General features: G+C 50.1%; 3 non-coding genes across 3 annotated transcripts; 1 reads left to right on the forward strand and 2 right to left on the reverse strand.

The window, feature by feature from the left end:
* Positions 1-22,728: 22,728 nt before the first annotated feature.
* Positions 22,729-22,841, reverse strand: LOC119978421. Its single transcript, XR_005463446.1, has one exon. It is a non-coding gene; the product is annotated as a U5 spliceosomal RNA (small nuclear RNA).
* Positions 22,842-36,053: 13,212 nt separating this feature from the next.
* On the reverse strand, positions 36,054-36,168 carry LOC119978550. The gene has a single exon (XR_005463484.1). It is a non-coding gene; the product is annotated as a U5 spliceosomal RNA (small nuclear RNA).
* Positions 36,169-46,344: 10,176 nt separating this feature from the next.
* On the forward strand, positions 46,345-46,457 carry LOC119978393. Its single transcript, XR_005463435.1, has one exon. It is a non-coding gene; the product is annotated as a U5 spliceosomal RNA (small nuclear RNA).
* Positions 46,458-71,936: the final 25,479 nt, after the last annotated feature.

Here is a 71,936-nt window from a genome sequence, read left to right on the forward strand (position 1 = left end):
GGTTGTTTTTACTGGCGGGTGAATGCAGAACTAGGGGGCATAGCCTCAAAATAAGGGGAAGTAGATTTAGGACTGAGTTAAGGAGGAACTTCTTCACCAAAGGGTTGTGAATCTATGGAATTCCTTGCCCAGTGAAGCAGTTAAGGCTCCTTCATTAAATGTTTTTAAGATAAAGATAGATAATGTTTTGAAGAATAAAGGGATTAAGGGATATGGTGTTCGGGCCGGAAAGTGGAGCTGAGTCCACAAAAGATCAGCCATGATCTAATTGAATGACCAAGCAGGCTTGAGGGGCCAGATGGCCTACTCCTGCTCCTAGTTCTTATGTTCTTATAAATCTCACGGAATCCAGGGTGAGGTAGCCAATTGGATACAAAATTGGCTTGGTGACCGAAGCCAAAGGGTGGTTGTGGAAGACTGTTTTTCAAACTGGAGGCCTGTGACCAGCGGTCTGCCTCAGGGATCGGTGCTGGGACCTCTGTTATTTGTGATATATATAAATGATTTGAGGGCAGCACGGTGGCGCAGTGGGAGCACTGCAGTCTCACGGCGCCAAGGTCCCAGGTTCAATCACGGCTCTGGGTCACTGCCTGTGTGGAGTTTGCACATTCTTCCCGTGTTTGCGTGGGTGTTGTCCCCACAACCCAAAGATGTGTATGTTAGGTGGATTGAACACGCTTAATTGCCCTTTAATCGGAAAAAATGAATTGGGTACTCTAAATTTATTTTTAAAATAAAAAATAAAAAATAAATGATTTGGATGAGAATGTAGGAGGCATGGTTAGTACGTTTGCAGGTGACACCAAGATTGGTGGCATAGTAGATAGTGAAGAAGGTTATATAAGATGCAACAGGATCTTGACTAATTGGGCCAATGAATGGCAGGTAGAGTTTAATTTGGATAAATGTGAGGTGATGCATTTTGGTAGATCAAATCGGGGCAGGACCTATTCAGTTAATGTTAGGGAGTTGGGGATAGTTACAGAACAAAGAGATCTCGGAATACCGGTTCATAGCTCCTTGAAGGTGGAGTCGCAGGTGGACTGGGTGGTGAAGAAGGCATTCAGCATACTAGGTTTTATTGGTCAGAATATTGAATACAGGAGTTGGGTCACCTTGTTGAAGTTGTACAAGACATTGGTAAGACCACACATGGAATACTGTGTTCAGTTCTGGTCACCCTATTATAGGAAGGATATTGTTAAACTAGAAAGAGTGCAGAAGAGATTTACGAGGATGTTACCAGGACTTGATGGTCTGAGTTATAAAGAGAGGCTGGATAGGCTGAGACTTTTTTCCCTGGAGCGTAGGAGGCTTAGGGGTGATCTTATAGAGGTCTATAAAATAATGAGGAGCATCAATAAGGTAGCTAGTCGACATCTTTTCCCAAAGGTAGAGGAGTCTAGAACTAGAGGGCATAGGTTTAAGATGAGAGGAGAGAGATACAAAAGAGACTAGAGGGGAAATTTCTGCATACAGAGGGTGATGAGCATTTGGAACGGGCTGCCAGTGGGAGTGGTAGAGGAGGGTACAACAGTTCAACAGTTACATGGGCAGGGTGGGTATAGAGGGATATGGGCCAAATGCTGGCAAGTGGGACTAGCTTAGTGATAGAAACTGGGCGGCATGGACCAGGTAGCACGGTAGCATAGTGGTTAGCACAATTGCTTCACAGCTCCAGGGTCCCAGGTTCGATTCCTGGCTTGGGTCACTGTCTGTGCCGAGTCTGCAGGTTCTCCCCGTGTGTGCATGGGTTTCCTCCGGGTGCTCCGGTTTCCTCCCACAGTCCATAGATGGGCAGGTCAGGTGGATTGGCCAGGCTAAATTGCCCTTAGTGTCCAAAATTGCCCTCAGTGTTGGGTGGGGTTACTGGGTTATGAGGATAGGGTGGGGGTGTGGGCTTGGGTAGGGTGCTCTTTCCAAGAGCCGGTGCAGACTCGATGGGCCGAATGGCCTCCTTCTGCACTGTAAATTCTATGATTCTATGACCAGCTGGGTCGATGGGCCTGTTTCCATGCTGTAAACATCTATGACTCTATACAAAAACCTTGTATGATTTATGAAAGAATGAAGAAGCAGGATCTTTCCTTTGTTTTTTTTTGATTTGTTCATAGGATGTGGGCATTGCTGGCTGGACCAACATTTATTGTACAGAATTATATGTCCCTAAAGGACATTAATGAACCTGATGGGTTTTTATACAATCAACAATTATTTTGTGGTCATCATCAGACTTTTAATTCCAGATTTTTATTGAATTCAAATTGACAGGCATCACTGAGGCCTCACCATGCCAGAGCCAGCAATAATTCAAATCAGCAAAAGTTTCGACCAGCTAAACATTTGTCTCCTGTATGGCAAATGCAAATAACAGTATTTTGCATATTCTGCAATGGCTCCACCTCAGATCCCTTCCCTGTTAAAACAGTGTTGCAAATACCTCGTTCATGGTTAATGTTAATATTTTAAAGGTAATGTTTAGTTTTGGGAAGATTATTGTTGCGAAGGTAAGGAAATTAAAATGCTGAACATTAGTGACTGCTAGAACACCTAAAGAAATGGTAGTTCAGAAGGTTACCTGTGTTTGTATAATAGAATCAGAATAGAAGAGATGGAGTCACAAAACAGCAGATGGATGTACTCAGCTGGAGAAACTATAAATGAGGGATAATTGGCTTGGAGGTCATACTAAGGATAGCCCAGAAAAGGCCATGTCATCAGAGAGATAGGTGGAGCTTAGGAAGGTTTCAGTTTGTTTAAGTGTTTGCTGGGAGAGGTTTTTAGTTGCAGCTTGGATCTTTAGTGGAAATAAATGATATAACTACACCAGAAGCACAGTAAAACACTAACGTCATCATTGAACATGAGGAAGGCAGATGAGGCTTAACCTCAGTTTGACTCTTGTGAGGGACAGAAGCAGGAAGATTGCCCAAATTGAAGCTAGTGGGAGAATCTACTGTGGGCTTCATACTATCTTATTGCCAAAAAAAGAAACCATTAGATTAGCTTGAAGGCATTTCAAAAGTAACCAGAACAAGGTTCTGGGGCCTCCACAGTCAAGAGAGGATAAATTAAAGTTTTACCTCCGAGAATAGCTGGAGCCAAGGAGAATTCTCCAGGGGACTGTGACAAACTTATGGGTAGAAGTAAGATTGTGTCCCATAAGAGAATTCTTGGAGGAATTAGGAAGTAAACCTGAGTGCATAACATATATAGTTTATGAACCATGTTGTTTAGTTAATAGTGCTTGTTTTGTTCAAATTTCTAAATATATAAGAAAGCTTTTTTTGTTTAAAAGAAGTGAAACCTCGTGGTGTAATTCTATTGGTTAAACTAAGGTATCAGGGCAGCACGGTGGTGCAGTGTAGCATTGCTGCCTCACGGCGCCAAGGTCCCAGGTTCAATCCTGGCTCTGGGTCTCTGTCCGTGTGGAGTTTGCACATTCTCCCCGTGGTTGCATGCGTTTCGCCCCCACAGCCCAAAGATGTGCCGGCTAGGTGGACTGGCCACGCTAAATTACCCCTTAATTGGAAAAAATGAATTGGGTACTCTAAATTTATTTTTAAAAATATGGTATCAGAATTTCTTTTTAAACGTCTAACTGGATTGGAACAACAATCATTCACCAGGGGTATGGGCGGCATGGTAGCACAGTGGTTAGCACTATTGCCTTACAGCGCCAGACACCCGGGTCCGATTCCTGGCTTGGCTCACAGTCTGTGCGCATTCTGCACAATCTCCCTGTGTCTGCGCGGGTTTCCTCCGGGTGCTCCGGTTTCCTCCCACAAATCCCGAAAGACGTGCTGTTAGGTGAATTGGACATTCTGAATTCTCCCTCTGTGTACCTGAACAGGTGCCGGAATGTGGCCGCCAGGAACTTTTCACAGCATCTTCATTGCAGTGTTAATATAAGCCTATTTGTGACGTTAATAAAGATTATTATTATTATGTCACTGCATCAACACTATCAAAATCTTTTTTGCAGCAACACTTCAGCTTCTTGCTGACAGGCTCCCCCCAGAGGTGGAAATAACTCAGCACATTGGTGGTAAATTCTTTCACCTTAACCGGCTGAAGGACAAAACCAAGGTGACACCTACTTCTGTAGCAAAGCTACAAAGTGCTGGGGATACAGGTTCAGATCAGAGCCCCTCGACAGCCAACCTACCTCCACTGGGGTCTCAGTGGAAAGACACATATCATGCTGCAAATTCTGCAGACGAATGGTGGACTAATCACTTTAAGCTCAGCAAATGAGGAGGCTACCACTTGACTTTAGGGATTTGCATTCGCTAAGTGATAAAATAATAATAATGACTATTTGAGCCATTCTCTGCTCTCACCCTGAACTAAAAAATTTCACCAAATTCACTTCCAATTTGTACCCTTGTTTTGCCTTCATATGGTCCATGTTTGATTCTTCCCTTCCCTTCTTTGACTTCTCAGTCTGTATTTCTGGGCAGAGGTTAATATTCAGTATAATCCAGAACTAGTGGAACCCTCCGTGATTCTCGATGGGACGGCAGAAGTTCAAGAAATGTTATGGCCCAGTCAACCAGGTGGAGATGATCCTTCGTTGAATAGAAAGAAAGACATATCAGAAAGGCTGATATGGACAGTAACATCATCGCAACAGATATGATGGAAACAGAAACTGGGAGAATAGAATACAGTCCATAGAGTCACGACAGAACAGATGGAGGCCATTCGGCCCATCGAGTCTGCACTGACCCTCTGAAAGAGCACTCTACCTAGGCACACCCCGCCCTCTCCCTGTAACCTTACCTGCACATCCCTGAATTGTGGGCGGAAACAGGAGCACCTGGAAGAAACCCACACAGACACTGGGAAAATGTGCAAACCCCAGTCACCTGAGGCCGGAATTGAACCCGGGACCCTGGTGCTGTGAGGCAGCAGTGCGAACCACTGTGCTACCGTGCCGCCCTTTCAAGAAAGAAAGACTTGCATTCATACAATGCTATTCATGACTGCTGCATATGTCACGGTGTTTATAGCCAATGAAGTGTAATGACTCACCGTGGTCATGCAGGAAACATGGCAACTATCTTGACTACACTTTCTGGCAACCCACAGCACAAAAATTAACACTGACACCCCAATGCAGTACTGAGGAAGCGCTGCACTGTTGAAGGTGCCAACTTTTGTATGAGACATTAAATTGAGGCCCTTTCTGTCTGCTTGGGTGATGTAAAAGATCCATGACACTATTTGAAGAAGAGTAGGTGAGTTACTCCAATATTTATCCCTCATTCAACATCACAAAAACAGATTTCCTAGTTATTCTCTCATTGCTTGTTGTGGGTGTTTGCTGTGTTCTATGAGCTAATGTCCCTGTACTGCAGAGGGAGAGGACAGTTTTGTAGATGGCATGAAATGAAATTAAATGAAAATCGCTTACCGTCACAAGTAGGCTTCAAATGAAGTTACTGTGAAAAGCCCCTAGTCGCCACATTCCAGCGCCTGTTTGGGGAGGCTGGTATGGGAATTGAACCGTGCTGCTGGCCTGCCTTAGTCTGCTCTTTAAAAGCCAGCTATTTAGCCCTGTGCTAAACCAGCCCACTTATAGACTTGCATTATGGAGTGACTGAAATTCTGCATCAGCTGCAATTTCTTAAGCCACAAAAAATGCATGTTGATGATGGCCGATGACTGGAATGTTGGAACAAACAATTTCCCAATGATCCAGAAAAGGCTTCCAAAGTGGGAGGACCTTGTTACTCACAACCTCAATGCTTCAACTGCATTCTTTACGTTTTTGGGCCAGTGACATTGGGAAAGCATTGCACAGGACGAATTAACAGACAAGGATAGGTCCATGTACACAGTCTTTCCATACAGATATATCTTGGGAGTATGAGAATAATATTGGACAACTAATTTTGGACCAGGGGCGGAATTCTCCGCCAACCGGGAATCGGCGGGCCCCCTGAGGCGATTCTCCGGCCCGCGATGGGCCGAAGTCCCGCCACTGACAGGCCGATCCCGCCGGCGAGAATCAGAGCACCTCTGATGCCGGCGGGAGCAGGCTGCGCGAGTGGGCCCCGGGGGGGGGGGCACGGGGCGATCTGACCCCGGGGGGTGCCCCCACTGTGGCCTGGCCCGCGATCAGCGGGCGGGCCTGTGCTATGGGGGCACTCTTTTTCTTCCGCCGCCGCCACGGCCTCCAGAATGGTGGAGGCGTAAGAGACCCACTCCACTGCGAATGCGCCGGGGTGACGCTCCGGCGCATGCGCGGACTCACGCCGGCTGGCGAAGGCCTTTTGGCCAGCCATTTGCACTGGCTGGCGGGGCGCGAAAGGCCATTTGCACCGGTCGGCGGGGCGCCAACCACTCCGGCGCGGGCCTAGCCCCTAAAGGTGCAGAGAATTCCGCATCTTTGGGGAGGCCCAACGCCAGAGTGGTTCTCGCCACTCCGGTACGTCGGGGCCCCCCGCCCCGCCGGGTAGGGGAAAATCCCGACCCAGGTCTCTATTCTCTTCTCCCCTGCCTTCATGGTTGGTACGGAACTTGCTATAATCTCATTAAAAGGTGGAACACTTACACCTCAGAAGGAGGCCCTTTGACCCATCATGTCTAAGCCAAGAATAAAAGAGATTCCAAACCACTTTCTAATTCTTTTTAAAAAATAAATCTTGAGCACCCAATTCATTTTTTCCAATGAAGGGACAATTTAGCGTGGCCAATCCACCTAACCTGCACATCTTTGGGTTGTGGGGGCGAAACCCATGCAAACATGGGGAGAATGTGCAAACTCCACACGGACAGTGACCCAGAGCCGGGATTGAACCTGGGACCTCGGTAGCAGTGCTAACCACTGTGCCACTATGCTGCCCCCACTTTCCAACTCTTGGTGTGCAAGCTTTGAAGATTACACTTTGGCAATATCAGCAAACGTTTTCCTAAATGTGATTAAGATTTCTGTCACAAAAACAGAAAATTCAGGAAAACTCTGCATGTCTGGCATCATCCATGATGAGAGAAATAGAGTTTTGAGTCTCTATGACTCCTCTTCAGAGTTAAAGAGAGGGTGAAATGTGCTGGATAATATACTGTAAAAGAGGGGGTGAAACAGCCGAAGCAGAGGAGAAGGTAGGTGATAGATGGGAGCTCGGAGAGATTGCAACAAAGATGTATGGGAGAAATGGGTTTAAAATCATTGGACATCGGCGCCAGTCCTGGGGAAGGAGGAAAGACAGGACAGTCTTCAAGCTGGGACCAGAGTCCTGGTGAATCGCATAACTAAGGCTGTAGATAGGGCTTTAAACTAAATAGTGGAGGGTAGGGTTCAGTTGTACAGAAAATTAGAAAATCAAAATTAAAGGAGAAGGTAGAAGTGCAGGTTAATGATGAGAACTTAAATCAAGTTCTAGGGACCAAGGGGTCAGGAGAGGTAAGTAAAGTTTCCAAATTACGTAATAGAACAGAGAGTATAGAAGATGGCAGGAATCTAACTTCAGGCACAGCAGGTAAGGGGACAACTATGAGAACGGGAGCGGTCAACACAGGACTGAGGGTGCATACCTAAATGTGCGCAGTATCCAAAACAAAATAAATGAGTTGGTTGTGCACATTGAAATTGGCCGGTACAAAGTTGTGGACATCACAGAGACGTGGCTGCAAGGGAATCAAGGCTGGGATCGAGGATATGTGTCCTATCGAAAGGGGTGAGGTTGCATTGTTAGTAAGGAATTAACTTAAAGCTGGCGAAGGGGAGTGAGTTCAGGTATCTGCAGGTTAAGAACTTTGTGCGAAAGGTCTGAAGTGGGTTCCCTAGGTTTCTGGGATACACCCTGCTGGAGCGACTGCTGCTTCCAGATGTGGAAAGGGAGGGAAGAATTGAGAATATATACAAGTGGCTTGGGGAGCAGTGAGGCGGGGAGGTGGTGAAGATCAAGGAGAAATAGGAAGGGGAGTTAGAACGGGAGATCAAATGGGGAGTATGGAGTGAGGCACTGCATAGGCTAAACGGGACCTCCTCTTGTGCAAGGATGAGTCTGATACAGTTTAAGGTGATGCACGGGGTGCATATGACTAGGGCGAGAATGAGTGGGTTCTTTCAGGGGGTAGCAGATGAGTGTGAGAGGTGTGAGCGGGAGCCAGCGAATCACGTGCACACGTTTTGGGGTTGTGAAAAATTGGGAAGATTCTGGGCGGGAGGGTTTGCGGTGTTAGCCAAAATAGTGGAGGAGGAGGTAGATCCGGACCAGTTGGTGGCGATAGTTGGGGTTTCAGAGAAGCCAGAGCTCATGGAGAGGAGGAAGGCCGATGTCGTGGCCTTTGCCTCTCTGATTGCACGGCCGCAAATTTTACTAGAGTGGCAGTCGGCATCGCCATCAGGGGTAGCGGCTTGGTTGGGTGACCTGTACGACTTCCTGTGGTTGGAGAAGATAAAGTATGAGTTAAGGGGCTCCGCAGAGGGGTTTGAGAAAAGGTGGGAGATGTTTGTGACCGTGTTTGAGGAGCTATTCGTCACGGGGAGGGGTGTTGAAAAATGGGGAAAATTCTGTACAGACTGTACAGTTGATTGCTGCGAAGTTTGTATCCCAGGTGTTTATGGATTTTAACCTGTTTTGATACATGTCTGTAATAAAATACATTTAACAAAAGACAGCGTAGAATCTGTGTGGGTAGAGTTTTTTTGTAATAAATTTAGATTACCCAATTATTTTTTCCAATTAAGGGGCAATTTAGTCTGGCCAATCCACCTACTCTGCACATTGTTGGGTTGTGGGGGCGAAACCCACGCAGACACGGGGAGAATGTGCAAACTCCACCCGGACAGTGACCCAGAGCCGGGATCGAACCTGGGACCTCAGCGCCGTGAGACGGTTGTGCTAACCACTAGGCCACCGTGCTGCCCAATGTGTGGGTAGAGTTGAGGAATCGCAAAGGTAAAAAGACTTTGATGGGAGTTACGTACAGGCTCCTAGCAGTAGTCATGATGTGGGCTGAAAATAAATCAGGAGATAGAGAAGGCATTTAAGAAAGTCAATATTACAATAAATTCATGGGTAGCATGGTAGCTCAGTGGGTAGCACTATTGCTTCACAGCTCCAGGGTCCCAGGCTCAATTCCCGGCTTGGGTCACTATTGTGCGGAGTCTGCACATTCTCCCTGTGTCTGTGTGGGTTTCCTCCGGTTTCCTCCCACAAGTCCCGAAAGACGTGCTGTTAGGTAATTTGGACATTCTGAATTCTCCCTCTGTGTACCCGAACAGGTGCCAGAATGTGGCGACTAGGGGCTTTATACAGTAACTTCATTGAAAGTGAAAGTGAAAATCATGCAAGCCTACTTGTGACAATAAAGATTATTAAAATTTAAAAAATAATCATGGGGGTCTTCAATTTGCAGGTGGTCTGGGAAAATCAGGTTGGTTGCGGATCCCAAGAAAAGGAATTTATGGAATGTCTACGAGATAGATTTTTGGAGCAGCTTGTGGTAGAGCCCACTAGGAAACAGGCAATTCTGGATTTGGTGATGTGTAACGAGGCAAACTTGATTCGGGAATGTAAGGTGAAGGTACCCTTCAGAGGCAGTGGCCACAATATGATAGAATTTACCCTGCAGTTTAAGAAAGAGAAATTGGAATCAGATGTAATGGTTTTATAATTGAGTAAAGGTAAGTACAAAGACATGCGGGAGGAGCTGGCCAGAGTTGATTGGAAGTGGAGCCAGGCAGGGAAGACGGTGGAACAGCAATAGCAGGAGCTTTGGGGGGTTATTCGGGAGGCACAACAGAAATTTATTCCAAGGAGGAGGAAACATGCCAAGGGAAGGACAAGGCATTCATGGTTGACAAGCATACAATCTGCCGAGGATTAGTGGGAAACCAGAGGATTGGGAACTCTTTAAAAGCCAGCAGAGGAAACAAAAAAGCAATAAGAGGGGAGAATATGAAGTGTGAGTGTAAGCTAGCTGGTAATATTAAAAAGATTGCAAGAGTTTTTTTTTCGCTATATAAAAGATAAGAGAGAGTCAAGAATAGACATTGGTGCACTGGAAATGAGGCTGGAGAAGTAGTAACAGGGAACAAAGAAATGGCAGAGGAACTGAATAGGTACTTTGCATCAGTCTTCACGGTGGAAGACACCAATGGTATATCAGAACTTCAAGCGAGTCAGGGGGCAGAGGTGAGTGCAGTGACCATCACTAAGGAGAAGGTGTTGGGGAAACTGAAAGGTCTGACGGTGAATAAATCACCTGGACCGGATGGACTACACCCCAGGGTTCTGAAGGAGATAGCTGAGGAGATTGTGGAGGCATTGGTGGGATCTTTCAGGAATCACTGGAGGCAGGGATGGTCCCAGAGGATTGAAAAATGGCTAATGTAACACCTCTGTTTAAGAAGAATTAGAATTAGAATTAGAATTAGAACAGTACAGCATAGAACAGGCCCTTCGGCCCTCGATGTTGTGCCGAGTAATGATCACCCTACTCAAGCCCACCCTATACCAGTAACTCAACAACCCCCATTAACCTTATTTTTTAGGACACTAAGGGCAATTTAGCCTGGCCAATCCACCTAACCCACACATCTTTGGAGAGGGAGGAGGGTGGCATGTGACGCAGTGGTTAGCACTGGGACTGTGGCGCTGAGGACCCGGGTTCGAATCCCGGCCCTGGGTCACTATCCGTGTGGAGTTTCCACATTCTCCCCATGTCTGCGTGGGTTTCATCCTCACAACCCAAAGATGTGCAGGTTGGTCATGCTAAATTGCCCCTTAATTGGAAAATAAAATAATTGGGTACTCTAAATTTATTTTAAAAAAGAAGAGAGGGAGGCAGAAGACAGGAAATTAAAGGCCGGTTAGCCTGACTTTGGTTGTTGGTAAGATTTTAGAGTATTCTTAAGGATGTGATTGTGGTGTACTTAGAAGTGCATGATAAAATAGGACTGAGTCAGTATGGATTCGTCAAGGGGAGGTCATGCCTAACAAATCTGGTAGAATTCTTTGAGGAGGCAACAAGGAAGTTAGATGAAGGAGAACCAGTTGACGTGATCTATTTGGATTTCCAGAAGGCCTTTGACAAGGTGCCGTACAGGGGACTGCTAAATAAGATAAGAGCCCATGGTGTTAGGGGCAAGATATTGGCATGGCTAGGGGATTTGCTGACTGGCAGCAGGCAGAGAGTGTGGATAAAGGGATCCTCAGCATGGAGGCCAGTGACTGGAGGCCTGCGTTCCTCAGGGGTCAGTGCTGGGACCACAGTTATTCACGATGTATATTAATGATCTGGAAGAAAGAACTGAGGGCATTGTTTTTTTTTTAATTCGTTCATGGGATGTGGACGTCACTGGCTGAGCCAGCATTTATTGCCCATCCTGAGGGCATTTAAGAGTCAACAACATTACTCTGGGTCTGGAGTCACATGTAGAACGGGTAAGGACAGGTTAGGAGAGTAGGCAAAGAAATGGCAAATGGATTACAATGTGGAAAAGTGTGAGGTTGAACATCAGACACTTGCTGAATGTAGTAATGACCCCATCTGGGGGGAGGACACCAGAGGAGATCGTCTCCCTGGAGGCTGAGAAAAATTTTGATCGAGTAGAGTGGGGGTACTTCATGGAGGTGTTTGAATGGTTTGGATTCAGAGCGGGATTCACCATGTGGGTGAAGCTCCTATAAAGAGCTCCTATGGCTAACTTGCGGATGAACAGCACCAGCTCTGAATACTTTTGTTTGCACAGGGGAAAAAAGCCACTGGCCATTGCCGTTAGATTGGTGGATTGGTGGATGGGCATTTGGAGAGGGAGCAGAGAGCATAGAGTCTCACTTTATGCGGATGACCTGCTCCTCTACGTGTCAAACCCCCTAGCCAGCATGGGGAAGGAAACTGAACTCCTCAGGGAGTTTGGTCCCTTCTCATGTTACAAACCCAACCTGGGAAAGATATAAATCTTCCTGGTGCAGCCCAAGAGGGAGGAAGGGAACGTGCGAAGGCTGCTAAATGTGATAATGATGCCGGCAGCAGAAGGAGAGACGGAGATTATGGTGGCATTGGATGCGGAGAAGGCCTTTGACAGGGTTGAGTGGGGGTACTTGTGGGAGGTGTTGGAAAGGTTCGGGTTTGGGGTGGGGTTTATTAAATGGGTGAGGTTGCTGTACGAGGCCCCGATGGCGAGTGTAGCGACAAATGGGAGGAGGTCCGAGTACTTCAGGCTCCACCGTGGGACGAGGCACGAGAATTGAACCTGGGCAAGAGTGAGCTGTTTGTCGTGCACCCGGGAGATCAGGAGGAGGGGATTGGTAGGCTCCCGCTAAAGAGGGCAGTGAGGAGTTTTAGGTACCTGGGAGTTCAGGTGGATAGGAGCTGGGGGACTCTGCACAAGCTCAATTTTACTAGGTTGGTGGAGCAGATGGAGCAGATGGAGGAGGAATTTAAAAGGTGGGACATGCTGCCGCTGTCGTTGGCGGGTAGAGTACAGTCTATTAAAATGACGGTGCTCCCGAGGTTTTTGTTTTTGTTTCAGTGCCTCCCCATTTTCGTTCCAAGGGCCTTTTTTAGGCGGGTGAACAGCAGCATTCTGGGATTTGTTTGAGCATATGGGACTCCGAGGGTAAGGAGGGTCTTTTTGGAGCGGGGCAGGGATAGAGGGGGGCTGGCGCTGCCCAACCTCTCTGGGTACTATTGGGCGGCTAATGTCTCGATGGTATGCAAGTGGGTAATGGAGGGGGAGGGGGCAGCATGGAAAAGGATGGAGATGGCGTCCTGCGGAGGCACGAGCCTGAAGGCACTGGTAACGGTTCCGTTGCCGCTCCCTCCAACGAGGTACACCACGAGCCCGGTGGTAGCGGCCACCCTTAAAATTTGGGGGCAGTGGAGGCGACACAGAGGGGAAGTGGAGGGCTCGGTGGAGGCCCCGCTGCGGGGGAACCACCAGTTTGTCCCAGGGAACATGGATGGCGGGTTCCTGGGGTGGCACAGGACGGGCATTACGAAGTTGATAGACCTGTTTATTGACGGGAGGTTCGCGAGCCTTGGTGAACTGGAGAAGTTTGAGCTCCCCCTGGGGAATATGTTCAGGTACCTTCAGGTCAAGGCATTTGCTAGGCGACAGGTGGAGGGGTTCCCTTCGCTGCCCCCGCGGGGGTAAGGGATAGGGTGCTTTCGGGGGTGTGGGTTGGGGATGGGAAGGTGTCTGACATCTATCAGGTAATGCAGGAGGTGGGGGAGGCGTTGGTAGAGGAGCTGATGGCTAAGTGGGAGGTGGAGCTGGGGGAGCAGATTGAGGAGGGGACATGGGCGGACGCCCTGGAGAGGGTGAACTCCTCCTCTTCATGTGCGAGGCTTAGTCTCATTCAGTTAAAGGTGCTGCACCAGGCCCACATGTCCGGATCCAGGATGAGTAGGTTCTTTAGGGGCGAAGACAGCTGCGTCAGGTGTTCGGGGAGTCCAGCGAACCATGCCCATATGTTCTGGGCATGCCCGGCACTGGAGGGGTTCTGGAAGGGGGTGGCGGGGACGGTGTCGAGGGTGGTGGGATCCAGGGTCAAGCCAGGTTGGGGACTCACGATTTTTGGGGTTGGGGTGGAGCCGGGAGTGCAGGAGGCGAAAGAGGCCGATGTTTTGGCCTTTGCGTCCCTAGTAGCCCGGCGGAGGATCTTGCTGCAGTGGAAAGATGCGAGACCTCCGAGTGTGGAGACCTGGATTAATGACATGGCGGGTTTCATTAAGTTGGAAAGGGTCAAGTTCGCCCTGAGAGGGTCGGTACAAGGGTTCTTTAGGAGGTGGCAGCCTTTCCTCAACTTTCTGGCTCAACTACTGGTCAGCAGTAGCAGCAACCCGGGGGGAGGGGGGGAAAGGGGGGGCGGTTTAGGGGGATAGTGTTTAAGTTAATTTGCTTATTGTTAATTTATCCTGTTGTTTATTGGGGTTGGGGGGTTGGGGGGTTTGCTATATGCGTTGTTACGGGTGCCGGGGGGTGTTTATTATTATTATTGTTATTGTTATTATTGTATTGTTTTGTTGATATATATTTTTCAAAAAATTTCAATAAAAATTATTTTTTTTAAAAGAGGGAGGAAGGGAGCTGGAAGAACTACCCTTTAAAGTGACCCAAACTAAGTTCCAGGTGCTTGGGGATTCAAGTGGCCCACACCTGGAAGGATCTCTACAAATGGAACCTCTCCAGCCTGGTAGAGGAGGTGAAGAGGGACCTGCAAAGACAGGACTCACTCCAGCTTTCACTGGCCGGAACGGTACTGACAATCAAAATGAACATGCAGCCTTGGTTCCTCTTCGTATTCAGATCAGTCCCGATCTTCATCCCCAAATCCTAACACCATCAGCTCTGACAAATTATTCACAGTCTTCGTCTGGGGGGGAAGAGTTCCTAGAATACGGAACTGTATTTTACAGCAATGGTGACACGTGGGAGATCGGGCACTGCTGAATCTTCTGTTCTACTACGGCCGACATGGAGAGAGTGAGATGGTGGCTGAGGGGGCTGGAGGCCCCCTGTACATGGATCTCTCTCCGAGCGCTGGCCAACACATCACTCCCGACTCCCCCACACACACACACACACACACACCAGGAGCCCAGTGGTAGAACCCACCTCAAAGATGTGGAACCAATTCAGATGCCATTTTGATCTGGTTGAGATGTCACGGGGGCCGCCAACTGCAACAATCACAGGTTCGCGCCGGCAGGTATGGGCGCTACTTTTGGGACGTGTGGAGGACACAGAGGGAAGCTGACGGTTGAGGACATGTACGTGGACTACAGACTGGTGACTCTGGAGGAACTCACAGAGAAGTTCCAACTCACAAAAGGGAATGACCTCAGATATTTGCAACTGTGTAACTTTCTCCGCAAGGAGACCAAGACGTTCCCTAGAAAGCCGCACGCACATTCCTGGACACGATGGTAGTGCTGAACTGGTTAGGGGACGACAAATGTGGCAACATATACAGGAGGTTCATAGAAAAGGTCAGGACTCCAACTGGACGAGACCAGACAAAGGTGGGGGAAGGAACTGGGCACAGAAATATGGGGAGAACACCGGATGGAGGCGTTGCATGGAGTCAACTCCACCTCCTCCTGTGCCGGGCTAAACCTGGTGCAGCTCAAGGTGGTGCACAGAGCGCACCTTACCAAATCACGCATGGGTGGGTTCTTCCCACAGGTGGAGGACAAGTGCGAGAGCTGACAAGGCCAGCTACACCCACATGTTCTGGTCCTGCCCCAGACTCAGGGAATTCTGGATGGCCTTTTCCGAGGCTATGTCCAAGGTGATGGGGGTCGAGGTGGAGCCGTGCCCATCTGTGGCAGTCTTCGGTCAGAGCACCCAGAGCTCTGGACAGGGAAAGGGGTCGATGCCCTGGCCTTCGCCTCACTGATCACCAAGCAGAGATTTCTGCTGGAGTGGATCTCAAAATGGTTCTCAGATCTGGCCAAATTTGTGAGGCTAAAGAAAATCAAATTTGAAACAAGAGGGTCCGAGCAGAGATCCCACACCACTTGGAGCAAATTTACAAGCCTATTTACAGACCTGTTTGCAGGGCGGGACCCAACAGTGGAAAGAAGCCTATAGAGAGGAACCCTAACCACACCAAGACCCAGAAGGGGGAAACTGGGGACAACCCATACGATAGCCCCAGCGGAACCCATCAAACCAATGTAAAAATCAAACACAGATGTAAAAATGTAAATATTGTCCAGCATCAGAGCCCCAGTCATGGCTATAGTGACAGCGAGAGGCCCAAGGCTGGTTGTTCTGACCTATGTACAGTTTTCCTTCTGGTTGTTGAACAATACTCCCAATTGGATTGGATTTGGATTTGGGTTTATTGGCACGTGTACCAAGGTACAGTGAAAAGTATTGTTCTGTGTACAGTCCAGACAGATCGTTCCATCCATGAAGTCAGTGGGAGGTGTAGACAAAGTCAATGTATGGGAGGCGTGTTCTCGTGATGGACTGGGCTGTGCTCATGACTCTCTGTAGTTTCTTACGGTCTTGGGCCGAGCAGTTGCCATACCAGGCTGTGATGCAGCTAAACAGGATGCATCTGTAAAAATTGGCAAGAATCAATGTGGACATGCCGAGTTTCCTTTATTTCCTAAGGAAATGAAGGTGCTGTGGTGCTTTCTTGATCATAGCGTTGACGTGGGTGGACCAGGACAGATTATTGGTGATGTGCACATCTAGGAATTTCAAGCTGTCAGCCATCTCCAACTCAGCACCATTGATGTAGACAGGGGTGTGTACAATACTTTGCTTCCTGAAGTCAATGACCAGCTTCTTAGTTTTGCTGACGTTGAGGGAGAGGTTGTTGTTGTTACACCACGCCACTAGGTTCTCTAACTCCCTCCTGTCCTCTGACTCATCATTGTTTGAGGTCCGACCCACTATGGTACTGTCATCAGCAAACTTGTAGATGGAGTTGGAGCTTTTGCCACGCAGTCATGTGTGATTAGGGAGTATAGTAGGAGACTAAGTATGCAGCCTTGCGGGGTTCCGGTATTGAGGACTATCGTGGAGGAGGTGTTGTTGTTATCCTTACTGATTGTGGACTATGGGTCAGGAAGTTGAGGATCCAGTTGCAGAGGGAAGAGCCAAGTCCTAGGTTTTGAAGCCGGAATTGTAGTCAATAATTAGGATTCTAACATAGGAGTCCTTGTTGTCGAGATGCTCCAGGGATGAGTGTTGAGCCAGGGAGATGGTGTCTGCTGTGGACCGGTTGTGGCGTTATGCGAATTGCAGTGGATCTAGGCATTCTGGGAGTATGGAGTTGATGTGCCTCATGACCAACCACTTGAAGCATTTCATAATGATAGATGTCAAGGCCACCGCACATTGCCTGGCTCTTCTTTGGCACTGGTATGATGGTGGTTTTCTTGAAGCAGGTGAGAGCCTTGGAAAGGAGTGGGGAGAGGTTGAAGCTGTCTGCGGACACACCCGTCAGTTGGTCCATGCAGAATCTGAGTGCACAACCAGGGACTTCGTCAGGACCCATTGTTTCCAAGGGTTCACTTTCAAGAAGGCCTGTCTGACTTTGAAAGCGGTGATGGTAGACATGGGTGCGTCCAAGGCTGCTGGGGCAGTTGAAAATAGTTTGTTGGTTTCCTGCTCATTGGTGAGGGGTGCGTTGCTGCCAGAGATTCTACTCGGCTTTGCTTTGTAGCTGTTAGTTGTTTAAGCCTTGCCACAACCGACGAGAATCTGTAACGCTAGTCTGTGACTCTGGCTTAGTTTGATATTGTCAGAAGGAGCACCATATTGTGGTCCAATTTTCCGAAGTGTGGTCGGGGGATGGATCAGTAGGCACCCTTGATATTTCTGTAGCAGTGGCCAAGGATGTTGGCGCCCCTGATGGGACAGGAGATCGGTTGGTGGAATTTTTTCAGTACACTCTTGCGGTTCACGTGGTTGAAGTCCCCGGCCACAATGAACAAAGCCTTCGGGTATTCTGTTGCATTATTTATAGCGGTGTACAATTCATCCAGCGCCGCTTTCACTTCTGCCTGGGGTGGGATGTAGACCGCTGTGATAATGGCTGAAGTGAACTCCCGTGGAAGGTAGTACGGGTGGCACTTCACATTCAGGTATTCCAGGTTCGGGCGCAGTAGGTCACCAGAGTTGCCGCATCCAAGCACTAGGAGGAGTTGATGAGGAAGCAAATCCCTCCACCCTTTGCTTTGCCCGGTGATGACGTGCCGTCCATCCAGTGAATTGAGAAGCCGTCAGGCTGTATGGTACAGTCCAGTGAGGCAGGGGTGAGCCATGTCTCTGTGAAACAGAGCACACAGCATTCTCTTACTTCCCTCTGAGAGGTGTAGCCACCGAAGTTGGCCATCCCCTCAATACAAAATGGAGGAACGCAAAGCTTGCAGGGTAAAATGGACAAAGTTTGCAGCACAAGCAGGCTGCAACAAGCCACTGTGTATTCTGTCTGCTAAGAGAGCAGACAGCACCGAAATGAACATTCCGCATACTAATGAGGCAATCTCCGGGACAGTTAGCATAGTAATGGAACGATCCCAGGGACAATGGACACAAATAGGGAAGTGATTGCAACATTGTATGGGAAACCAGACAACCCGGCACCAGCGGGGCTCGAAGACAAAGCACCTGAAGGCCCGCCCAGTAGCCGAGGGACAGCCTCAGTATTGGGGGGATTCAAACAAATCGATTGGGAAGAGACCCAATCGATCCCCAGCAGATAGAGGGTCCGTCCAAAAGGGAGCGAAGCCCTGGGACCTATAAAATACAGGTCCCAAACTTAGTTTGTTCTTCTTGACCAGCACTCCTCTCTTGACCAGCCCCCTCGACCAGCCTTTACCGAAGACCTTAACCGAGAGAGAGGAGAGGTTTGGGACAGCAGTCGCCAGCAAGTAAGTGTCTCACAACGATCGCTACCAGAGATAGACACTCCTGACCCCTTTTTAACCCTTACCAACCTGAAGTCTGCAGACCCAGTGCAGAGCAAGAGGCCTTGTCCCCTGATCCGGCAGTTCCTTTAAGATAAGTATTGGTTTATTTAGTGGTAGGAATAGTTTAATCATCTTAGCGTGTGCATGAGTAGTTTATAATAGTATTATAATAAACTCATCTGTTTGAACTTACTAATTGGTGTATGGTTTTATTGCTTTGAACTTGACCTTGAAACTTGTGGCGGTATCTTAACGATACCTGGCGACTCCAGAGCTAAGTAACGAAACAGAGCCAAATCGAGTGTTAAGCACACTCACCCAGAACGAGCAACAGAGGCAAGTTGAGCGTTAAGCTCATCCGACTTGTTTTTGGTCACTTGGACGTTTGGCAAGAGTATGAGGGGAGAGGAGATTTAAAGCCACATTGTTTTAGTCTCACCTGCAGACCACTGCATTACCCTCACTCGGTGGCTGCTTCTGGATGGTACCAGGATCCGACGGGAGAGGTCTGACCTTGTAGAAGGTAAGTGTCTGGCAGGGTCCCGGGTGTTGGTTGCGATTTCGGGGTCCTGTCTGACTGGGTCCCAGACACTGGTTGGGATTTCACGGTCACTGGAGGGCATGTTCATGATCTGGTCAGGCCCTGAGTTTCCGTGAGTACAGGTATACCTTTTGGTGCGTTCATGTCCTCGCGTGCAGTTTCCACCGTTTTGGGAATGTTTAATCTGAATTTGGGCTGCAGGCAGGGTCTTCCTGGGTCAGGTTGGGCCGGGTCACATGTACGGTTCCAGTGGTCTGGTCGGGCTAGAAACCCAACTCTTTTTATAATTGAGAAAGCAAGGGCAGCACGGTGGCCTAGTGGTTAGCACAACCGCCTCACGGCGCTGAGGTCCCAGGTTCGATCCCGGCTCTGGGTCACTGTCCGTGTGGAGTTTGCACATTCTCCCCGTGTCTGCGTGGGTTTCGCCCCCACAACCCAAAAATGTGCAGAGTAGGTGGATTGGCCACGCTAAATTGCCCCTTAATAGAAAAAAAAATAATTGGGTAATCTAAATTTCTAAAAAAAAAAAAAAAAAAAAATAATTGAGAAAGCAACTCTTTTTCTTTTTCTATTCTGCAACTGTTATGTGAAATACCAATAAAAACATTTTTTTTAAAGTGTGAGGTAACCCTTTGGTCGGAATATAGGTAGTGTAAAGGAAGCAGGGGGGCTGCAGAAGGACTTGGACAGGCTAGGAAAGTGGGCAAAGAAGTGGCAGATGGAATACAATGTGGAAAAGCGTGAGGTTATGCACCGACAGGAAGAATAGAGGCACAGACTATTTTATAAATGGGAAAAAGCTTTGGAAATCAGGATTCTCTTAAGGTTAATGGGCAGGTTCAGTTGGCAGTTAGGAAAGCAAATGTAATGTTAGCATTCATTTTGAGAGGGCTAGAATATAAGAATGGGTATTTGCTGGTGAGGATGTATGAGGTTCTATAAGGCTCTGGTCAAAGGAACGGCATGGTTGCGCAGTGGGTAGCACCGTTGCCTCACGGCGCTGAGGATCTGGGTTGGATCCCGACCATGGGTCACTGTCCATGTGGAGTTTGCACATTCTCCCCGTGTCTGCGTGGGTTTCACCACCACAACCCAAAGATGTGCAGGGTATGTGGATTGGCCACACTAAATTGCCCCTTAATTGGAAAATAAAAGAATTGGGTGCTATAAGTTTGCTTTTTTTTAAAATTAGACTCTGGTCAGACACCATTTGGAGTATTGCGAGCAGTTTTGGGCCCTGTATCTAAGGAAAGTTATGTGCTGGCCTTGGAGAGGGTTCAGAGGAGATTCACAAAAATGATCCCTGGAATGAAGAGTTTGTCATATAAGGAGTGGTTGAGGACTCTGGGTCTGTACTCATTGAAGTTTAGAAGGTTGAGGGGCAATCTTATTGAAACTTACAGGATACTGCGAGGCCTGGATAGAGTGAACGTGGAGAGAATGTTTCCACTTGTAGGAGAAACTAGAAGCAGAGGACACAATCTCAGACTAAAGGGACGATCCTTTAAAACTGAGATGAGGGGCAGCACAGTGGCATAGTGGTTAGCAATGCTGCCTACAGCCCTGAGGACACGGGTTCGAATCCCGGCCCTAGATCACTGTCCATGTGGAGTTTGCACATTCTCCCCGTGTCTGCGTGGGTTTCATCCCCACAACCCAAAAGATGTGCAGGGTAGGTGGATTGGCCACGCTAAATTGCCCCTTGATTGGAAAAAATGAATTGGGTACTCTAAATTATTTTTTTTAAGAGTTTACGATCCAGGGAGGGGTCTTCACCCACGGAGGTGGCATTGGTGGGAAGAGCATCTATGGTGACTGATTCCCTGATGAAAACTTTGGGTTGAAACACTACGGCGCAGGATGGGTCAGTATGGCTAACACTGGCAAAGACACAAATGGATCCCAGTTCTAACTCACCACCAACAAAACCCCCTGGCTTGATGGGAAGCACGATGTATTCGGAAAAGTCATCGAAGGATTATATGTTTTTTAAAAAGTCGAGGCTTCGAAGACCGACAGCTGGGATAAACCACTGAAAGATGTGGTCATTGCAGATCATGGCAAGATCGAGTTGGAATAGTCTTGTGTCATTGCCAAAGAGTGAGCTGTCTGCCTGTGACGGGCAGTGATCTGCAGACTCCTTGCATCCCAGCCCCAGTGAGCAAGATTCCTGTTTAATCTTATACTGGTCCTGGGCTTCCAGGCTGTGTAGACACCTGAATATTCCAGAATCTGGTTCTTGCCAGCTTTGTAAAAAATGTACACAGCAACAATAAACATGGATTTTCGAAGAAAAAAGACAGTTAGGCTCTTGATTAATAAGGGATCAGGGGTTACGGGGAGAAGGCAGAATGGGAACAAGAAACATATCAGCCATGACTGAATGGAGGAGCAGACCCTAAAAACAAAGAACAATACAGCACAGGAACAGGCCCTTCGGCCCTCAAGCCTGTACCAGTCATGATATCAACCTTTGCCAAAACCCTCAGCACTTCCTTCTGCTGTATCCCTCTATACCCATCCTATCCATGTGTTTGACAAAATGCCTTTTCAATGTCGTTAATGTATCTGCTTCCACAACCTCCCCTGGCAACCCATTCCAGGAACTCACCACTCTCTACGTAAAAAACCTGCCTCGCACATCTCCTCTAAACCTATGCCCCTTGGTGACTGACCCGATGGGCCACATGGCCTAATTCTGCTCCTATGTCTTATGGTCACGAAATATAGGCAGTGTGAAGGGCAATAGAAGGTACTGATAGTGGCATAAAGATAAGAATGTGTTAATGGGAGAACAAGGGTCAGTGCTCAGCAGAAGCAAAATTAAAGAACAAGTGAGATGGCCCAGTAGGTGAGGGTTTCCATTGGGACAAAAAAATGTTTGGGATATTTTTAAAAGGGTCAAGGTGGAGGAGAAAGGGCAGCACGGTGGTTAGCACTGTTGCCTCACGGCACCTAGGTCCGAGGTTCGATCCCGGCCCTGGGCAACTGTCCGAGTGGAGTTTGCACATTCTCCCCGTGTTTGCGTGGGTTTCACCCCACAACCCAAAGGTGTGCAGGTTCGACGGATTGGCCACGCTAAATTGTCCCTTAATTGGAAAAATGAAATGGGTACTCAAAATTTATTTTTTAAAAAGATGGAGAAGGTTCACTGTCTGAAGTTGTTGAACTCAATGTTGAATCTATCAATGTTGAATGTGCATAAAGGAAAAACGGGATAGCTCCTCTGGTTTGCATCAGGCTTCACTGGAGGATTGCAGTAAAGGACTGACATAGAACATAGAACAGTACAGCACAGAACAGGCCCTTCGGCCCTCAATGTTGTGCCGAGCCATGATCACCCTACTCAAACCCACGTATCCACCCTATACCCGTAACCCAACAACCCCCCCCCCCTTAACCTTACTTTTATTAGGACACTACGGGCAATTTAGCATGGCCAATCCACCTAACCCGCACATCTTTGGACTGTGGGAGGAAACCGGAGCACCCGGAGGAAACCCACGCACACAGGGGGAGGACGTGCAGACTCCACACAGACAGTGACCCAGCCGGGAATCGAACCTGGGACCCTGGAGCTGTGAAGCATTTATGCTAACCACCATGCTACCCTGCTGCCCCGTGGGCATAGAGAGCCAAATGCTGAGTTGAAATGACAAGATTATGCTTATGAACTGCACAAAATGGTCACCCAGTCTCCATAATGTGGTGCATTGGGCCCAACTTGAACAGCTAAATCAGGCAAGAAAAACATAAATAAAGATTGAATCTATTTTTCACATAATACAGCCCCACAGAAGCAGGGCCACAAAAAATTACTCAAAACTCTGAGTGTTCCTCTCCACGGAAATCTTTAGTAAAAGGCGAAAGATTTATACGATCTGAAGAGAAACCAGAGTACTGCCGAATAAGTCGCAAATATTCGCAACCAACCATACACGTAGCTCTTTAACATCTTCCTGACTGAACACACCGACAGTCAACATCAACCTAGAGAAAGACCAATATAACTGAAATGGATTTCAACAAAAACAATTAACTAAAAATCGCTAATCAGGAAGACTAAGAACTATTAATCTTTCGCACAGTATTATAGGTATGTAAATGAGTGAGGAGGCGGGGCCAATCTGGCCACTTCCTGCACGGAGGCGATGTGGGCTGTGCTTGTTCTTGTTCACTGACTTTTGTCCTTCATTCTCGAGCTTTTTGTGCTCAACAAGTGATTTGTTTTTTAAGAGCAAGCCGAAGCTGGAAATCAGAGGGTAATCAGACCTCTGCTTTTGGCACCAGAAAGTCAAGTTTGTATTTGATAATCAGAGTTATATTTATCTCCATTACTGTAAATACCGTCGGCGGGATTCTCCATTTCAGAGACTAAATGTTGATGCAGGGACTGAATCGGTGGTGTTCTACGACAGGAAAATTGGTGCCGTTCCCAGAGCACTTCATCAATAGTTAATGAGCTCGCACCAGTGCCACGTGAAACACGACCGATTCCAATGAAAAACAGTGTCTGATTCACCGGAGTCGGGATTGACACTCGGGAGGCTAACAAGCTGCACTCCGCTCCGACAAGCTGCACTCCGCTCCGACAAGCTGCCCTCCGCTCCGACAAGCTGCCCTCCGCTCTGACAAGCTGCCCTCCGCTCCGACAAGCTGCCCTCCGCTCCGACAAGCTGCCCTCCGCTCCGACAAGCTGCCCTCCGCTCTGACAAGCTGCCCTCCGCTCCGACAAGCTGCCCTCCGCTCTGACAAGCTGCCCTCCGCTCCGACAAGCTGCGCTCCGCTCCGACAAGCTGCCCTCCGCTCCGACAAGCTGCCCTCCGCTCTGACAAGCTGCACTCCGCTCCGACAAGTTGCGCTCCGCTCCGACAAGCTGCCCTCCGCTCTGACAAGCTGCCCTCCGCTCCGACAAGCTGCGCTCCGCTCCGACAAGCTGCCCTCCGCTCCGACAAGCTGCCCTCCGCTCCGACAAGCTGCCCTCCGCTCCGACAAGCTGCCCTCCGCTCTGACAAGCTGCCCTCCCCTCCGACAAGCTGCACTCCGCTGACAAGCTGCGCTCCGCTCCGACAAGCTGCCCTCCGCTCTGACAAGCTGCCCTCCGCTCCGACAAGCTGCCCTCCGCTCCGACAAGCTGCCCTCTGCTCCGACAAGCTGCCCTCCGCTCCGACAAGCTGCACTCCGCTCCGACAAGCTGCGCTCCGCTCCGACAAGCTGCCCTCCGCTCCGACAAGCTGCCCTCCGCTCCGACAAGCTGCACTCCGCTCCGACAAGCTGCCCTCCGCTCCGACAAGCTGCCCTCCGCTCCGACAAGCTGCCCTCCGCTCCGACAAGCTGCACTCCGCTCCGACAAGCTGCGCTCCGCTCTGACAAGCTGCCCTCCGCTCTGACAAGCTGCACTCCCCTCCGACAAGCTGCACTCGGCTCTGACAAGCTGCCCTCCGCTCTGACAAGCTGCCCTCCGCTCTGACAAGCTGCCCTCCGCTCCGACAAGCTGCACTCGGCTCTGACAAGCTGCCCTCCGCTCTGACAAGCTGCCCTCCGCTCTGACAAGCTGCCCTCCGCTCCGCAAGCCCTCCGCTCCGACAAGCTGGCCCTCCGCTCCGACAAGCTTGCCCTCCGCTCCGACAAGCTGCCCTCCGCTCCGACAAGCTGCCCTCCGCTCCGACAAGCTGCCCTCCGCTCCGACAAGCTGCCCTCCGCTCCGACACAGCTGCCCTCCGCTCGACAAGCTGCCCTCCGCTCCTGACAAGCTGCCCTCCGCTCCGACAAGCTGCCCTCCGCTCCGACAAGCTGCCCTCCGCTCCGACAAGCTGCCCTCCGCTCCGACAAGCTGCCCTCCGCTCCGACAAGCTGCCCTCCGCTCCGACAAGCTGCACTCCGCTCCGACAAGCTGCGCTCCGCTCCCCGCGATCACACTCTTTCCAGGCCACAAGATGGCACCGAAGCAGAACTGGAGACGTTGCTGGATGCAGTGGAGGGCTACCCTGTACCCCGGGGTGAGGAGGAGGTTACCACCCATCACCATGCACCAGGTCTGGGTGCATGGGCAACACCGTCCGGAACGGCTAGCAGTGACATAGGAAATTGCATGACCTCCTCAGGGCAGCAATCACTCTCCCCGCCCCGCCCAGCCCCCACCCCACTCGGAGGGTGACCGAACCCCTACCCTGCACAAGCTGCCAGAACCCATACCAGCCACCTGATACCTGATCAGTGGGCCTGGGAAGAGGGCAGCCACCGAGGCGGTGGTCAGCATCAGGCAAGCAAGTGAGACCTCTCAAGGCGGCACAATGGTGCAGTGGTTAGCACTGCTGCCTCATGGCGCTGAAGTCCCAGGTTCGATCCCGGCTCTGGGTCACTGTCCGTTTGGAGTTTGCACATTCTCCCTGTCTTTGCGTGGGTTTCACCCCCACAACCCAAAGATGTGCAGGGTAGGTGAATTGGCCAGGCTAAATTGCCCCTTCATTGGAAAAAAGGAATTTTATAAGAAATTTATTTTTAAAAGTGAGACCCCGCTGAGTTGGGGGGCTCGATTCTCTGTGTTTGGGACGATGTCCCAGCGCTATCATAAAAACTGTGGCCTTTCACACCAGAAAAACTGGCGTGGAATGGCCACATATTCCGGCCCTGCAGGGGGCGAGCAGGGACCTAGCGTAAATCTAGCAGCTTTTACTGCAGATACGGGTCGGAGGCCGCGTATGAGCATGGCGGCGGCCTCCAGCGGTCACGCCGTTCCATTGCGGACTCAGACCACTGAGCTGGATACTAAAAATAGCCGCCGATCGGCATCGTCCCCCCCGCCGCCACCCTCCGATCGGCCCGCCCCTACCAGGGCAGCCGGACTGTGTCTGCAGCCACCACGCTATTTGGCTGGAGGGGAGTGGTGGTGAAGAGAGGCGTGCGGGTGGTGGAGGGTGGAGTGTGGGGGGGGGGGGGGGGGGGAGTGTGGGGTGGTGGGGTGGTGATGGTGAAGGGATGGTGTGGGGGGGGTGTGGGGTGGTGGGGGTGCTGATGGTGGTGATGGTGAAGGGATGGTGTGGGGGTGGTGGAGGGGTGGTGACACGCCCCGGGCTGGATTCTCCGCACCCCGACGCTGAAATCACGGCTGGCGCCAGGGTGGAGAATCCGTTTCCCTGATTCTGCGGGACCCGAGGCTTTTCCCCCTGCTCAGCCGGAATCTTTGATGGCCTGCCCAGTCCAGCAGGTGCTCGAATGACATGCGCTGCCGGTACATGTGGGGCCTCTTGCGACGCCTCCTTCCCACGTCTGGGGCAGGCTCTGCTGCTGCAGGATCCCCCTCGTGTAGTTCCAGCTTGTTCAGCCTCAGTGCCTACTCCAAGGCTGCGGCGGACAGGTTGAAGGCCACCATTCCCAGTTGAATTCCGAAGTCCATGGTCTGCAGGGTTGAAAGGCATGGGTGCCCATGCCTATGCCCAACCTGGTCCGCTGGGCTACACGGTGGCCCCGGTCTGTACTGAAGGCCCCGCTCCCGCATGTCCTCCCCCTCCTCCCCCATCCCCGCGCCCACCCCGGCCATTTCCCTGGTACCCAACTCACAGCACCCCTGAGCCCGTCAGTGCCCAGTACTGCGGGGGTCTCAGGCCCTGCCGCTCATCCCTGCTACCAGGGGTACCACTGGCTGGCACTACCCATGCCAGCAGTATGCTCCATGGCCTCCATCCGGCACCCCCCTGCAGGGTGGGCTGCATGCTGCTCCGCAGGCAGGTGGTGGCTGGTTGGGGGAGGGGGAAAAGGGTTGTTGGGCGGATGATGTGAGATGTGGAGGGTGGAGGCCGGTGGCGTGGTGGCACTCTGCAAAACCAGGGGCCATGGTGTGTGGTCGGCCACAGCAATGGCGGCCCATGCCTGAGGACCCCGGTCCGGGGGGGTGGGGGGGGGTTACCCCAACCCCATGGGCCATCCCCTGGTCACACCCCGTTGTCAGTGGCAGGGCCAGCAGCCCACAATTGTGCCTCTCCATGTCCTACCTCCTCTCTCTCCCTCATCAGCCACGGCGCCTGTTTCCCGATTTTTAAAACCGCAAGTGAAATTCCCCCCAGTAGAGGCGGAGCATCACGGAGGCCCTAGAGAATACCGGGTCAGGCCCGCTAATGATATGAGGAGGGCATTTACTGTACATGCGCAGTACAACATCTTGATGCCGCTGTCGAGGCACCGGAGCATGGCATTGTAGCGTCACAACTGGTTCTCTGCCCAATCATGTTTTGCAATTCTGGAATCGGCTGATGTAGAATCCCACCCCATATTTTTTCTCAGTATGTTCAATATACACTAATGTAAATAATGAAATGCCAATATTTCTGTTATTGGAGTTACTGTTGTTGTAATTTTTGATACATCTGTTGGTTTTGTTCTCTACCTTTTGATACAAAATGTTAAAAGTCCAATAAAAATATATATTTTTTCAATCACTTCCTCTTCAAGGGCATTTATATCTACATTGCAGAAGGTGGCTACTCGGCCCATTGAGTCTACACTGACACTCTGAAAGGGTAGTCCATCCAAGCCCACCTCCCTGTCCTATCCCAATAACCCCTTAACCCTACAGATCCCCCCCAAGGGCAGCACGGTGGCCTAGTGGTTAGCACAGCTGCCTCACAGCGCTGAGGTCCCAGGTTCGATCCCGGCTCTGGTTCACTGTCCGTGTGGAGTTTGCACATTCTCCCCGTGTCTGCGTGGGTTTCGCCCCCACAACCCAAAAATGTGCAGAGTAGGTGGATTGGTCACACTAAATTGCCCCTTAATTGGAAAAATAATTGGCTAATCTAAATTTATAAAAAAAAACAAAAAAAAAAACCCTACAGATCCCACGTAACAAAGTGGTTAGCATTGCTGCCTCACGGCACCAAGGTCCCACGTTTGATCCCAGCTCTGGGTCACTGTTCGTGGGGGGTTTGCACATCTCCCCGTGTTTGCATGGGTTTCGTCCCCACAGCGCAAAGATGTGCAGAATTGGCCCTTAATTGGAAAAAATGAATTGGGAATTCTAAATTTATTTTTTAAAAACCCTACACATTCCTGGACACTAAGGGGTAATTTAGCATGGCCAATCGACTGAACCTACACATTTTTGGACTGTGGGAGGAAACCGGAGCACCCGGAGGAAACCCACACAGATACGGGAGAATGTGCAAACTCCACACAGTCTCCCAAGGCCAGAATTGAACCCGGGTCCCTGATGCTGTGAGGGAGCAGTGCTAGCCACTGTACCACATGCTGCATTGCTGCTCACGGTTTCTTGGACCTTGTTAGGAAAAAGCTAATGTTCCTCGTACTTATGTTGGAATTGGGGTTTTAATTGTTTAATACTCTGCACCAAATATAAAGGGGATACAGGTGGTACTGTGGTGTTGTTAGAGAAGTGATTGCTGAAAACTATAAACTTGGAGTCGAAGAAGTAAAGACCTGCTTCCAAGCTCTTATTATAGAGTTAGCAACGGTGCTTAACAGAACGGGGGTGTGCTGAGTGCTTCACTTTTATGTGCAGCAAGGTAGCATAAGTGGATAGCACTGTGGCTTCACAGCGCCAGGGTCCCAGGTTCGATTCCCCGCTGGGTCACTGTGTGTGCGGAGTCTGCACGTTCTCCCCGTGTCCGCGTGGGTTACCTCTGGGTTATCCGGTTTCCTCCCACAGTCCAAAGATTTGCAGGCTAGGTGGATCGGCCATGCTAAATTGCCCTTAGTGACCAAAAAGGTTAGGAGGGGTTGTTGGGTTACGGAGATAGGGTGGAAGTGAGAGCTTAAGTGGGTCGGTGCAGACCCGATGGGCCAAATGGCCTCTTTCTGCACTGTATGTTCTGTGTTGGGATGCGCTGGCCTCTTTGCTGTCTCCAATATTTTGGAGCTTGGGTGACTCCTCCTTCAGGCTCTTTGCTTCTTCTTCTTCTGAAGAGCAGCTGTTCATATCATCTTGTCAGATGGAGTCACCTCTTGCTGTTAGTCTGGGAAGCTGCTAAGTCCCTTTTTGATCACCTTCACTAGCTTCCACTCCTTCGGTCGTCTCTTTGCTGGCTACTCCTCCAATGAATAGATCTGCTGAGGACAGTGCTGGTGCTTGCCAGTCTGTTGTCTCTCCCTTTTCCTTGTTCTCCCCCACTGTGTCCTTCTTTGTCCCATTCTGTTCACTGGGAGGGCTTGGCAGGTGGAGGGTAGCAGGTCTTCTTAGTGGAACTTGCACTCATTATTTTGTCCACATACCCCTCCTTGGGTCTTGTCACCTGTGCATAACAGAGGCAGTGTTTTGAGCAGGTCTTGTAGAGGTGACATGCCCCACCACCCATGTTGCAACACTTAGTTTGTCGGTAGTCCTTTGTCAAATGATCTTCCTACTTGCCGTTGTTGCAGATGATGATGATGCAATTGGCCACCGCATGGCGAGGTTGACCACAAAAATGGAAAACTCTGGCTGCCTGACATAAATGAGGTAGCCATGGTTCCCTCTGCTTAGCAAAGCTGGGGGGAGGCTCCAATGCTGCTCACTTACATACACTTACAGTCAAATCCCAAAGGTATCCTTGACCTCCATGCAGTTCCTAACAGTATCAATGTACCTGGCGAGGAAGATAAGCACATCCACAATAGGACATGAGGGTTGTAAAGATGCATGGTCACCCCTCGGTTCCACTGTGACAGCAGAATAAACAGTAACTGTACCATGTGAATTCCCAATCATGGAAGGTTTCTCATCTTCTTGAACACGTCTGTGATATTCTTGACTGTTACATCAAAATATCCAGTGATCAGGACATACTGCAGGCAATAGATGTATTTTTTTTTGCCAAAATAAGATAGCTGAAAGAACATTACAAACTTCAAAATGGTCATCACAGAAAGTGCAATGACATTCAGGTTTTCTACACAGATCATGTTGTACTCTGAGGTGCGAAAATGCAATCAAAAGAACATTCCAAATATTCCACAAAGGAAATTATAAAAGGAGCAATGAGGGCAGCACGGTGGCGCAGTGGTTAGCACCGATGCCTCACGGCGCCGAGGACCCGGGTTCGATCCCGGCTCTGGGTCACTGTCCATGTGGAGTTTGCACATTCTCCTTGTGTCTGCTTGGGTTTTATCCCCACAGCCCAAGGATGTGCAGGTTGGGTGGATTGGCCATGTTAAATTGCCCTTAATTGGAAAAAAAAAGAATTGGGTACGCTGTTGCCAATTTGCACCGGAGACGCCAATAATGTTGCTTTTTTAACTGGATACTGATATGATGGTTATTAATGATGATATTGCTTTTCAGAGTCGCCAGGTATCAAATGATAAAATGATACCACCACAAGATTTTACCGGATATCGATCAAAGACCAAACAATCAGTTAGTTAGTTCAAGTTCAATGATAGTTTATTTACACACAAGAATTACTTTGACATGCAACATAAAACACTACAAGCTAAATTACACCTAACGCTACAACAACCTGTACTTAACTTCAGGCACCCGGCTTTATACAGAGGAACAAGGCCTTTGTTCGGATCTTGCGTGGCTGGGTCTGGAGAAGTGACTTAGTTTCTGCTGGGCTCACCTGTCTGGTAGCGATCGTTGGTCTTGAACTTGCTTCTGGTCGTGATGCTGCAATTGGTTTTAGGCGTAGGCCGGGGCCAAGAGAGACCGAGCACATGACAGTGTCTCTTTATCCTTCTGGGGTTTCGCGCTCTTTTTGGGCGGTCCTTAGCTTTGGACCCAATAATTCGGCAGGCTTCGATTACTGCCTTCGATTTTGGCCAATAAAGGGGCAGGTGCCTTGATGGTGGGGCATGTCCTGAGCAGTCATTGACCTTGGCTTTTTGGGCTCCCTAAGCAAAGGGAGTGGCACTGATGAGTCTGTTTCTGTATCTGTTACCTGAGTGCAGGTCTTTTGTTCTGGGGAAATGGGCCATTAGAATGCAAAGTAGTTGGGGGTTTCGGTTGCGTCTAGTTATCTGAGTTGCCAATATACATAAAGCTCTGAGCGTCTGAGTCCTGGGTTGATCATATTTCCCATGGTCCTTTGCAGGTGGCCATATTTCCCAGGATCCTTTGTAAGTGGCCATCCCAGATGGCTACAACGCTAAATTTCTTTTAAAATAAATAAATAAAAGGGGCAGCATGGTGGCACAGTGGTTAGCCCAGATTCCTCACGGCACCAAGGTGCCAGGTTCGATCCCAGCTCTGGGTCACCGTCCGTGTGGAGTTTGCATATTCTCCCCGTGTTCGCGTGGGTTTCGCCCCCCACAACCCAAAGATGTGCAGGCTAGGTGGATTGGCCACACAAAATTGCCCCTTACTTGGAAAAAAAATGAATTGGGTACTCTAAATTTAAATAAATAAATACATAAAAGGCGCAATGGTATAGTTGTCCAATCAATCAAGTTGCACTCTGAGGTGCTTTGATACAATTGTGATATATACAATATTCACTGTATACATTCAGTGTAAATCATACAACCTGAGGGAATTCTATTCAATTCCTAGCCTCTCAGTTCACTATGGCTGAAATGTCAGCGACCTTTCCCCATTGCGCCTCTGTGGCGGCTGCCCCAAGGTTTAGTGCATCCCTCAGCACGTGGTCGTGGACTTTGGAATGTGCCAGTCACAACACTCGGTTGGGGACAACTCTTTGCACTGGAAAACACAGCTCAACATACATGGGACAGAAGAACAACATTATACCTGGCTCAATACAAACAGGCATAGATAGATACCTCAATAAACCCCACCAGAGATCAACGAAGAAACAGGATGAGGCCATGAAACCACGGTAACATGGTCCACGATGCACTTGTCACAAGAACATAGAACATAGAACAGTACAGCACAGAACAGGCCCTTCGGCCCTCAATGTTGTGCCGAGCAATGATCACCCTACTCAAACCCACATATCCACCCTATACCCGTAACCCAACAACCCCCCCCCCTTAACCTTACTTTTAAGGACACTACGGGCAATTTAGCATGGCCAATCCACCTAACCCGCACATCTTTGGACTGTGGGAGGAAACCGGAGCACCCGGAGGAAACCCATGCACACACGGGGAGGACGTGCAGACTCCGCACAGACAGTGACCCAGCCGGGAATCGAACCTGGGACCCTGGAGCTGTGAAGCATTTATGCTAACCACCATGTCACAAGAGTTCAGGATGAATTTTCCGTGCCATGTTCAAGCGCGCACCAGTGTATTTCTCCCTCAACTCTAGCAGTACGGGGACTTCCGGTGACGGCGGGCGGGAGGCAGCCGCGCGTTGGAAGGCTCCCGTTCGGGAATGGCATTGTCAGGGGTTATTGCCCGGTCCTAGGGGCAGCGAAGGCAGTAACGGTCAGGAGAAAGCACAGGGAAGGGAAATGTCGAGGATCAGTAAAAAAACAGCCGTGAAAACAGCTGAAAGTCCGTCGGGGTGTGGAAAGATCACCGCGGGGTCGGTAAAGAAAATGGAGGCTGGAGCACCAGGGGAGGCCGCATTGCTTACAGCTGAAGAAATAACTAAGGTGATGGCCGTGGAATTCGAAAGGCAGTTCACAAAACACATGGAGGCGATGAGGAAGGAGATGAGGGAGGTTTTGAGTGTGCTGGTGGAGGAGGTGATTTCCCCGGTGAGGACGGCGGTGGCGAGCACAGTGGCGGAGGTGCGGGAGCAAGGCGAGGCGCTGAAGGAAGTGGAGGAGACGGTGTTGCAGCACAGTGATCAACTTACCTCGATGGGGAAGGAGATGCGGAAGGTGATGGAGATCAACAAGGATCTGCGAGGGGCAGCACGGTGGCCTAGTGGTTAGCACAACCGCCTCACGGCGCTGAGGTCCCAGGTTCGATCCTGGCTCTGGGTCACTGTCTGTGTGGAGTTTGTACATTCTCCCCGTGTCTGCGTGGGTTTCGCCCCCACAACCCAAAAATGTGCAGAGTAGGTGGATTGGCCACGCTAAATTGCCCCTTAATTGGAAAAAATAATTGGGTAATCTAAATTTATGAAAAAAAACAAAAAAAAAACAAGGATCTGCGAGGCAAAATTGGAAGACCTGGAAAACAGATCTAGGCGACAGAATTTGAGGGTTGTGGGGCTGCCCGAAGGAGTTGAAGGACCGAGGCCAACTGAGTATTTTGCTGCGATGCTGGCGGAACTATTGGGGGAGGGGGAGGATCCCCCCGATATGAACTGGATCGGGCTCATCAGTCGTGGAGGCCTGTACCAAAGGCGAGTGAGCCGCCAAGGGTAGTGACTCTGTGTTTCCGTGTAAAGGAGAAGATCCTGTGCTGGGCCAAGCAGAAGCGGGTGGTGCAGAGGGCTGGAGCTGGTATACGCGAATACCAGGACTTTACGGTGGAGCTGGCGAGGAGGTGGGCTGCCTTCAACCGGGTGAAGAGGGCGCTGTATATTAGCAAGGTGCAGTGCGGCATAGTATATCCAGCGAAGCTGAGGGTGACCCACAGGTTCAAGGACTTTTATTTTGGGACGGCGGAAGCAGCGGAGGAGTTTGCGAAGGCAGAAGGACTGTGTTAGAATTGAGAAATGGTCATGTACCGATGTAGCCTCATGACTGTATTTTTTCATTTTTGTTTCACTGCGTGCTGGTGTATGGGCTACAGGAGCCAACGTTGTGTATATTTGGACAAGGAAAGAAATGGGACTTTCTGTTGTAATGAGGGTTCTTTGGGGTGTGGGTGTGTATGCGGGGTTTGTGTGCTAAAGGGGACTTCTGCGTTTTCCTGGGGAAAGGGACCCAGGCGGGGGCCTCCACGCTGGCCGGTTTAAGCCGGCCAGTGAACGGGGGTGAGGTGGGGGGAGCGGTTGCGGCCATCGGAGCCTGGCAGAACAGGGTCTGAGGGGTCTAGCCGGGATGGAAAGTTGGGGGGGAGGAACCGAGGTTGGGGGGAGGAGTTTTACAAGAGGAAGTGGAGGGGAGGAGTTGGGGGAGGGTTTACAATTCTTGGATGTCATTTACAGTACTCTTTCTGAGGCTGGATGGCATTGAGTGGCGGTGGGGGGGGGGGGGGGGGGGGGGGGGAGACGGCCGACGACTCTATAGGAGGTTAATGGCGACCATGGGCGATTCCAGACTCCTTTTTCCTTTTCTCCTTTGTTTTTTTTTCCACAGTGGGAGGGTTTGTTTTATTGGATGCATATATTGACAGGTGGGCCGTTGATTGGGGTGATGGGAGGATGGGATCGTTGTTATTGTTAAGGGACTTGTTAAGACTTTGTATTTGTTACCGTTTACTGCTTGTTGGGGGGTGTAAATTTTGAAGGAAAATGTGAAAATGGAGAATGAAAATATATATTTTTTAACTCTCGCGGTACGAATGGTACCAATGACACACCACAGCCTTCTCTCCTCGAATACCAAACCCATCTCCACCCATGCAGGAGCCAATCACAGATTCTTTATACCCACTCTTACAAAAGAAAACATAAAAAATACTTGAAAACCACAGTTCTATAGGGGAATTACATATACACCACACCACACAACATAACCTCAGGCCCAGTACAGAACCAACATCATTCCATACATTTGGACAGAGACGACCGGAAACAGGTTCGGATAATGATCAAGCTTCCCGGGCTTGCCAAGAAAAAAACAGAAAGGAGGAAGGAGTGAAGATAGCAGAAGTAAATCACAAACAAAGAATCAGGATCCAACTCAGGTTCCATATTTCCTTGATGCACGCTGAACACCCACTACTGAATAAGAGAACAGGCTGCTCATTTAAACAAGAAAGCGACCAACTGCGCCTGAGCGGAACAGGATATCAACCAAAATACAGGATTCAGCTCAACCCCTGGTGCACTGTAGAAGCAAAACCCAGCCTATCAGGATGTCCCTGCAATATGCCTTTGAGAAGGGACACAGCAAGCCTCAGAGGCCAAAGGACACCAGCCACTGCACCGGATGGACCTGGCCTATCCCAGCACACCCTACACACAGGAATCAATACCCCCAGAATCTCCGGTACACCCCAACACCCACAATCCACACCCCAGCCGGACATGCACCTCTCCAACCACACCCAGCGCAGTGCACCGCCCCCATTTATAGTAAGAAGAAAAATGGATGATTACGCCAGCCCCAACCGGGGAGACCCCATTACCAAAAAGAAGAGGAATCGTCAAGACACCCAACAATTGGGTGCCCTGGGAGGGGAGGTCCCGAATCTCTCCTCCCCGGTACAACAATGGACACCTCCCCTAAACCGTCGGACTGGACCAAGATTAGTAACAGCACCCTGGCACCCCAATGAAGAAACAAAGAAAAAAGAACCCTAAGAGAGGGATGTCAAAACTGATCTAAAGATATCACCCATCACTGCCTGTCACCATAGAAGGATACTAACAATCTCTCTCTTCAACAGACAAGCCAACGGTTAACCAACCCCACCTCAGTGTGCGCCACCACACATATCCTCCCATTCCAATAACTCAAAAGAAAATAAAGAGACCCAAAGCAAAAACTACAACCTCACTGAAAAGTCAGAAGGAATCCAATCCTCTTCATGTTGCAAAATCTGCCCAGACTATCGAAGGAGAAAGGTGTGGATTCTTAAATTCAAAATAATAGGAAATAAATCAAAAAATCAAATGGATGTGTTTAGCTCATCCAGAACAACATTCTCAATGGTGGCCAACATCCAGATGCACACAGCACCATTGAGGCAAAAGCCCGCACACCAGCAACAAAGCAACCACAAGCTGGGCCCCACCCTGACTGCAATGGTCAAACAAAAAATACTAATTAGGATCTTCCAAGGTCATCACACAAGACATGTATCCCCAGAAAAGACATACATGAAATGTGCATCAGGATAAAATAAAAGATTACAAGATCAGCAGAGCCAGAGCTCCCGAAAACACAACTCCTCCGGCACTCATATCCAGTGTCTGTAAGCGCAGCAAAAAAAATGACTTCCAGACCATGTAAGTTTGAAATAATTGATAAAAATCTTGGAAAACACAGCACAGAAAGGGAGCCATTTGGCTCCAAACAACATAAGTATCTGACCCAATTGCAGTACTTTGTTAATCATCAGGCACAATGCAACAAAGCATTTCAACCATACTCCTCCAATTACTACACTGCATTAAGATAACGACAGATCTGTTATTAATTTAAAACGGAGCCCTGCTAAAAACAGGGGAACAAAATATTGATGAAAACTCTGAGTGTTTCTCGCCATGGAAATCGTTAGTAAAAGGCAAAGGATTTAGACAATCTGAAGAAAAATCAGAGTATACTACCTAACATCACGCCTGCTCTCTACCGACTAGCCACATAGCCCTTAACATCATACTGATAAAACATAATAACAATTAACATCGAAGCTGGAAAATGACCTTCTGTTCATATATGTATCTGATTAGAAACCATTATCTAACACCCTCAGAATCCTACAGAAAGAAGAATAACTATTGACTATTTGCACAGCATCCGAGTTATGCAGTTATATGGGCGGGGCTGAGCTGAGAGCCACCTACAGAAAGACAAGTTGCAATTGTAGGTACTGGACTTGCTCAGGATGTTACCAAATGATCTTTTAAGATGCAAACTCCCATGAAAAGTGAGGGCAAGGAAGCCCAAATTTGGTGTGGTGAGCGACAACTTCTGAATGAAGAGGAGAGCCCGATTGGAAATCTGAAATAAACTAGAAAGTGATAGCAATGTGACATCCGTGGAGCAAAAAGCAGGATTCAAGTTTCAGGTTGATGACCCTTCAGAAGTCTACACAAGATGTATAGAGGAGAGAGGGGCTGAGGGGCTGAACACACGCGCCTCATCAGCCTGGGCAAGGAGAACACCTTTTTTAAAAATAAATTTAGAGTACCCAATTCATTTTTTCCAATTAAGGGGCAATTTAGTGTGGTCAATCCACCTACCTGCACATCTTTGGGTTGTGGGGGCGAAACCCACGCAAACACGGGGAGAATGTGCAAACTCCACACGGACAGTGACCCAGAGCCGGGATCGAACCTGGGACCTCGGCGCCGTGAGGCAGCAGGGCTAACCCACTGCGCCACCGTGCTGCCCTTAGGAGAACACCTTTGACAGAATATTGTGCACCTACAGGATGCATGTGCTCCCAAAAATAGGGTTTGGGCAGGGAATCCAACTGCTCAACATCTGCAACCAGTTTGAATTGGCCTTGGGTGCCAAGGTGAATCGTGACAAGAATGAGGCTATGTTCTTTGGGAACTGGGCTGACTGATCCCTCAACCCCTTCACTGTCACATCAGACGGCCCAAAGGTGCTGGGGATATGGTTCGGCGGGACCAGGCCATGCATTAAAAACTGGAAAGGGCAGGGCAGCATGGTGGTGCAAATGGTTAGCACGGTTGCCTCATGGTGCCGGGGTCCCTGGTTCGATCCCGGCTCTGGATCACTGTCCGTGTGGAGTTAGCACATTCTCCCCGTGTTTGCATGGGTCTCACCCCCACAACCCAAAAAGATGTGCAGGGTAGGTGGATTGGCCACGCTAAATTGCCCCTTAATTGGAAAAAACAAATTGGATACCCTAAATTTATTTTTTTTAAACTGGAATTGGCAAGTAGATATAATGAACCAAAAACTAGGTATGTGGGAGCGACATACCCTCTCCAGTGCAGGTAAGAACCTGACCGCCAGGTGCGAGGCACTCCTGTCCGGTGACGATTACCCGAGCCATTTACTGCTTCATTTGGGGACCAGAAATGGACCAATTTGAAGGGACACAATATACAAACCTATAGATAAGGGGAAAAATGCACCCTAATCCTGATGGTCACCTTTGTGTGTGGCTGCATCAAGCTGTGCATAGATCTTACTTTTAACAAGCGAACTTTTTTTAAATTTAGAGTACCCGATTTATTTTCCAATTAAGGGGCAATTTAGCGTGGCTATTCCATCTACCCTGCAGATCTTTAGGGATGTGGGGTCAGACCCACACAGACACGGGGAGAATGTCCAAACTCCACACCGACAGTGACCCGGGGTCAGGATCGAACCGGGGTCCTCAGCGCCATGAAAGCTGTGTGGAGATCCTTTTTTTAAAAAATAATTTTTATTCACATTTTCACAAAATATCAATAACAAAAAATACTAAGAAAAGAAAGAACAAACCCCCCCACCCGTGTATACAAAAAGGAAGAAATAAATTAACGCCCGTCATTAGCAAAGAACAAATATACACGTCCCTTCAGCCCAAAACAAAGAGATGACCCCCCCCCCCCCGTGGGTGATTCTCCGCCCCCCACGCCGGTTGAAGAATAGCGGGAGGGCCTCCTGACATTTTTCACGCCCTTCCGCTATTCTCCCCCCCCCCCCCCACGCCCGACCCACGCCACGAATCGCCGCTCGCCGTTTTTTACGGCCAGCAACGATTCTCCGAGGTCGATGGGCCAAGTGGCCGGGCCTTCACGCCCGTTTCAACACGGCAGCAAACACACCTGCTCGCTGCCGTCATGAAACGGGCGCCAGGTACCCGTTTGGGGCATCTGGGGGCCCGATTGGCACTGCAGTACCACGGCCCGCGATCGGTGCCCACCGATCGCGGGCCGTGCGTCCGTAACGGACGCACTCTTTTCCTTCCGCCGCCCCGCAAGATCAAGCCGCCACGTCTTGCGGGGCGGCTGAGGGAAAAGACGCCAACTGCGCATGCGCGGGTTGGCGTTGTCCAACCTGCGCATGCGCGGCTGACGTCATCGGACGCGTCAGCCGGCGTGACGCTTGGCGTGCGGCCTTGACGACCGTCGTCAAGGCCGCGCCGCCGTGACACACGGGGCCGCGCTCCTAGCCCCGCCCGGGGGGGGGGAGAATCGGCCCCGGAAGTGGGCATGAAGGATGCCGTGGGTCACGGCCTGTCCCACGGCAGCCTTTACGATCCTCCGCATTTACGGAGAATCTCGCCCATCATTCTTTTAAAATATTCTTATTGAAAACATTTACAAATTTTACAAAACACAACAGACCCGTTTGAACCTAAACATACAAACAAACAAGTGCCCACATCCAATAAAAACAACACAGAGAAACATCTTTGACCACAAGTCCATCAGGCAGTGGTCTGGACATAATGGGCGAGATTTTCCGCAAATGCGGAGAATCATAAACGCTGCCGTGGGACAGGCTGCGAACCACGGCAGCCTTCACGCCCACTTCCGGGGCCGATTCTCTCCCCCGGGCGGGGCTAGGAGCGTGGCCCCGTGCGTCACGACGGGACGGTCGTCAAGGCCGCACGTCAAGCGTCACGCCGGCTGACGCGGCCGATGACGTCAGCCGCGCATGTGCAGGTTGGACAACGCCAACCCACGCAGGTGTGTTTGCTGCCGTGTTGAAACGGGCGTGAAGGCCCGGCCGCTCGGCCCATCGGCCTCGGAGAATCGCCACTCGCCGTAAAAAACGGCGAGTAGCGATTCGTGGCGTGGGTCGGGCGTGGGGGGGGGGGGGAAGAATGGCGGGAGGGCGTGAAAAATGTCGGGAGGCCCTCTCGCTCTTCTCCCACCCGGCGTGTGGGGCGGAGAATCGCGCCCTATGTCCAAGAGGCTCTACGGGAAAAGGAGATGGTGGATCCTGACAGATGGTTCCCTGAGCAGACTGAGTAATTTGGCAAAATACCTCATCATCAGAACTTTCAATCAAGCCCCAAGACCTAGCTTGGCTGGTTCAATCCCGGCCCCGGGTCACTGGCCGATAAACGGCTGCCACCTCCGGGCAAACCATAGCATCGATCCCCTCAGGACGAACTTAAATTTCTCGAGCCGGAGAAACCCAGCCACGTCACTAAACCACACCCTCGACTTTGGGGGCTCCGAGTCAGTCACGCGAATAAAATCCATCTGCGGGCTACCAGGAAGGCAAAGGCCAAAACATCAGCCTCTCTCACCCCCTGGACTCCCGGTCTTCTGATACACCAAAGATCGCCACCTCTGGACTCGGAACCACCCTTACCTTCAGTACCTCTGAACCCTGCCAGAAACCCCTAAGCCTTAGACATGTTCAAAACATATGGACATGATTCACACGCCCATCTGCACACCACCCACATCTATCTTCCACCCCTTCGAAGAACCTGCTCATCCGGGCCACAGTCATGTGCGCCTGTGGACCACATTAAATTGCATCAGGCTAAGCCTGGCACATCACAAGGATGCATTGACTCGCCTCAGGGCGTCCTCCCACAACCCAGCCTCCAGTTCCCCACTCAGCTCTTCCCCCACTTTCGCTTCACCTCCCCTATCAGGCTGCCTCCCATTCCATCAGCTCCATTTAAATCTCTGATACATCCTCACCCCCACTCCGTTTTTGACACCACCTTATCCTGTAGCCCCTGGGGTGGCAGGTGCGGGAAAGTTGTAACCTGCCTCCGCACAAAGTCCCTCACCTGTAGGTAACGGAACCTATTCCCACCGGGCAGCTCGAACTCCTCCTTAATTCTTCCAAACATGGAAAGCCTCCGTCTATAAATAAATCCCCAAACCGCTCGATCCCTGCCCGCTGCCACCCCCAGACACCCCCCCCCCCGAGCATACCGGTGGTTCCCACATATCGGTGCCACACTGACGCCCTCTCCAGCCCCCTGTATTGCCACCACTGTCCCCACACCCTCAGGGCAGCCACTACCAACGGGCTTGTGGAGTAATAAATTATTTTTTAAGTGACAGACATTTATTTGACTAAATCAGGGGGTCTCAGCTGAGAATTAGAAACCAATGAGAATGAATGCGGGATTAGACCATCAATAAGAATTTCTTTAAGAATAAGACTTCATGGTTAAGGTTTGTTCTGAATTTATGCTTTTATGAATTTCTGAATCATTTATTGTTTTTGTAATTTTCTTTATACTTTCCTTATGCTTTTGTTTAATTATTTTCGCTATGTTCTGAACAGTTTCTGAATTATTTTGATCAACGCTTTTGATTCAGTTTTTATGTAAGTGTATCAAGGTGAATGTTTTAAAATTCTGGGGCAAGTGTTTGATAATACCATGTCTGCATGGGTCTCACCCCCACAACCCAAAGATGTGCAGGGTAGGTGGATTGGCCACGCTAAATTACCCTTTAATTGGAAAAAAAGAATTAGATACTCTAAATTTAAAAAGAAAAATATCTATCCTGGGATTTTTGCTTGACCTTTTGAAATTCACCTAGTCTAGTTTGGATATGAAACCATCATAATACAATGCAAGGTTTTTTTTCAATAAATTTAGATTAGCCAATTATTTTTTCCAATTAAGGGGCAATTTACCGTGGCCAATCCACCTACTCTGCACATTTTTGGGTTGTGGGGGCGAAACCCGCGCAGACACGGGGAGAACGTGCAAACTCCACACGGACAGTGACCCAGAGCCGGGATCGAACCTGGGACCTCAGCGCCGTGAGGCGGTTGTGCTAACCACTAGGCCACCGTGCTGCCCCATACAATGCAAGGTTAATGGTAATCAATTAACATTCATCGAAAACACATTGAATGTTTATGCTTCCAATGGGGAAACAGAAAGATGATCTGAGTGGAGTGCTTTAGTTCTTTCATTGTTGGTTCATCCTTAAACAAAGGGAATTCCAAGGCTGGCCATGAATGTCCATATTTAATTAGGTATTTACTTGAAACACAGGACTGCCCTCAGCTCAGAAAGAAGAGGTCATATGAATCTTTTTCCTTTTTTAAATAAATTTAGAGTACCCAATTCAAATTTCCAATTAAGGGGCAATTTAGCGTGTCCAATCCACCTACTCTGCACATCTTTGTGTTGTGGGGGTGAAACCCACGCAGACACGGGGAGAATGTGCAAACACCACATGGACAGTGACCCAGAGGCGGGATCGAACCTGGGAACCCGTGAGGCAGCAATGCTAACCACTGCGCCATCGTGCTGCCCAAAAGGTCATATGATTTGCAGTGAACATTTTATAAATTTATATTTTTTTAAACTATTGACTAAAAGTTCACGTTATACTGGAACATAACACTTCAATTATGACTCAATTGAGGTCCACTGTTTATGAAATCATCTGTCTTTAATTGGTGATTGAATAGTACGATAATTATGATTAACACATTTGGTGATTGCAAATTACAGAACACAAAATGTCTTTATAGTTTAATATCAATTTCAAAATGGATTCCTTGATCTTGTTAGTCTCCTAAAGTGGAGAGAGTATGAAAGCATGGCGTAGCTAAGGTAAAACCTGTGCGAAATGGGAGATAGGGTTAAGGAGCAGATAAATTATATAATTCAATGCTGGTACAGGCTCAAGGGGCTGAATGGCTTACTCCTGCTGCTATGTTCTCATTTACACAATTTACCATGGCACTTAACTTAGTTTTTGTCAGCAAATTTGGAATGCAGCTCTCTAAAGTTTTATAAGTCATCTATAAATACTGTGAAAATATGAGAACAAGTTTCTGAGGAACATCTTGTCAAGACATTTTGAGTGCATTTAGAAGTGATTTATTTTGGTAGCAAGAATGAGGAGGACTAATACACATTAATTGAACCATTTCAAAGGGTGTAGTTAAACAGGGAGGTATCAGGTGTGTATTGTGATGAAAAGTCATAGACCTGAAATGTTAATTCTGTTCTGGAAGGGTGGTATGGTGGTGCAGTGGTTAGCACTGCCATCTCACGGCACCAAGGACATAGGTTCGATATCGCCCAGTCACTGTCCAAGTGGAGTTTGCACATTCACCCCATAACTGCATGTGTCCCACCCCCCAACCCAAAGGTAATTAAAAAAAATAAAAATCTTCATTGTCACAAGTAGGCTTACATTAACACTGCACTTAAGTGATTGTGAAAAGCCCAGTACAAGGTAGGTGGATTGGCCATGCTAAATTACCCCTTAATTGAACAAAACAGAATTGGGTACTTTAAAAAACTCTATTCCACCATTCAATGAAATCATGACTGATCTGATAATCCTCAACTCCATTTCCCACCTTATCCCCATAAACCTCGATTCCTTTCCTGATTAAAAATCTGTCTATTATTATCTCAGTCTTGAACACACTAAACAACCCAGTCTCTTTCAACCCTCTGTGGTAAAGAAATCCACAGATTCAATACTCTCTGAAAGAACACATTTCTTCTCACCTCTGTCTTAAATGGGCAACGCCTTACACTGCAATTATGCTCTCGGTCCCAGACGCTCCCACAAGTGGAAACAACCTCTCAACATACCCCCTGAGAATTCATTATGTCTCAATAAGGTCGCCTCTCATTCTTCTAAACTCCTATGAGTACAGGCCCAACCTACTCAAACCCCCCTGATAAGACAATCCACCCCAAACCTGGGTTCATCTGAATGAACGTTCTCTGGACTGCCTCCAATGCCAGTATATCTTTCCTTAGATAAATGGATCCAAACTGTTCACAGCATTTCAGTTGTGGTCTAACTCGTGTTTTGTATAGTTTTAGCAAGAATTCCCTATTTTAATACTCCATTCTATTTGAAATAATAAGGGCCAACTTTACTCTAGATATTTAGTGTGCACATTCTATATCAGGCATACACCCGGAGGTCAAAACATTTCAAATTGAAAATTATGGAAAGTGCAATAGAATTCAACTTTCCACCAGGCAGCATGTTTCATTCTGAGATGTCTGAATACAATTCCAATTCACAAATTACATTCCATATCAGGCGTACAGTTGGAAGAGTTTTACAGTTTCCAGCTCCAGGGTGTAATCTGGCTAAAAGGTCATGCATGTCAACCTTTTCCCATTACCCATTTCCAGTGGTGTCCCCAAGCCTTCAGGACATGCCCTGGACCTTGGAATGTAACAGCCTGCAACTTGGTCCAGGACGCTTCTTTCCACTGCATCCTGGAAATAGCGTAGAGCACTGTCATGCATCACAGAGCTGCTTGAGATGAAGCTTGAGAAAAAGCTTTAAAAAATGTAATCCATTCATTACTTTCCTCTTTGTTAAAAAAACTAATTTCACAACAAGGCAATAAATTGTCAATCATCCTGACCCTTTAAAGTAACAATAACAGAAACCACAAACCCTTGAAACCACTTAAACTTATATAAATAACATTGTGAAATTGGCTGTAGGGAACCTGAACTGCAAATCAAGCAATGCTTCCACTGATGCACAGCTCTAGATCTTCTTTGTAAATGCACGCTCCAGAAGGAGATGGACAATATTCTCTTCCCCACCTCGAGGGCAATATGTGGAGGGAGGATGAGATACCAGGCCACACGCCTGGATCTAATGGGGAGTGCCTTTCTCATCTACAGCCACGCTATGCTTGGTGCTTGTTTGAAAGTTCTGACAAAAGAGGTATCCTGCCAAATAACTTTTTAAAATAAATTTAGAATACCCAATTATTTTTTCCAATTAAGGGGCAATTTAGAGTGGCCAAGCTACCTGTCCTGCACATCTTTGGGTTCTGGGGGTGAAACCCACACAGACACAGGGAGAATGTGCAAACTCCACACGGACAGTGACCCAGGGCCGGGATTCGAACCCGGGTCCTCAGCACCGTAGGCAGCAATGCTAACCACTGTGCCACCGTGCTGCCCCTGCCAAATAATTTTGACAGTCTGCTCAGGGAACCAGCTGACAGGATTGACCATCTCTTTTCCCACATGACCTCTAGACCACTGCCTGCCAGACTTGCGGTAAAAGATGTATTTTGTCATAAATATTTCCACAAGAGAATAGGACATGCCTATTGTTGCAATGGAACCAGGATCTGTGCCAGGTGCGGGCTTTTGACAGGTGCAAGTCCACAACCTTTAAGTCAATCTGAAAATCAGACAGTACAGGAATGGGGTCAGGAGAATCGGGGTCCACCCGACATTTTTAAACAGTCAAAATAAAAACAAATTACAGTGGATGCTGGAATCTGAAACAAAAGCAGAAAATGCTGGACAATCGCAGCAGGTCTGACAGCATCTGTGGAGAGTGAAGGGAGCTAAATGTTTCGAGTCTGGATGACTTTGTCAAAGCTGGAGAGAACTGGAAAATAGGGTTAGTTTTATATTGTTGTGGGGGCGCGTGGACGGTGGAGATGGATAGGGGGCCAGCGATAGGTGGAGATTGACAGAGTCATCTCGGTTCAGTGAAAATTCAGCCTGTTAACTCTGTTTTACATTTCACTGATGTTGCCAGACCTAATCAGTTTTCCTCCACATTCTTTTTTATTTCAGATTTCCAACCTTGCTTTACTATTCCTCTAGAGGTTGAGGTTGTTCACTACATGAGACTTTGGGCTTCCATTGCCTATCTTGTCATAGGAACATAGGAAGAGGAGGAGGCCATTCAGTCCCTTGGGCCTGTCCCACCATTTAATGAGATCATCGCTGATCTGTGGCCAAATTCCATGGCCGGGATTCTTCAAAATGGCGGGTACGTGTTGGCGGCGGCATACACACCGGAGTGTTTCACGCCTGTATCAAGGGCTTCTTGGCCCAGCGATTCCATGGCCCACAGGGGGCCAGCACGGCGCCGGAGTGTTCCACGCAGCTCCGGCTGCTGATATGCGACCCTGCACTTCTGGCCGCGGGTCCGTGCTTGCGCGCGGCGGCCGCTTCCGCGCCGGCCCCACGCGACATGGTGGACCCACACAGCGGGCTGGCATGGAAGAAGGTAGGCCCACCCTGATGGGTCATGACCCCCAATCACGGATCTGGCCGTCGTGGAGGCTCACCCCCCCCCCCCCCCCCCCCCCCCGGAGAAGCATGCCGGCCGGTCGACCGCGGAGAATCACCGCAGTGGCCTCTTTCAATGCCCCCGACCGGCGCTGTGTCGACTGCGCGCTCGTGACTGGCGTTGATTCTCCAGTCGCCGGAGGTTCACGTCCCGCCGTCGGACCTAATCGCAGATCTGATTCCCCATTCTCCGCCCACGCGCCGAGCGCGATTTCGGCACGGATGTTCCGAGAATCCCGGCCCATATACCTGCCTTGGTCCATATCCCTTAATATATTTGCTCAGCACAAGTCTATCTACCTCAGATTTAAAATCAACAACTTTTCTAGATTCAACCGTTGTTTGTGGGGGAGAGTTCTCAAACTCTACCAACCTTAGTGTAAAGAAGTGCTTAACAGCGTCTCTTCTGAATAGTTTAGCCCTAATTTTTCGACTTGTCAAGGCGACTGAATTACAAAATCACTTGGGAACTACAAAGTATTTGTGAGAAGCTATGATAACCTCCTGAGCGGCAGAGTGGCCACAATCTGCAGCTCCCCTTCTCCGGGAAGTGCCCGATAGGCCCCGCCCACTCATCTACATAACTTGAATTCTGTCCGAAAGCTCAAGACTTATTCCTGTTTCTGTAAACATTAATGGGTTGTAGTTAAATATGAAAATCGATATTAATTAAATGGTTCATTCTGCAGTGCGGATGTTGAGTGGCAGTGAGTGAAGTCAGTGTGATGTTAAAGAGCACCGTACGAGGTGGGTTGTGAGTAAGGTTGGGGTGACTGTTAATACTCTGGTTTCTCTTCAGATCGTATAAATCTTTCGCCTTTTACTAAAGATTTCCGTGGAGAGGAACACTCAGAGTTTTAATTAATTTTTTGTGGCCCTGCTTCTGTGGGGCTGATTCATAATTAAAAAACAGATTAAACTTGTTTTTGTACATTCCGTTTATGTTACTCTCTTGAATATGCTGGGACATGTGCGAGTGTTCTGCCAGAGACGTAATATCTGTTTCCAGATTTTTTGTAAAGAAGTATCTTGATTCCTTTTTTTCCCCAATTGAGGGGCAATTTGGCGTGGCCAATTCACCACTCTGCCTTTCTTTGGGTTGTGGGGTCAAACACCAGGAGAAACTGACCCAAAATTTCACATCATAGACTCCTGACGGTGCTGAATGAGGCGATTTGGCCCATCACAGTCCCCACCGGCCCATCAAAAGACTGACCCTAAGATAGTAAAAAGTCTTACTATCTATAGACAGAAACTGAGGGATATGGCCCTCTTCCTGATGGCCACCTTTGTGTGCAGCTGCATCAAGCTGTGCGTGGACCCCCGGTATGCAAACACCAAGTGTCACTACATACTGAGGTTCTACCTGTCCCCGGTGTTACGAAGGATGGGCCTGGCCTCATTGCCGCGGAACGCTCCAAGTAGTTGGACCGTGCCGTATCACCAGGTTAAAGTCCAACAGGTTTGTTTCAAACACAAGCTTTCGGAGCACTGCTCCTTCCTCAGGTGAATCAGTGCTCCGAAAGCTTGTGTTTGAAACAAACCTGTTGGACTTTAACCTGGTGTTGTAAGACTTCTTACTATGCTCACCCCAGTCCAACGCCGGCATCTCCACATCATGACCCTAAGATAGACAATATGCTATAATATGCTAATGATTTGGCTTAAATGTAATATTTCCAAATTTGCAGATGGTAAAAAGTGGGTGGGAGGGTGAACTGTGAGGACGATGCAGAGATTCTTCAGTGGGATTTGGACGGGCTGGGTGAGTGGGCATATGCTTGGCAGATGCAGTTATATGTGAAACGAAAGAGAAAATGCTGGAAAATCACAAGTCTGGCAGCATCTGTAGTGAGAGAAAAGAGCTAACGTTTCGAGTTCGATGACTCTTTGTCAAAGCTAAATGTGAGGTCATCCGCTTTGGTAGGAAAAATAAGAAGGCAGACTGTTATTTGAATGAGAATTGGAAATTCAGCAACACATGGAGGATGTTGCCATCTTCTGCTCAGATCTTGTGTCGGTATGCAGGCTCTTGAACGCCTGTGACCAGTTTGAACTGGCCTCGGGAACCAAGGTAAACCGCGGCAAGAGCGAGGCCATGTTCTTTGATAACTGGGCCAACCAGTCCTTTGCCTCTTCACCGTCAGGTCAGATTACCTGAAGGTGCTGGGGATATGGTTCGGAGTGGCTGAGGCATGCACCAAAAACTGGGAGGAGCGCATCACCAAGGTAAGACAGAAACTAGGCATGTGGGAGCAACGCTTCCTCTCCATTGCGGGAAAAACCCTGGTTATCAGGTGTGAGGTACTCAGTGTTGCTGTCCGTGGTGCAGGTCTGGCCCATTACCTGACCCCACGCTGCAGCAGTCACCCGAGCCATCTTTAAGTTCATTTGGAGATCCAAGGTAGACCGTGTCCAAAGGGACAACATGTACAAATTTCTGGATAAGGGTGGGAGAAACGTACCAAACCTCTCCCTCATCCTGATGGCCACCTTTGTGTGCAGCTGCATCAAGCTGTGCGTGGACCCCCTGTATGCAAACACCAAGTGTCACTACATACTGAGGTTCTACCTGCCCCCGGTGTTACGAAGGATGGGCCTGGCCTCATTGCCGCGGAACGCTCCAAGTAGTTGGACCGTGCCGTATCACCTGTCCCTCGTGGAAAAATTTATTCAGAAAAACACCTTTGACTACAAGGCAATGAAGCAGTGGTCTGCACGTAATGCCCTCGAGGCCCTCAGGGAAAAGGAGACTGTGGAGGATGTTGGATGATTCCCTGAGCAGACTGTCAGAGTCATCTGGCAGAACGCCTCATCACCAGGACTGTCAAACAAGCACCAAGGCCTAGCTTGGCTGGTGGTGAGAAGGGCCCTCCCCGTCAGATCCTACATGCACACCCGAGATCTCAGCGCCGTCGCACGCTGCCCCAGAGTGGCTGCGGGGGAGATGAGATGGTCGCCCACATCCTTGTGGAATGTGCCTTTGCAAAGAAGGTCTGGATAGAGATGCAGTGGTATTTGTCAAGGATCATCCCGAGCAGCTCTATGGCACAGGACTCTGTGCTCTATGGACTGTTTCCAGACACACACACCGAGACAAACATCAACTGCTGCTGGAGGGTCATCAACTCGGTGAAAGACGCTCTTTGGTCTGCCTGAAATTTGTTAATCTTCCAGTGCAAAGAATTGTCCTCGACCGAGTGTTGCAGACTGGCACATTCCAAGGTCTAGGACTACCTGCTGAGGGACGCACTCAAGCTTGGGGCAGCTGCCGCCAAGGCGCAATGGGGAAAGGCCACTGTGTAAGGCCTTACCAGCAAATGTACACCGAGGGGCTGGTAACTGTAAAACCCCTCGGTCCGTGTCATTAACATTCCAATGTATAAAAGAAACATGACAATGTAAATATTTAAGAAAGAATTGTAATGTAAACGGAAATGTGTGTAATGTCATCCCAAATGAATGGGGCAATTTAGCATGGCCAATCCACCTACCCTGCACATCTTTTGCGTTGTGGGGGTGAAACCCACGCAAACATGGGGAGAATGTGCAGACTCCACATGAACAGTGACCAGAGCCAGGATCGAACCTGGGACCTCAGCACCGTGAGGCAGCAGTGCTAACCACTATGCAGCCGTGCTGGCCCTGCCTCAATCTCATATGCAAGACTTGGGTTAACAAAATTTTTTTTCAAATTTACCGTACCCAATTATTTTTTTCCCAATTAACAGGAAATTTAGCATGGCCAATCCACCTACCCTGCACATCTTTGGGTTGTGGGGAGACATGGGGAGAATGTGCAAACTCCACACGGACAGTGACCCAGGGCCAAGATTCAAACCCGGGTCCTCAGGGCCGTAGTCCCAGTGCTTTGGGTTAATAGAATTAAAGATGATGCACAGGGCGCACCTGGCGAGGCAAGGATGAGCTAATTGTTTGAGGGTGTGGAGGACACTCCGAGTGGTGTGGGAGGGGCCTAGCCAACCGTGTACATATGTTTTGGTCCTGTCCGAAGTTAGATAAGTTTTGGGTTTCTTGCACTTGTGTCGAAGTCAATATTTTTCCTGCTCTGGACTGTGATAGAAAGATTCAACAACGCTCGTTAAGAAAACAAAACAAAGCTTTATTTATGAATTACAGCTGCATGCAGAAATGGCTGAAACTTGAAGTCAGAGAGCAGTCAGTAAAAACTGCTGTTTCATTCTCAAGTCCGCGCTTTCACAGAGAATCCGCTCAATATTTATACATTATCAGAAGCAGGATTACGTGACTATAGCTTGGTCAGGAATTCGATCAGAAGTACAAACATAAGCAATATCATAAAACAGGCATCACCTTGCTGACTTTGGGTCTCATACCATTATCTTGTCTTTTGATCGCATGTTTAAGAATCGGAGGAGACTTGTTCTGGCCCTGTTTTGTCGTATTTAGACTGCTTTGGGTATGACGAGTTAGTCTTATCAGAATTTACAGAGCCCAGGCATTTCGGAACAACGTGACCTTCTCTGATCTTATTCATGCTTTAGGTCATGCGAAGTCAGTTTTTCTTTCATTGTACCCAGTAGTTGACCAGTTTTTCCATCATGCCATTATTTACTTCGTACAACATCACATTCCCTCCTTTTGTCATATCATGACAACTAGTTAAATAGGTATATCCATGATTCAATTGAAAATGCATTTACACAAGCAACCAAGCAATCCTATCCCTAGTAGCATTAGTAGCAGTAGAATGAAGGCCTTAAAGATCCAGTCAAATAATCCATGACCCAACCACCCTAGCCAACCCGGCGGGTTATAGTCATGAAATTCACTGCCAATCTCTTGAATTTGAGCAGCCTGTCTCTTAATATGTTCGGCCAGGTTAGTGATATTTTCAGAGCCATCTGGAATATAAGTACAGCACTCCTGACCTACGATAGCGCACGTTCCTCCCTGCGAGGCTACCAGATAATCCAAAGCCAGTCGATTTTGTAATGCCACGGTCCGGACAGCCACTAGCTCAGCTGAGACCTCGGCCAGTGCCTGTCCAGTTTCCCTGGCTTCTGCTGCCGTTACGTTCGCCAGATGTTCCAATGCTGAGGCCATGTTGATCAGTTCGTTGGAGGGAAAGGCCATCATAAAGAACTGTTCCATTTTAGAAATAGTCCTTTTTGCTCGCGAGGGGGAGTGCTTAAGGGTGGGTAGGTGACGTATTTGGGGTACGACATATCCCAAAAAGCAGGATCCTGTCCAATCAATGGGGAGCCATAGATATGCTTTAGTGCCGCATATGAAATAGGTTCCATTATAGGCCGTAAAATCATCAGCTAATGTCATCCAGGGGAATGGGGATGTCTGTCCCCATGAACTGTTAGAAGTTATATTCCATACCCTGGACCAATCACAGTTAAACTTGCCCGTGTTGGAAATGCCTGGTACCGGTCTTTGCCAGTCAACTGTAAGGTTGCACCTACTTTGCCCCATTAACTTTCCTTTCCCATATTTATTAAAACATATGGAACCTTGAACATTATACGAGTGGACAGTGAGGGAGGGTGGAGTCAAGGCATGATTATAGGTAGGTTAATACGAAGCTGAAAATTTAGTCATGTCATAGCCAGCAGATCTCCATATTTCCATATCCCCCCTATCTTCCCTGATCGCTGTTTGATTTTGTCGTAAAATCCATTCAACTGTCTCTGCGGTATGAAAGGGGAGGGATTGGAGAGGTATTCCTTCCCTCAAATGGACGGGGATGTGGGTACAAACCCAACACTTACTTATATTCAATTTTTCGGCATAAAGATATGACATATGTAAATAGGCATTGGAAGGCTTTTAGTTCGTTTTTTTTACTACTGAGTGGCCATTAAGGCTAAATAGTCCAGAGAGTCCAAAAATTATACTGAAAATCTTCATTCTGTGTTCTCGTCTGGGTTGGAGACTATCTTCTTGCAATCGGATAGATGTATCCAACTGGAACGTCCTTCAAGCTTGACCGAAGTTGGTGTCGTCAGTAGTACGAGGAAGGGTCCGCTCTAGACTTGTCCTAGTTTCTTTCTGTCCCAGTTTTTCACCAACACGTGGTCTCCGGGTTTGATCACTGGATATCGAGGGACGGCTGTCCCTGCTGTTACTGGGAGGTGTGCCTGTTTTACCTGTGAGTGGAGAAACTTCAGAGAAAGTGTTAATTGCTTCAAATAGTTCTGCATTTGTTCCCCCATCACATGGAGGTCTACTCCCTCTAGGGGTTTTTCATGGGCATCCCAAGGAGTCCTCATTGGCCGACCATAGACTATCTCTGCAGCTGACAGTCCGGTCCGCGAATGGGGAGTCACTCGCATGTGAAACAGTGCCAAGGGTAATACTTTTAGCCAATTTAACCCAGTTTCTTCAGTTAATTTAGATAATTTTTCTTTTAAAGTCCTGTTGGCTCTTTCCACAATTCCTGCTGCCTGCGGGTGATTCGCGCAGTGCAGTTGCTGTTTAATTACGAGTGCTTCGCACAATTTAGTATTGATCCGAGCTACAAAATGTGGTCCATTGTCTGAGCTTACCATTTTGGATACCCCAAAATGAGGAATGACTTCCGTTAACAACAACTTCACTACCGTATGTGCCGTACAATTAGTGGTGGGGAAGGCTTCAATCCATTTACTAAACATATCGATTATTACTAAACAATATTTATAGCACTGTGCTTTTGGCAATTCGATAAAATCAAGCTGTATACAAGCAAAAGGGCCATCTGGCAAGGGAGTGGTTCCTGGAGGGCATTTAATACCTTTACCCTTATTATGTTTCATGCAAATGACGCATCGATCCAGCCGCGTTTGCGCTGCTGTATTCAAATCTGGGTGCCACAAAGTTTTTAGGAGTAGCTGTACCATTCCCTCCTTGCCAAGGTGGGTACAAGAATGCAAATAATCAACAAGTACCAGCAATAAAGAATTCGGAATACAAACTTGACCAACTGGAGTAAGCCAGAGGTCTCAAGTCAAGCAGTGTGAACACCCGATTGACTTCCATAGTGTTCGCTCAGAATTAGAGGCGTCCCTCTGTAAATTTTGAACTTCAGTTATCTCTGGCATGCCCTTCATTCCTAATGCAGGTACCTGGTTTAGAGCCTGATTAGCCCCACTGGGAACAATAGAAGAGGTTGATGAAGCTGCAGCTTTAGCATCTGAATCAGCATGGGCATTCCCTAATTGAACAGGAGTGTCCACCTTCGTGTACGCAACACATTTAATACAGTAATTGCCAATTGATGGGGAAGCTGAATAGCATCGAGGAGATTTTTAACCCAAAGAGCATTTTGAATGGGAGTTCCCGCAGAGGTGAGAAAGCCTCGCTGTTGCCAGAGGCGGCCAAAATCATGGGTCACGCCAAAGGCATACCTGGAATCAGTGTAAACATTAGTACTTTTATCTGTGGCCAAAATACATGCTCGAGTAAGGGCGAATAGCTCGGCTTTTTGTGCAGAGACAGGAATCTGGAAGACTGCTGCTTCCTGCACGTCAGTGTCGGTTACCATGGCATATCCCGACTGTGGGATGCCAGTGAGCGAAATGGAGGAACTGCCATCAACATAAAAAATTAGATCTGGATTATCAATAGGCCGGTCCGTTAAATCCGGGCGAGGCGCGGTAAGGAAGTGATTCCGAAGCAAACAATTGTGGCAAACAATGCGGAGGACAAAAAAATTGTCCTCCGCAAGATTATTGGGGGACTGTTCGAAGAACACAGCAGGGTTTAAGGTAGAACAGTAATGAAAAGAAAGGTAGGGGTTTTGCAATAGTGAAACCTCATAGTGGCTCAAACGCGCTTGAGTCAGATGCTGGGTTTGCTGAGACGTTAGGAGAGCCACAATAGAGTGCGAGGTATGCACCTGTACTGGCTGGTGAAGGGTCAGATTAGAGGCTGCCTGTGCTAACAAATGGACAGCCGTAAGAATTTGGGTGCAGGGAGGTAGACCGCAAGCTACAGGATCTAATTTCGTAGAAGAGTAGGCTACCGGGCGACGCCGGTCACCGTGTTCTTGTGTAAGAACACCAGTGGCACATTTATCAAGAACATTAACGTACAGCTGAAAGGGTCTGTTATGCATAGGTTGTCCTAGCACTGGGGCGGTAGCCAGGGCGTTTTTCAGAGTAATGAAAGATTGCTTTGCTGAATCAGGTAGTTCAAACTTAAGAGGAGCATTTTGAGAGGAGTACGGAGTTGATTCTTTAGCATGTACAGTAACATTCGGAATCCATTGTCTGCGAAAGTTCACCAATCCTAAAAAGGCTCGCACCTGCTTGGGCGATGTAGGAAATGGGGAAATAGGAGTAATGAGTTCCTGGCTTCCAGTTGTGGCTATGCGGAGCTAAGCCGCACGTTCGGCAGCTCCTGCTAGAAACGGACTTTGGGGCTCTTTTCAGGGCCCCCAATGGAGCTTTTTCGACGATTCCCAACGTGGGAAGGGGTCTGCAGTAGATCCCCAGGGTTCTATTGTCCAGACCAGGAGTGGGGTGAGCAGAAAAGCGGTGGCAGCGCCCCTGGAAAAGCGGGGGAAGGGAAACAAAATGGCGGCCGGCTGAGCCCTCGAGGAGTAGAGGCAGTGGGCGCAGGAGCAGCAGGAGACTCTTCGGAGCTTAAGGTGGAGTTGCTGGAGTCACTGAAGGCTACCACCGGTAAGCTGCTGGAGACTCAGACAGCCCAGGGGGCCGCAATCCGGGAGCTGCAGCAGCAGGCCTCCGAAAGAGAGGATGAGGCCGCGGCCCTCGCGGGGAAGGTGGAGATGTACGAGGCGCTCCATAAAAAGTGGCAGATGTGGCCATGCTCCAAGAGACGCACCTGAAGGTGGAGGACCAAGTTCGACTGAGGAAGGGGTGGGTGGGCCAAGTATTTCATTCAGGGCTGGATGAGAAGAATCGGGGTGTGGCGATCCTGGTGGGAAAGATGGTGTCGTTTGAGGCGTTAAATGTGGTGGCTGACAGTGGCGGGAGGTATGTGATGGTGAGTGGTAAGCTGCAGGGGGAGCGGGTGGTGTTGGTGAATGTTTACGCCCCAAACTGGGACGATGCGGGGTTTATGCGGCGCATGTTGGGCCGCATTCCGGACCTGGAGGTGGGGGGCCTGATCATGGGGGGGGGGGACTTCAACACGGTGCTGGATCCCCCATTGGATCGATCCAAGTCCCGGACGGGTAGGAGGCCAGCGACGGCTAAGATGTTGAGGGGATTTATGGATCAGATGGGAGGGGTGGATCCCTGGAGGTTTGCGAGGCCAAGGGCCAGGGAGTACTCGTTTTTCTCCCACATGCATAAGGCCTATTCCAGGATAGATTTTTTGGTCCTGAGCAGGGGGCAGGTTTCGAGGGTGGAGGATGCTGAATACTCTGCCATTGCCATTTTGGATCATGCCCCGCACTGGGTGGACCTCGTGCTGGGGGAGGAGAGGGACCAGCGTCCGCTCTGGCGCTTGGAGGTGGGGCTGCTGGCAGATGAGGAGGTGGCCGGGAGAGTTCGGGGGTGTACAAGAGGTACCTTGAGGCCAACGATAACGGGGAGGTCCGAGTGGGGACGGTCTGGGAGGCATTGAAGGCGGTGATTAGAGGGTAGTTGATTTCCATCCGAACCCATAGGGAGAGGGGAGAGTAGAGGGAGAGGGAGAGATTGGTAGGGGAGATGGTGAGGGTGGATAGGAGATATGCGGAGGCTCCGGAGGAGGGATTGCTGGGGGAGCGGTGTAGCCTTCAGGCCTGGTTCGATCTACTGACCACCAGAAAGGCGGAAGCTCAGTGGAGGAAAGCACAGGGAGTGGAGTATGAATACGGGGAGAAGGCGAGTAGGATGCTGGCACATCAGCTCCGAAAGCGAGACGTGGCCAGGGAGATTGGGGGAGTGAAGGATAGAGATGGGAAGGTGGTGTTGAGGGGGGCCGAGGTTAATGGGGTCTTTAGAGACTTTTATGGGGAATTGTACCGGTCTGAACCCCCGGTGGAGGGGGTTACATTATAAAATGTATGCGGACGTGTTGGGCCCCCTGTTGGTTCGGACCTTTAACGAGGCAAGGGAGGGGGGCGCTTTGCCCCCAACTATGTCACAGGTGCTGATTTCCTTGATCCTTAAGCGGGACAAGGACCCTCTGCAGTGTGGGTCATATAGGCCGATCTCGCTGCTAAATGTAGACGCCAAACTATTGGCAAAGATCTTAGCTACATGAATAGAGGATTGTGTGCCGGGGACCATTCATGAGGACCAGACGGGGGTTGTGAAGGGAAGGAAGTTGAATACCAACATACGAAGGCTTCTCAATGTCATTATGATGCTGGCTGTGGAAGGGGAGGCAGAGATAGTGGTGGCATTAGACGCGGAGAAGGCCTTTGATAGGGTTGAGTGGGGGTATCTGTGGGAGGTGTTGGAAAGGTTTGGGTTTGGGGAGGGGTTTGTCCATTGGGTGAGGCTGCTTTATGAGGCCCCGATGGCGAGTGTAGCCACGAATAGGAGGAGGGCGGAGTACTTTCGGCTGCACCGGGGGACGAGACAGGGGTGTCCCCTGTCCCCCTTGCTCTTTGCGTTGGCAATTGAGCCCCTGGCCATGGCGTTGAGGAAGTCGGGGAACTGGAGGGGCCTGGGGCGGGGTGGGGAGGAGCATCGAGTGTCGCTTTATGCGGACGACCTGTTGCTGTATGTGGCGGACCCGGTGGGGGGGATGCCGGAGGTGATGAGGATTCTCAGCGAATTTGGGGGCTTTTCTGGGTATAAGCTCAACCTGGGTAAGAGCGAGCTGTTCGTGGTGCACCCGGGGGATCAGGAGGAGGGGATTGGTAGGCTCCCGCTGAAGCAGGCAGGGAAGGGCTTCAGGTACCTAGGGGTCCAGGTGGCTGGGAGTTGGGGGGCCCTGCATAAGCTCAACCTCACAAGGTTGGTGGAGCAAATGGAGGAGAAGTTCAAAAGGTGGGATATGTTACCGCTGTCACTGGCGGGTAGGGTGCAGTCCATCAAGGTGACGGTGCTCCCGAGGTTTTTGTTTCTGTTCCAGTGCCTTCCCATCCTTATCCCGAAGGCCTTTTTTTGGAGAGTTACCAGGAGTATTACGGGATTTGTATGGGCGCATGGGACTCCGAGGGTGAGAAGGGTGTTCTTGGAGCGGGGCAGGGATAGGGGGGAGCTGGTGCTGCCCAACCTCTGTGGGTACTATTGGGCTGCCAACGCAGCGATGGTGCGTAAGTAGGTAATGGACGGGGAAGGGGCAGCATGGAAGAGGATGGAGATGGCGCCCTGTGTGGACACGAGCCTGGAGGCGCTGGTAACGGCACCGTTGCCGCTCCCTCCAACGACGTATACCACAAGCCCGGTGGTGGCAGCTACCCTCAAAATTTGGGGGCAATGGAGACAGCATAGGGGGGAGGTGGGGGGCTCGATGGAGTCCCCGATCCGGGGGAACCACCGGTTTGTTCCAGGGAGCATCGATGGTGGATTTCTGGGCTGTCACAGAGTAGGTCTTAGGAGGTTGAGGGACCTGTCTGTGGATGGGAAGTTTGCGAGCCTGGGTGAGTTAGAGGGGAAGTTTGGGCTCCCCCCGGGGAACATGTTTAGGTACATGCAGGTTAGGGCGTCTGCCAGGCGGCAGGTGGAGGGGTTCCCTCTGCTGCCCCCATGTGGGGTACGGGACAGGGTGCTCTCGGGGGTGTGGGTTGGAGGAGGGAGGATTTCGGACTGATACCGCGTAATGCAGGAGGTAGACGAGGCCTCGGTGGAGGAGCTGAAGGGTAAATGGGAAGAGGAGCTGGGTGAGGAGATTGAGGAGGGGACGCGGGTGGATGCCCTGGAAAGGGTGAATTCCTCCTCTTCCTGTGCGAGGCTTAGCCTCATACAGTTCAAGGTGCTGCATAGGGCTCACATGACTGGGACGAGGATGAGTAGGTTTTTCGGGGGCGAAGACAGGTGTGCTAGGTGCTCGGGGAGCCCAGCGAACCATGCCCATATGTTTTGGGCATGCCCAGCGCTGGGGGAGTTTTGGAAGGGGGTAGCAAGGACGGTGTCAAGGGTTGTGGGATCTAGGGTTAAGCCAGGCTGGGGACTCGCAATTTTTGGGGTTGCAGTGGAGCCGTGAGTGTAGGAGGCGAAAGAGGCCGGTGTTCTGTCCCTTGCGTCCCTAGTAGCCCGGCGGAGGATCTTGCTTCAATGGAAGGATGCGAGGCCCCCAAGCGTGGAGGCCTGGATCAATGATATGGCGGGGTTCATCAAATTGGAGAAGGTGAAATTTGCCCTGAGAGGATCAGTACAGGGTTCTTCAGGCGGTGGCAGCCTTTCCTGGACTTCCTGGCGGAACGGTAGGGAAAAAGGCCGGCAGCAGCAGCAACCCGGGGGAGGGGGTTTTGTTCGGTGGGAGGGAGAATTGTGTACATGGGTTTGTTGGATGTGGCGGGTGTTATCTCTTTCCTTTTTGTTGCTTGCTTTTTTTTGTGTGTTTTAGTAGTTACTTTTGTAGTTGGGTGGTTCTTGTTCTTGGGTTTTTACCATGGTTGTTTTGTTAATATTGTTTTGTTGTTTATATTTTGTGAAAACCTTAATTAAAAAATTTTTTTAAAAAAAGGAGTAACGCGTTCCTGAGTAAGGGAGCGATCCGTTGCACTTATTAGGACCCCTAAAAATGTGACCTGCTGTTGGCCTTGATGAACTTTAGCGGGCGGGATTACATATACCCACGAATGGAGACGGATGAGCAGGTAAACGGTGTCACGCTGGTTAGCGATGAAATCAGGGCTGGCATGGAGTAAGTCATCAACATATTGGATGATGGTGGAGCCACCAGGAGGTGATAATGTCGTTAACTGGGAATGCAATGCCTGTGAGAAAAGGGTTGGAGAATGAATGAAGCCCTGTGGGAGCCTAGTCCAAGTGTATTGGTTGCCCTTAAATGTAAAGGCAAACAAATACTGTGATTCAGGGGCGAGGGGTATCGCAAAAAAGGCATGTTATAAATCAACAAGGGTGAAAATAGTCGCTTCCGGTGGGACATTACTAAGGATTGTCGCCGGGTTTGGGACAATAGGATGTAAGGGTTCCACTATCTGATTAATACGTCGGAGGTCTTGGACCAAACGCCATTCGGATGGTATTCCTATCTTAGGAACTGGAAGAATCGGGGTATTACAGGGCGATTGGCATGGTATCAAAATTCCCTGCTGAAGGAACGATTGAATCATGACCGAGACTCCTTCTTCAGCCTCGGGGTGCAAAGGGTACTGTGAAATCGAGGGCACGGGCATGTGAGGTTTAACTTTAATAACAACGGGAGGGACATTAGTGAGACCAACTTCGTGTTTGGAGGCCACCCATAAATCTGCGGGTAGTTCCGAAGTGGTAGATTGGACTGAACAATGGTGGTGCAGTGTGCCAATGAGGACAAATGGGCTTTGAAAATATTCTAAAGTGCCTGCGGGCAGGGTTTGACTTCCATTAAGGAAAGGATCAGCTTGTCCTCGTAGTGCAGCTGCCAGAAATCCCAAGGACTTGGCACTGTAGCCTTCGTTGACAGAAAGGGTCACGTGGGGTGACACAAGTCTCGACTGACGCCAGAGGCCGTGGGGTAAATCGACAAGAAAGGCAGACCCTTCTTTTCCCTTAGCGAGGCCAACAAAGGAAACGGATTGTAGAGAACCGAGGCCGTCTTGGTAAATGCTCTCCAAATCAGGCGAGCATCCTGTATGATCGTAGCAAAGAGTGACATGTGGACCGGGAATATCTAAGGGAGGTGAAAAGTGTGAGGGATCAAAATCAATCGACCACCACTGTGGAGTAGTGAAAACGTGAAAATTCTGAAGCTGGGCTTGTGGGATAGGTGAAATGGTTATGCCATTATCGAGGCAAACTATCTCCACCTGTAAGGGACACAGCAAATCACGTCCGGCCAGTTTGACACCGAGGACGCGAGTAACCGTGAAAGGAATGCAACATTCCCGGCCCTCAAATTGAACTGAGAGTGGCTTCGTAAGTGGGTAAACAGCACCTTCCCCCATGAAACCAGCAAGTTCCACATGCTTATCCGAAAGGGGAAATCTATGCTTCTGAACTAATGTCCAGTCCAATGTAGAATAAGTAGCACCCGTGTCAATCAAAAAGGAGATGGGTACATCTTCTATGTAAATTGTTGCTGTGGGCTCGTCAGAGTGGTCCGCTGAAAGGACGGGAATGTTCATTCGGGCTAGTCAATAGGGGTTGGAGACAGTGAAGGGTGTCTGCCAACGGGGTTGAAATCTACCTTGTCGTCGGGTTGCTGGACAATTCCTAGCGTAGTGGCCTACACGTTGACAGTTGAAGCATGTGACATTATATTTGGCAGGAGGGCGACGCGGAGGAGAGCTGTCAAAATCTTCCGTGTGTGGAGTGAAGGGGTAAGGGGCCTGTGAGCGGTACCCAAATTCAGGAGGGTCCGTGCAACCTGGGAGATAGTAACGTGAATCTGTCTGAGAGTTTTGATTCTTAGGAGCTCTTCTTTGAGAGGGATGTTGGACGAATTCGGATTTAATTCTGGGCGAAGTGTCTTTGTAACAGGTGTCACGGTTGCGGCCATTGCTCCAATAATAAGACACAGCACGTTTCATTTGAGGTTTAGAATTGTCAGACCAAGGGCAGCATGGTGGCCTAGTGGTTAGCACAGCTGCCTCACGGCGCTGAGGTCCCAGGTTCGATCCCGGCTCTGGGTCACTGTCCGTGTGGGGTTTGCATATTCTCCCTGTATCTGCGTGGGTTTCGTCCCCACAACCCACCCAAAAATGTGCAGGCTAGGTGTATTGGCCACACTAAATTGCCCCCTTAATTGGAAAAAATAATTGGGTAATCTAAATTTATAAAAAATAAATATTTTAAAAAAAAGATTTGTCAGACCAGTCCATGTTATTAGTTTTAATACTGGATGCTACGCGGTCAGGTAAAACCTGCATTAATAGTGCATTAAATTAGGGAGACTGTGTGCCTGCATTGAAAGCAATGTCCCCGGGGTAAAGAGTGTACACGCCACAAAAGCGGTCAAAAAATTCTGGACCATCTTCCTTACACGCGGGGGTACATTCAAGAAGTTTGGCGATGTCAACGGGTTTACGGAGAGCCCGTTTTAGTGCAGGGAACATTAAAGTACGCTGATCGTCCTCCGTTTGGTGTGAGGCGCTAAAGACCGTCCACGTGTCCCCATGAAGTCCTAATTCATTTTTCCATCTTTCCCCTAATTCTGGGGGAAGGGATGAATAATCAGTGAATATTGATCACGTGCGGTAGCCCCGTACATGGTTGCAGTTCTCCTCAAAAACTCAGTGAACCCTTCTGGGTCACCTTTGCAGGAGGGACATTGGACCATGATCAAACATAGCTCATGGGGTTTAAAAGCCTGCCGCACTTCAATGAATGGGTCGTCATTATCACCAGCGTGGGGGTTAATAACACTCCTAATGGGATAATTTGCAGGGGAAGGTGGTGGAGGAAAAGTTTCCTCCTCATTAGGTTGGAGTGATAAATCAAGAAAAGCCTGATTAACAGAGATAAAGGGTTGTTCCATATTTACGCCTTGCGTATGTGACCGAGTGCGTGTCGCTACGGGGGACGCGTCAGCGGGAGTTTCATTGCTAATGGGACCATAAGGGGGAGTCTGGACTTGGGACGGTGGAATTGTAGGATCGGGGAGTGCAGGATGAGGGTGGGGTCCAGGGTTCAAATCCTCCTCCTCTTCCGTATCGCCTGAATAGGGAAACAAAGGCATGCCAGAGCAACTGGGAGGATCCTCCTTTCGTTTAATCTTATGGGCTAGCCCTATGTGCCTGCTGATAGGAGGTTTCTTATTGCCAAATTGCTTTTTATCGTTTTGATATTTCCTGAACCCAAAGCTCACATTCCAATTTTAAAGTCTCCCAATTTTTCGCTTTACCATCCACACAATCATTAATCCCTTTTCTACGGGCGTTATCTCTCCAACTCATTAATAGTGATTGTTCGTGGCGTTTAGCGGACTGCTTTTTCCACTGTGAAATTAAAGATTTCCATTTGAAGCTGGCATTTTTCTGCCAAATTGCTTTTTCTGCAGCAATGCAGTTGTCAAAGTTCCAAGTTCCCCCTAGTGGCCAAATGTCGTTAACCAATTTATTGTTCAGCGCTGCAGATAATCTCCGAAAATTACGTTCTTGAGAAGGGTTTTGGGAACACATAAAAAATAGAGGGGAATTGCCCCCGGTTTTGTCTAAACTCTGTCCCATAATGTCAGTAAAATGTGCCCCAGGCAAAAAATGTTCAAAATAAATCTCTAGTACCAAATCAAATTGCAGGGTCCCTGACCCAAACTTAATCACAGGGTCCCTGACCCAAACTTATTCACAGGGTCACTGACCCAAACTTAATCACAGGGTCCCTGACCCAAACTTAATCACAGGGACCCTGACCCAAACTTATTCACAGGGTCCCTGACCCAAACTTATTCACAGGGTCCCTGACCCAAACTTATTCACAGGGTCACTGACCCAAACTTAATCACAGGGTCCCTGACCCAAACTTAATCACAGGGTCCCTGACCCAAACTTAAGCCTGTATAAACCTGATCCGAAATGAAAACGAGATCAAGAGGTCCCTGACCTGAGGCAAATCACAATCGGGTCCCTGACCCAAGGTAAACCTGTATAGCCCTGATCTCGATTTGAAAACAAGAGCAGGAGGTCCCTGACCTAAGGTTAACCACAATCGGATCCCTGACCCTAAACACTCTACTCACAGTCAAATTTAGATTCGAGCACCATCACCTGTTTAGTTACTTCCGTCAGGGATGAGGGGTCGAGCCACCAATCTGAGAGAGAGAGACCAAGGTTAATCTTACCTTGTGCCGGCTTGGGTCTCTTCCCTCCGGGTCGTGGCCCGATCACTTCTTCAGTGCCCCACGGAATTCACTCAGGGTTTTTGCTCGCAGCGCCAAATGTCGAAGTCAATATTTTTCCCGCTTCTGGACTGTGATAGAAAGATTCAACAGCGCTCGTTAAGAAAACAAAACAAAGCTTCATTTACGAATTACAGCTGCATGCAGAAATGGCTGAAACTTGAAGTCAGAGAGCAGTCAGTAAAAACTGCTGTTTCCTTCTCAAGTCCGCGCTTTCACAGAGAATCCGCTCAATATTTATACATTATCAGAAGCAGGATTACGTGACTACACCTTGGTCAGGAATTCGATCAGAAGTACAAACATAAGCAATATCATAAAACAGGCGTCACCTTGCTGACCTTTCAGGACTCTGGGTCTCATACCATTATCTTGTCTTTTGATCGCATGTTTAAGGATCGGAGGAGACTTGTTCTGGCCCTATCTTGTCCTATTTAGACTGCTTTGGGTTATGACGAGTTAGTCTTATCAGAATTTACAGAGCCCAGGCATTTCGGAACACCGTGACCTTCTCTGATCTTATGCTTTAGGTCATGCGAAGTCAGTTTTTCTTTCATTGTACCCAGTAGTTGACCAGTTTTCCCATCATGCCATTATTTACTTCGTACAACATCACACTTGGACTTGGAGCCCAGTCCCCTGGGGACCATATTCAGGGTGTTAGACCTGCCAGAGTTGCAGAAGGGGACAGGGGAGGATGTTTTCGCCTTCATCTCACTGATTGCTCGCAGGTGGGTCCCGTTGGGGTGAAGGTCAGCTTCTCTGCTCTCTGCCTCAGTGTGGCTGGGGGACCTGATGGAGTTTCTGTATCTTGACACGGTTACATTCACGGTTACAGTTACAGGGGGACACGGTAGCACAGTGGTTAGTACAGTTGCTTCACAGCTTCAGGATCCCAGGTTCGATTCCCAGCTTGGGTCACTGTCTGTGCGGAGTTTGCACTTTCTCCCCGTGTCTGCGTGGGTTTCCTCCTGGTGTTCCGGTTTCCTCCCACAGTTCAAACTTGTGCAGTTAGGTGGATTGGCCATGCTAAATTGCCTTGAGGTTGGATTGGGTGGGGTTACTAGGTTAGGGGAATAGGGTGGGTGTGTGGGCTTAGGTAGGGTGCTCTTTTCAAGTGTTGGTGAAGACTCGATGGGCCGAATGGTGTCCTTCTGCACTGTAAGTTCTATGAGGGGGCGATTGAGGTGTTCTATAAAGATGGAGTCTGTTTATTCTTCACTTTAAAGAGTTGATCACCATCAGCTAAAGAGCTCATGGCTTACATTTTCTCAGCCATATATTTATTGGTTAGTAGTGTGCGGGGGGGATATACTTCTGCTATTCTTTCCACTTTTTGTTGTTTTGTTTTATGTGTAAAATGTTAAAAACTGAATAAAAATATATTTTTAAAAATGTTCTTTCACATATTTTGCAAAGAATGTATATTTTTGAAAAGAAAAACCTCCAGAGAGTGCACTGTTGAAATAGGAATGAAGAAACTCACTAGAACTTCAACATTTATGCTGTCATCTAGTAAAATGCCTTGCACCTTTTTGAAGGAGAACGGAGTTAAAGTTTCTTTTTTTTTTTAAATAATTTTTATTGAAATTTTTACAAAATAAAATTCAAAATATAAACATCTTAGTTCTATTAACATACAAGCGCGGTAACACCCCATGAACAATACCCCCCCCAGCTTCAATAGCAACTTCAAACAAAAAGAAAAAACAACACAAAGAAAGAAAAAAGAACAAACAAGAGGGAGATAGCACCCTCCACAAACCCATATGCCCAGTTCTCCCTCCCCCCAATCCTTACCTGCCCCCCCCCCCCCCCCCCCCACCCGGGCTGCTGCTGCTGTCGGCCTATTTCCCTACCGTTCCGCCAGGAAGTCAGGAAACGGCTGCCACCGCCTAAAGAACCCTTGTACTGATCCCCTCAGGGCAAATTTCACCCTCTCCAATTTAATGAACCCCGCCATATCCGAGATCCAGGCCTCCACGCTTGGGGGCCTCGCATCCTTCCTAGGGAGCAAGATCCAACGCCGGGCTACTAGGGACGCAAAGGACAGGGCCCCGGCCTCTATCACCTCCTGCACTCCCAGCTTCACTGCCACCCCAAAAATTGCGAGTCCCCAGCCTGGCTCGACCCTGGACCCCACCACCCTCGACACCGTCTTTGCTACCCCCTTCCAAAACTCCCCCAACGCTGGGCATGCCCAAAACATATGGGCGTGGTTCGCTGGGCTCCCCGAGCACCTAGCACACCTGTCCTCGCCCCCGAAGAACCTACTCATCCTTGTCCCCGTCATGTGGGCCCTATGCAGCACCTTGAACTGTATGAGGCTAAGCCTCGCACAAGAAGAGGAGGAATTCACTCTCTCCAGGGCATCCGCCCATGTCCCGTCCTCAATCTCCTCACCCAGCTCCTCTTCCCATTTACCCTTCAGTTCCTCCGAGGCCTCGTCTACCTCCTGCATCACCCGGTATATGTCCGAGATCCTCCCTCCTCCGACCCACACCCCCAAGAGCACCCTGTCCTGCACCCCCCGTGGGGGCAGCAAGAGGAACCCCTCCACCTGGTGCCTGGCAAACGCCCTCACCTGGATGTACCTAAACATGCTCCCCGGGGGGAGCATAAACTTCCCCTCTAACTCCCCCAAACTCGCGAACCTCACCTCCACAAACAGGTCCCTCAACCTCCTAACCCCTGCCCTGTGCCAGCCCCGGAATCCGCCATCAATGCTCCCTGGGACAAATCGATGGTTCCCCCGTATCGGGGCCTCCATCGAGCCCCCCATTTCTCCTCTGTGCCATCTCCATTGCCCCCAAATTTTGAGGGTAGCCGCCACCACCGGGCTCGTGGTATACGTCGTTGGAGGGAGCGGCAACGGCGCCGTTACCAGCGCCTCCAGGCTCGTGCCCACACAGGACGCCGCCTCTATCTTTTTCCATGCTGCCCATTCCTCGTCCATTACCCACTTACGCACCATCGCTGCGTTGGCTGCCCAGTAGTACCCACAGAGGTTGGGCAACGCCAGCCCCCCCCTATCCCTGCCTCGTTCCAGGAACACTCTTCGAACCCTTGGAGTCCCATGCGCCCACACAAATCCCATAATACTGCTGTTGACCCTCCTGAAAAAGACCTTTGGGATAAAGATGGGGAGGCACTGGAACAAGAACAAAAACCTCGGGAGCACCGTCATCTTTTTTTTTTATTTTTATTTTTTATAAATTTAGAGTACCTAATTATTTTATCCAATTAAGGGGCAATTTAGCATGCCAATCCACCTAGCCTGCACATCTTTTGGGTTGTGGGGGTGAAACCCACGCAGACACGGGGAGAATGTGCAAACTCCATACGGACAGTGACCCAGGGCCGGGATTCGAACCCGGGTCCTCAGCGCCGTAGGCAGCGATGCTAACCACTGTGCCACCGTGCTGCCCGGAGCACCGTCATCTTGACGGACTGCACCCTCCCCGCCAGTGACAGCGGTAACATATCCCACCTCTTAAACTCCTCCTCCATCTGCTCCACCAACCTTGTGAGGTTGAGCTTGTGCAGGGCCCCCCAACTCCCAGCCACCTGGACCCCTAGGTACCTGAAGCTCTTCCCTGTCTGCTTCAGTGGGAGCCTACCAATCCCCTCCTCTTGATCCCCCGAGTGCACCACAAACACCTCACTCTTGCCCAGGTTCAACTTATACCCCGAGAAACCCCCGAATTCCCCAAGGATCCTCATCACCTCCGGCATCCCCCCCCACCGGGTCCGCCACATACAGCAGCAGGTCGTCCGCGTACAATGACACTCGATGCTCCTCCCTCCCCTGCACCATGCCCCTCCAGTTCCCTGACTCCCTCAATGCCATGGCCAGGGGCTCAATTGCCAACGCAAAGAGCAAGGGGGACAGGGGGCACCCCTGTCTCGTCCCCCGATGCAGCCGAAATTACTCCGACCTCCTCCTATTCGTGGCTACACTTGCCATCGGGACCTCGTAGAGCAGCCTCACCCACCAAATAAACCCCACCCCAAACCCGAACCTCTCCAACACCTCCCACAAGTACTCCGACTCCACCCTATCGAAGGCCTTCTCCGCATCCAACGCCACCACTATCTCCGCCTCCCATTCCACCGCTGGCATCATAATGACATTGAGGAGTCTTCGCACATTTGTGTTCAGCTGCCTTCCCTTCACAAACCCCGTCTGGTCCTCATGTATGACCCCCGGCACACAATCCTCTATTCTAGTGGCCAGGATCTTTGCCAGCAGCTTAGCGTCGGCGTTCAGCAACGAAATCGGCCTATATGATCCATACTGCAGAGGGTCCTTGTCCCGCTTCAGGATCAAGGAAATCAGCGCCCGCGACATAGTTGGTGGCAAAGCCCCCGCCTCCCATGCCTCATTAAAGGTCCGGACCAACAGGGGGCCCAATAGGTCCAAATACTTTTTATAGAATTCCGCCGGAAACCCGTCTGGCCCCGGTGCCTTCCCCGACTGCATGCTCCCTATCCCTTTGACAACCTCCTCCAACTCGATCGGCGCCCCTAGTCCCTCCACCCGCTCCCCTTCCACCCTCGGGAAACGCAACCTGTCCAGGAAGCGCCCCATTCCACCCTCCTCCACCGGGGCTCAGACCGGTACAGTTCCCCATAAAAGTCCCTGAAGACCCCATTGACCTCTACCCCCCTCCGCACCACCTTCCCAGCTTTATCCATGACTCCCCCCATCTCCCTGGCCGCGTCTCGCTTCCGGAGCTGGTGCGCCAGCATCCTGCTCGCCTTCTCCCCGTGTTCATACACCGCCCCCTGTGCTTTCCTCCACTGGGCTTCCGCCTTTATAGTCGTCAGTAGGTCAAATCTGGCCTGAAGGCTACGCCTCTCCCCCAGCAATCCCTCCTCTGGGGCCTCCGCATACCTCCTATCCACCTGCACCATCTCCCCTATCAGTCTTTCCCTTTCCCTCTGATCCCCCCTCTCCCTATGGGTTCGGATGGAGATCAATTCCCCCCTCATCACCGCCTTCAATGCCTCCCAGACCGTCCCCACCCGAACCCCGTTATCATTGGCCTCGAGGTATCTCTCAATACACCCCCGGACCCTCCCGGCCACCTCCTCCTCTGCCAGCAGCCCCACCTCCATGCGCCAGAGCGGACGTTGGTCCCTCTCTTCCCCCAGCCCGAGGTCCACCCAGTGCGGGGCATGATCCGAAATGGCAATGGCGGAGTATTCCACTTCTTCCACCCTCGCCACCAGCCCCCTGCTCAGGACAAAAAAGTCAATCCTCGAGTAGGCCTTATGTACATGGGAGAAAAACGAGTTTTCCCTGGCCCTTTGCCTCGCAAGCCTCCAAGGGTCCACCCCCCCCATCTGGTCCATAAATCCCCTCAGCACCTTAGCCGCCGCCGACCTCCTACCCGTCCGGGACTTGGATCGATCCAGTGGGGGATCCAGCACAGTGTTAAAGTCTCCCCCCATGATCAGGCCCCCCACCTCCAGGTCCGGAATGCGGCCCAGCATACGCCGCATGAACCCCGCGTCGTCCCAATTTGGGGCATAAACATTCACCAACACTACCCGCTCCCCCTGCAGCTTGCCACTCACCATCACGTACCTCCCGCCACTGTCAGCCACCACCTTCAACGCCTCAAACGACACCTTCTTCCCCACCAGGATCGCCACCCCCGGAGTTAAAGTTTCAATTACCTTTCGTCGCAATATACACCTCAACCCCTGTTTTCTGGGCAGCATGGTGGCGCAGTGGTTAGCACTGTTATCTCATTGCAGCGAGGACCCAGATTCGATCCTGGCTCCGGATTACTGCCCGTGTGGAGTTTGCACATTTTCCCCGTGTATACGTGGGTCTCACTCCCACAACCCAAAGGTGTGCAGGATAGGTGAATTGGCCACGCTAAATTGTCCCTTAATTTGAAAAAAAAGAAGTGGATACTCTAAACTTTTTGTAAAACTCTTGTTTTCGTCCCTTTTTAAAAATGGTTCAATTTAAGTTATCCCTCTGTTGCCTGTAAAACCTCAGACACTTCGACCATTTTATTTATAATCAGTCACCCCGTCTTAAATTATCACAAACATTAATAATAATCCCAAGATTCTTAATACTACCCATGCCGATGAACTTGGTCAAGCTGTGGGCCCATTTCTGGAGTCTTGCTTGTCTCAAGGCCTATGTCCGCAAAGAAGGGACTTGCACGCGGCTTCCTTCCATCTCTGATCAGTTGTCCAATCTTCTCTGCTCCCTCTGTACTGAGTCTTGACTTGGGAGGGTCCTGGGTGGTTCATTCTTATACCCCTCTTCATGCCTTCCAGAATGTTCTCTGACCCTCAGCCAATGAGGTCTCGGGGCAGGGTTCGCAGCCCCAATGGATTTACATCAGGCCGAAAATTCAGGCCGCTGTTCATTCCCTCATTCTTCCCACCAAAATGAATCACTTCCCAATGTTTTCAAATTGCCTGGATATGTCAAGTGAGGACCCTCAGGGGGACTTCCGGTGGCGGCAATGAGGAGCACATTCGGCAGCTCCAGCTGAGAACGGACTTTGGGGCTCTTTTCAGGGCCCCCAACGGAGCTGTAGCGGCAAATCCCGACGGGGGAAGAGGTCAGGAGTCGACCCCAACGGTCTTATGGTCCGGACCAGGAGTGGGGTAAAGAAAAAACCGGAGAAAGCACCCCTGAAAAAACGGGGGAAGGAAGACAAAATGGCGGCCGGCGGAGGCCTCGAGGAGCTGAGGCAGTGGGCCCAGGAGCAGCAGGCGATTCTGCTGCGCTGCTTCCAGGAGCTTAAGTTGGAGCTGCTGGAGTCACTGAAGGTAACCAACAGGGAACTGATGGAGACCCAGACAGCCCAGGGGGCTGCGCTCCGGGAGCTGCAGCAGCAGGCCTCCGAAAGGGAAGAAGAGGTTGTGGCCGTGGCAGGGAAGGTGGAGATGCACGAGGCGCTCCATAAAAGATGGCAGGAGCGGTTCGAGGATTGGACAACCGGTCGAGGAGGAAGAATTTGCAGATCCTGGGCCTCATGGAGGGGCTGGAGGGGTCGGACCTAGCGGCCTATGTTGCGACTATGTTAAACTCGCTGATGGGGGCTGGGTCCTTCCAGGGGCCCCTGGAGTTAGAGGGGGCCCACAGAATTCTGGCTAGGAGGCCCAAGCCGAACGTGCCGCCACGGGCGGTGTTGGTGCGATTTCATCGGTTCGTGGATCGTGAGTGTGTGCTCCGGTGGGCCAAGAAGGAGCGGAGCAGCAAGTGGGAGAACACGGAGGTGCGGATCTTCCAGGACTGGAGTGCGGAGGTGGCGAGGCGGAGGGCCGGGTTTAACCGGACGAAGGTGGTGCTCCATAGACGGAGTGTGAAGTTCGGCATGTTGCAGCCGGCGCGTCTGTGGGTCACCTATAAGGATCGGCACCATTATTCTGAGTCCCCGGAGGAGGCGTGCAGGCCGAGAAATTGGACTCAAACTGAGGGTCTAAGATGGGGGATGCTGTATAATACTGTATTTGTATTTGCTTGGTTTGATGTAAGATGTGGGTTGGCCTTAGGGTGGGTGGGGTGATGTCGATTTGTCTTTTCTATATGGGTTTTTCTGTAGGGGTCTGGTGGACGGGTTCGGGCAGGGGGGTAAACGTGGAGTTCGGGGAGCTGGTGGGGGGGACTGACAATGGGAGTAGCCCTGGAGGAGGCGGGGCCGGGCAGGGCCAAAGCGCTGGCTTTCTGCGGGTTTCCCGCGCTGGGATATGGTGGGGGCGGGGCCAGGGCTGAGAAGCGCGGGTCGTTGCTGGCTGTTTTCTTTTCCCGCGCAAGAGCGGGGGGGGGGGGGGGGGGAGGACCTGTTGATGGGCACAATGGAGGAGGGGCAGTCCCATGTGGGGAGGAGTCGAAGGTAGGGCGGGAGTCGCCGGGGTCAGCAGAAGTTAGCTGGCTCATGGGAGTGCTATGGAGGGAGGGGCGCGGCTAGGAGGGGTCCTAGCCGGGGGTGGGGGGGGGGGGGGGTACCGGGTTGCTGCTGAAACGGTCAGGAAGGAGCTGGGGGACGCAGGGGGGGCGGGGGGGGGGGAAACTGGCAGAGCGGGGGACGCTGGCCGGGGGTGGGCAAGGGATGGGGTATGGCTAATCGGCAGGGAGCCCTCTGATCCGGCTGATAACCTGGAATGTGAGGGGCTGAATGGGCTGGTCAAACGGGCCCGGGTATTTGCGCACCTGAAGGGGCTGGAGGCGGATGTGGCCATGTTCCAGGAGACACACCTGAGAGTGGTGGACCAGGTTCGGCTGAGGAAGGGATGGGTGGGCCAAGTATTTCACTCAGGGCTGGATGAGAAGAGTAAGGGGGTGGTGATCCTGGTGGGGAAGATGGTGTCGTTTGAGGCGTTAAATGTAGTGGCTGACAGTGGCGGGAGATATGTGATGGTGAGTGGCAAGCTGCAGGGGGAGCGGGTGGTGTTGGTGAATGTTAATGCCCCAAATTGGGACGATGCGGGGTTTATGCGGCGTATGTTGGGCCGCATTCCGGACCTGGAAGTGGGGGGCCTGATCATGGGGGGGGGACTTCAACACAGTACTGGATCCCCCATTGGATCGATCCAAGTCCCGGACGGGTAGGAGGCCGGCGGCGGCTAAGGTGCTGAGGGGATTCATGGACCAGATGGGGGGGTGGATCCCTGGAGGTTTGCGAGGCCAAGGACCAGGGAATACTCCTTTTTCTCCCACGTACATAAGGCCTACTCGAGGATTGATTTTTTTGTCCTGAGCAGGGGGTTGGTGTCGAGGGTGGAGGATGCGGAATACTCCGCCATTGCCATTTCAGATCATGTCCCGCACTGGATGGACCCCGGGCTGGGGGAAGAGAGGGGGTTTGTGAAGGGAAGGCAGTTGAATACAAACGTACGAAGGCTCCTCAACGTTATTATGATGCCGGCTGTGGAAGGGGAGGTGGAGATAGTGGTGGCATTAGATGCGGAGAAGGCCTTCGATAGGGTTGAGTGGGGGTATCTGTGGGAGGTGTTGGAAAGGTTTGGGTTTGGGGAGGGGTTTGTCCATAGGGTGAGGTTGCTCTATGAGGCCCCGATGGCAAGTGTAGCCACGAATAGGAGGAGGTCGGAGTACTTTCGGCTGTACCGGGGGACGAGACAGGGGTGCCCCCTGTCCCCCTTGCTCTTCGCGTTGGCGATTGAGCCCCTGGCCATGGCATTGAGGGAGTCAGGGAACTGGGGGGGCCTGATGCCGGGTGGGGAGGAGCATCGAGTGTCGCTGTACGCGGACGACCTGTTGCTGTATGTGGCGGACCCGGTGGGGGGGATGCCGGAGGTGATGAGGAATCCTAGTGAATTCGGGGGTTTCTCGGGGTATAAGTTGAACCTGGGCAAGAGTGAGGTGTTTGTGGTGCATCCGGGGGATCAAGAGGAGGGGATTGGTAGGCTCCCATTGAAGCAGGCAGGGAAGAGCTTCAGGTACCTAGGGGTCCAGGTGGCGGGGAGCTGGGGGGCCCTGCACAAGCTC

This window comes from Scyliorhinus canicula, chromosome 1 (assembly GCF_902713615.1).
Source record: "Scyliorhinus canicula chromosome 1, sScyCan1.1, whole genome shotgun sequence".
Classification (NCBI taxonomy): domain Eukaryota; kingdom Metazoa; phylum Chordata; class Chondrichthyes; order Carcharhiniformes; family Scyliorhinidae; genus Scyliorhinus; species Scyliorhinus canicula.